The sequence below is a fragment of the Somniosus microcephalus genome, chromosome 30 (assembly GCF_052327205.1).
Source record: "Somniosus microcephalus isolate GS21.2 chromosome 30, FLI_Smic_1.0, whole genome shotgun sequence".
NCBI lineage: Eukaryota > Metazoa > Chordata > Chondrichthyes > Squaliformes > Somniosidae > Somniosus > Somniosus microcephalus.
In genome coordinates, this window is record NC_141016.1 from 22,395,088 (window position 1) to 22,460,167 (window position 65,080).

The 65,080-nt window shown below is 43.7% G+C and overlaps 2 protein-coding genes and 1 pseudogene across 3 annotated transcripts; 2 read left to right on the top strand and 1 right to left on the bottom strand.

The window, feature by feature from the left end:
- Positions 1 to 3,627: 3,627 nt before the first annotated feature.
- Positions 3,628 to 25,760, bottom strand: LOC147098011 (heterogeneous nuclear ribonucleoprotein H-like). 2 transcript variants are annotated; one of them, XM_085971205.1, is made up of 12 exons: positions 25,668 to 25,760; positions 23,365 to 23,482; positions 20,294 to 20,449; positions 17,978 to 18,121; positions 14,336 to 14,474; positions 11,570 to 11,757; positions 11,128 to 11,226; positions 10,566 to 10,687; positions 9,513 to 9,648; positions 8,663 to 8,779; positions 6,870 to 6,977; positions 3,628 to 5,037 (listed from the first exon to the last, which is right to left on the bottom strand). In XM_085971205.1, the coding sequence occupies exons 2-12, from the start codon at positions 23,441 to 23,443 to the stop codon at positions 4,934 to 4,936; spliced, it is 1,392 nt and encodes a 463-aa protein (XP_085827331.1). In that variant the 5' UTR covers positions 23,444 to 23,482; positions 25,668 to 25,760; the 3' UTR covers positions 3,628 to 4,933. The 2 variants fall into 2 exon arrangements, with proteins under 2 accessions (XP_085827331.1, XP_085827332.1); XM_085971206.1 differs by lacking the exon at positions 23,365 to 23,482 and having other exon boundaries at positions 25,668 to 25,746.
- A 409-nt stretch (positions 25,761 to 26,169) lies between these two features.
- Positions 26,170 to 46,478, top strand: LOC147098012 (MOB kinase activator 1A). The gene is made up of 6 exons (XM_085971207.1): positions 26,170 to 26,377; positions 32,662 to 32,828; positions 34,358 to 34,451; positions 37,376 to 37,509; positions 38,441 to 38,604; positions 40,947 to 46,478. The coding sequence occupies exons 1-6, from the start codon at positions 26,364 to 26,366 to the stop codon at positions 41,022 to 41,024; spliced, it is 651 nt and encodes a 216-aa protein (XP_085827333.1). The 5' UTR covers positions 26,170 to 26,363; the 3' UTR covers positions 41,025 to 46,478.
- A 4,281-nt stretch (positions 46,479 to 50,759) lies between these two features.
- LOC147098013 (large ribosomal subunit protein eL27 pseudogene) lies at positions 50,760 to 51,180 on the top strand (annotated as a pseudogene).
- Positions 51,181 to 65,080: the final 13,900 nt, after the last annotated feature.

Genomic DNA, 65,080 nt, shown 5'->3' on the forward strand with positions numbered 1-65,080 from the left:
GGATCCCATGGGCTTTTAACTTCGTGACCAGTCATTAAAAGAGATTGTAAATAGCGGAGGCCCCAGCACAGATCCTTGCGGCACCCCGCTAGTTACAGCCTACCAACTGGAAAATGACCCATTTATTCCTACTGTTTTCTGTCCATTAACCAATCCTCTATCCATGCTAAATATATTACCCCCAATTCTATGAGCCCTTATCTTGCATAGCAACCTTTTGAAAATCCAAATATACTACATCCACTGGTTCCACATTATCTGCTCGTTACATCCTCAAAAGACCCTAACAAATTTGTTAAACACTATTTTCCTTTCATAAAACCATGTTGACTGCCTAATCAAATTATTTTCTAGTAGCAATACTGGGTAACATAAAAATTAAGAGGTACTTAAAAAAACATTTGGCAGTCCTCACAGTAGAAGTCACCTGGTCCAGGTGGGATGCATCCTCAGTTAGTGAAGGAAGGGTTGAAATTGCAGAGATAATAGCCATAATCTTCCAATCCTCCTCAGATGCAGGGGTGGGGGGTGTGTGTGCCAGAGGACTGCAAATATTACACGGTTAAAAAAAACACAGGAGGGGAAATAAACCTGTCAATTATAGGCCAGCCAGCCAGCCCAACATCAGTGGTGGGGAAACCATGAGACATTAATCTGGGGCAAAAGTAATTGGCATGTGGAAATCTGTGCTGACTTCATTTTAAGGCAAAGGCAAAACACTGCAGATGCTGGAAACACAAATTAAAACAGATAATGCTCGAAATACTCATCAGCAGGTCAGGCAACATCTGTGAAGAAAGTTAACTTTTCATGTCGATGACCTTTATTTTTGTTGCAAATAACTTGAGTTCTTTGACAAAGTAACAGAGGGCTGGTGTATATGGACGTTCAAAAAGGCATTTGAAAAGTACTACATAAATTGACTTGTAAGCAAAATTAAAGCCCATGGGATTAAATGGACAGTGGCAGCATGGATACTGAAAGCATAGTAGTGGAGAATGGTTGTTTTTCCAGATTGGAAGTATACAGTAGGGTTACCCAGGGTCAGCACTATTACTACTGCTCTTTTTAATATATATATTAATGACCTGGACTTGGGTACACAGTGAAGACATGAAACTCTGAAATGTAGTAAATTTCATAGGATAATCAGACTTTGAGGTCATAGACTTGCGAAATGATACATTTTGGTAGGAAGAATGAGGGGCAATATAACCTAAATGGTACAATTTTAAAGAGCACACAGGAAGAGATCTGGGGTGGTGGTATGTACACAAAAGGTGGTAGCACAAGTTGAGAAGGCTCCAAAAGACCAGTTGGGTGCTGTTTGTTTGATGCATTAACCCAGTAAAACCCAAGCTGCATCAGATTGGGAAACAGTCAGCCAATGCCAACTACACAATTGAAGGGAAAGTTGTTTTTTGTTCTTGGAGGGGATACGCATAGAGCAGTCTTGCCAATCACTGCCGAAACGACATGTACAAACTCCGAGTTTCTTACCCACTAAGATTTCACGACCAATATATAACACTGCTCACTTGTGCTTCACATTAGTCTTGCTTCAAGTTAAGATGAGAGTAGGATTACTTCTCTGAAGCCAAGAAGTGCCCTGGATTCCCAGAATTTGGAAAGCATCCATGTTGCACTCAAGTTACACAAACATTCTGAAGCAAGCAATCATTATCTTCACCATAGTGGTAGAGGTGAAGTGTATACTAGAGGGGAAAGTCAAGTGCAAATTCTCCAAGATGCCACCTCTATTTACATTAAATATACTGTGTTGGGGATTGATCACCACATTGGGCTAATTGCACCCACATTTTGGCACTCGTGAATTGCAAAGACAGTCAAATCATATTTGTTTGTTGGAAGCAAACTGTACACTAGTTTAATTTTTGCTTGAAGTGACTTACATTTCCAGACCGAAAATAAAGTCTCCAAGTCCTCAATAAGCTGACACCTTTACAGGGAAGAGTTGGTGCATCAAGAGGCAATATACAATTGTGATCTTGAAAACAAGTAGTCAGACAAAGGGACTGCTAAAAACATTAAGGTTAGCACCAAGGGATCTGGAGTCATCTTGTATGCAATAATCTTTGCACTTGCAACAGACCAACGTTGAGGGTCTCATATTGGAAGTGGTTGCAATTCTTCCCAGGTCTGAAGTTCACCATCTACAGGAAACTTCGGTTTATCCGGAGGTTGTATGTCCAGAATACTCGATCCAACAGCAAAAATCAGGAGCCATTTTCTACAAGTTTTTTTTAGTTCTCGTTCTTTCCCCCCCCCCCCCAGTCTGGCACTGCAAAGTCTGTAGCTATAGCAACAGCTTCAGCTAGAGACGCTTGCAGCTGCCTCTTTAGAAGCTGTTGCTAAGCAACAGTGTTTGTTGTCAGATACGGAGATGAAAACCTCTGTATGCTTCAACATTAACTTTGCATGTCCGGCAGTTTTGATAGATCGGCAACACGCCGGTCCCGTATATCAGTTTCCTGTAGTTACTTTTCTCACACGACCAGACACACAAAAAGGGAAAACATTCATGCATGTCAGACCATTGAAGAGGGGATTCTAGATAGAGAAAAAAAAACTGCAACACCAGAGGTATGACTCATTTTCCAACAAGAATCAGATTAGATCAGTGTTGCCAACCAAGTCAGACAGGCTGTAGGCTCAAGCTCCATTGCAGGACCTGAACACATTATAGGCTGGCACTGCAGTGCAGAGGAAGAGAGCATGCCAGTCTGTACAGGTAGAGAAAAAGCAAGATCTGTCGAGCAGCGATAGCCGACATACAGTAACAGAAGGCCGCCATTCGGCCCAGTGAGTCTGCGCCGGCTCCTTCAAAGAGCAATCCAGTTAGTCCCATTTCCCTGCGATTCTCTCTCCAAGTATTCACCCAATTCCCTTTCAAAGGCTGCGATTGAATCTGTGTCCACCACCCTCATCAGGCAGGGCATTCCAAACCCCAACCACACGGTGCGTGAAAAAGGTTTTCCTCCTGTCGCCTCTGGTTCTTTTGCCAATCACCTTAAATCTGTACACTCAGGTTACTGACCCTTCAGCCATTGGAAAGTTTCTCTTTATTTACTCTATCTAAACCCTTCATGAATTTAAACACCTCTATCAAATCTCCCCATGGCCCTCTCTGCACCAAGGAGAACAACCCCAGCTTCTCCAGTCCATCAATGTAACCGTAATCCCTCATCCCTGGAACCATTCTAGGCCACTGCTGCACCCTCTCCAAAGTGTGCACACAATACTCTAGGTGGGGCAACCTAGTGTTCGATACAGGTCTCAGCGTAACCCCCTGGCTTTTGTACTCTCTGCCTCCAGTTATACAGCCCAGGATCCCATATGCTTATTAACTGGTCCTGCCACCTTCAAAGATTCTGCACAAACACCCCCAAGGTCTTCACCTTATTTGCCATTTGCAGGAACTTTGTGCAGTACAAAACAACTGGCTACCAGTTTCTTGAAGTTCCCCAGCTTCTCCATGCTAAGAGGCAGATGATCTATTGCACAAATGGAAAGATGGTAAGTGTATAGAAGTTCAAGCATTAACCATAGCCCACTTGAGATACCTTCCCCTTCATTCCCTGAACAAATCTTTGCCTGTGCCACACATTTCTGAAATTACACTTTATTATATTCACCATTAGAAATGTACAGTAAGTCATCTCTTTTGCAGATGTTTGACAAAATGTGCAGGTTTCAGAAGCTGCACACTGAAGTGTCAAAGTCAATAGATCCCACTGAACAAAGCATGGTAACCAAAAAAAGCACCTCTTGTAGAAAAGGTACAAAGATACACTTCTCATTTTTAAAACTACATTGCTAACAGTCAAAAAATTAAGAATCAAGGTTAAAATACCATGTGAACCAGACACAGACGTAAAAAAAATTCAACATAGCAACTGCTGGGGAAAAAAAAACATGCGTGTCAGGATTTCCAATGCCAAATGCTGAAGAATACATCTAAATTGCTGGAGGAACCGACAGCTCAACACCTGCATAACACACTACATCTGCTCCTTGGCTTTTGTCTGTTACAGCATTCTAGAAAGTCAAAACAGAATGATATGCCCTTACTGGAATGGGCTGAGAGCTGTCCGATCTCAACCCAACTGAGAAATTCACGATTAGCTGTCATTGAACGGGCAGAGAGCAATGGAAAAAAAATAATGACAGGATAACAGAAAAGAAAAATCATGAAGCAAACTAGAAGTTGAAACTGTATTTGCAGTAGTGGGCCGAGGAGCAAATCATGGGACAGAAATTGCTTTAGAAAGACACCAATGCTAAAGGATGTTCAGATGCCCATAACTGCACATCTCTACATGTATGTGACAACATAACTTTAAATTGAACAAATCATGGACATTTTCATTGGTGGTCCAATAGTTTCTGGTAAATACCATAGAAAGAGAATACCAAGTTGAACCCCCGCCCCAATTTTAAATGGTACCACCAAAGTAGAAAATAGCATACACAAATCACACAACTTGCTCATCTGAGCATATTTTTTTAAAGATGATCTAAAGTTAAATTTAGTTTAGTTAAAATAATAAAATGCAAGAGTTCATCAAAAGAAGGCTTTGTACCAGATGTTTACTTTGATTTGCCACATTCACTCGAGTCCAAAATTATCAAAACAATTTTTTCCCTCTCTCCATCAGGTCTAATACCCGAAGCTTCAAACAAATCAGGTTACCCAATGTTTGGGCAACATGGGCTTTCCATAGGTTTACACCAAAACATGTAAAAAAATAAAAAGAATTGCAAAGTAGCTCTTAGTAAAAATATTACTGCTTTTGGTTTTGAAGAAAACAAACAGCAAGGATGCTGCATTGGTCATCCAATGTGAAATTGTGGCAGAATTTGGGTTCTTGAAGCTTCTGGCTCATGGCCCGATCGCTGGAACATTAACAGTTCACATTCTCCATCCACCAGCCAAGTTTGTTTCTGCCAAGTTTCCCATTCCCATGTTCTGATTGGGGTTGTTGGAATATCCACCTCCTCCCATACCACCATAGCCTGTAAATAAATAAAAAAACATATCTAACTCATTTTGAAGAAAAGTAATTGCCAGACTTCAAACTCCAACATTTGAGAGTGCACAAAGTACCAAGTTTTAAATGGAGAAGTGGAAGCACAGTCTCGTGAATTGCTCCACAGTCCTGAATATGGCCAATGAATTGTGGCAAGCACTTTCAGTTCATTCAATTATGAGCTTTATACTATAAGCATTACATTTGCAACTAATTCACCCAACAGCTTGTTTGCAAAGAACATAAGAAATAGGAGCAGGAGTAGGCCAATCGGCCCCTCGAGCCTGCTCCACCATTCAATAAGATCATGGCTGATCTGATCCTAACCTCAAATCTACTATCACTCTCCATCCCTCCCGAACCCATGTGATCTCCCGGGAGAGGCAAAAAACCAGATAAAAAACCCAATGGCCGATTTGGGAGAAAAAAAATCTGGGGAATTCCTCTCCGACCCATCTAGGCGATCGAAACTCGTCCAGGAGACCACTCTGTCCCTGTATTTCCTACAGTACTTACCTTCTGTAAAGGTGATCTCCACCCCAGCCAGGAACAGGCCCAATTTACTTTTGAAGGACACCTAGCTGGCAGCCTGTTCCCAAGGTCTCCACTAATCCCTGTGAATAGAACCATCTCCTGAAATCTAACAGAATTAGAACACTAGTAGGAGCAGGACCAGGCTACACAGCCCCTGGCCCCGCTCCGCTACCCTACCCACAGGGCCATGACCGATCCAAACCTAGACTCATGTCCAATTTCCTGCCTGCTCCCCGTAACCCCTAATTCCCTTAACTTCTAGGAAACTGTCTATTTCTTTAATGATGCAGCATCCACAGCTTTCTGGGGCAGCAAATTCCACAAACCTACCACCGAGTGAAGAAGTTTCTCCTCATCTCAGTTTTGAAAGAGCAGCCCCTTATTCTAAGATTATGCCCCCTAGGTCTAGTTTCACCCATCATTGGGAACATCCTCACCGCATCCACCCGATCCAACCCCTTCACAATCTTATATGTTTCAATAAGATCGCCTCTCATTCTTCTGAACTCCAATGAGTAGAGTCCCAATCTACTCAACCTCTCTTATGTCCATCCCCTCATCCCCGGGATTAACCGAGTGAACCATCTTTGTACTGACTCGAGAGCAAGTATGTCTTTTCTTAAGTATGGACACCAAAACACTATGCAGTATTCCAGGTGTGGTCTCACCAATACCTCCCTGTTGTTATATTCTATCCCCCTAGCAATAAAAGCCAACATTCCATTGGCCTTCTTGATCACTTGCATACCGAGTTTCGTGCACCAGGACCCCCAGATCCCTTTGTACTACAGTACTTTCCAGTTTCTTGCCATTAAGATAATAACTTGCTCTATGATTTTTCCTGCCAAAGTGCATAACCTCACACTTTCCAGTATTGTATTCCATCTGCCAAATCTCTGCCCACTTACTTAGCCTGTCTATGTCCCTTTGCAGGTTTTTTATGTCCTCCTCACTCACTACTTTCCGTCCCATCTTTGTATCATCTGCAAACTTTGATATGTTACACTCGGTCCCCTCCTCCAAATCGTTAATATAGATTGTAAAGAGTTGGGGACCCAGCACTGACCCCTGCTGAACACCACTAGTTACTGATTGCCAGTCTGAGAATGAACCATTTATCCCAACTCTCTGCTTTCTGTTAGATAGCCAATCCTCCACCCATGCCAGAATATTACCCCCAATCCTGTGATTTTTTATCTTGAGCAATAATCTTGTGTGGCAAAGGAAGCCTGCTTATCGATATTTGGGGACCAAAGATTCATGACAAGCAACACCCGCACTTACCAAATCCACGTGTGCTTCCAGTAGTTCCATATCCACCGTAGCTATTTCCCATATTGCCATAGCTATTTCCCATACCCTGGCTGTTATGCCCATAGCTTCCTTGATTGCCTACGTATCAAAAGAAAACTGAAATTTAGATGCTTAGTCAACCAGCCCCCAGCTCCTTTTAATCAAGAGCAGTCACCAGGATGCTCCATGCCTGTGCCAATAGCTTGCTGTTGCTCCCAGGTGGTACCCAAGAGCAGCCACCCTCTTGCTCGAGTAAAAGTATTTTGCCTTTTCACAGCAACGCAGATAAATTCAAAAAGAAGCAAAATAGCAGGAAATCATTTGCACTGAAGTCCAGAGGCGTCAAATGCCTTCCTTTCAGGAGACCATTAAAAATGCCCCGAAGTCAGGACTTTAATAAATGCCACAGCAACCACCCTCTGTCGAAAACCAAGCAGTCAATATATGATCCGCATGGCCTGTCATTTCTGCTGGTTACTACACTCATCTGCAGATGCAAATTACCCACATTCCAACAAGACGTTTGCTCGGAGGAGTCGTCGTGAAGGAGGACAGACTTCCAGTAGGCCAAGAAGTGGCTAAAGTTTTCTCCCAAAAAAGGAAAAATTAATTTTTTTAGTTTGGGGAGAAGTGGTTTGAATAAATACTAGGGGAGGAAACCATGTACAGGAAACTTTCGATTTACCAGCACCTAAATAACTGGAAATCTCAGTTAACCGGCAAAATTCAGGAGTAGGTTCCGGTAAGTTTTACTTCATATTGTACTTGCCTTCCTCCATCTGTTGTTGTGCAAGGGTGTGGCTGCAGCTGTTGCTAAGCTAGACATGCTTGGAACTTGTGGCCATTGTTCTGCAGCTGTTGCTAAGCAACAGGGTTTGTTGCTTTATACGGAGCTCTCAGCTCTCCGTACCTTTTACTATAGCTTTCGGTTATCCGGAATTTTTGATGAACCGGCACCACGTCGGTCCCGGATAAAACAAAGTTTCCTGTAATCTAATGGAATTTTCTGAGGGCAGCATTGATATATTTGCATTACAAATGGCTAATTCTAGTATCCATACTTCAGCCACCTGCACTTTTACTTGCCATCCAATGTTTAATTGGTGAGCACCAGTCTGGAAGTTAATGTGCCCCACATACAAGTCTTCACACCTAGAAAGTTTCAGTACTTGGAGAGGAGTGCTACACATCTAGTCACAAATCTTGCAATGCCCTGGTGTGTTCTTGGTCTAGAAGTGTAGCAGACATTTGGTGCCAGTTTAGCATCACTGCCTTTTAAGTCAACCGAAATCGACACCTGATTAGATGGGAGCTGGCTAATGCCAAAAACCAACGTTTAGATAGCATTACATATACAGCACAGAAACAGGCCATTCGGCCCAACCAGTCCATGCTGGCGTTTATGCCCCACTTGAGCCTCCTCCAGTCTTTCCTCATCTAACTATCAGCAGAACCATCTAATCTCCCTCATATGCATCTATACTATTCGCTTCAACCACAGTGGTAGCGAGTTCTATAATTCGCTCACCACTATGGGTAAAGAAGTTTCTTCTGAATTCCCCATTTGATTTCTTAGTGACTCATATTGATGGACTCTAGTTTTACTCAGAAAATTTAATTCCTTCACTCACTCCACAAATCTGTCAATGCACCAATACCACCACCTAAAGTTTGTCCTTAACTCAAACCAAATGTTTACGTTTTTTTAAAAACTTAGAAGCATCGTATTACTAGATATTGTGTACTAGCCACAATGTAAAATGTCAGAATCTGACAAGAATCACCTGCAGTATAATGATCCATGCCCATGCCCATAGCACCCATTCTGTGATTTCCATAACCACCAGGCCCACCTCCCATGGTGGCAGTTGAATCCAGGAACAACTCAATATATCGATGTTCTAAAAAAGATGAAATGAAATTTGGGTTAAGAACAGACAATGATTTCACATTAGCGATTGCACATTACCAAGCAGTTTCAGCATAATTACCATGGCCAAAACCAATTAGCTCACTTTTGAATGTTAAGAACTTTAGAAGGCAGCTTTAAAAAAAGGTAGAACGTTTACTTAGAATCATTTGTTGCACAATTTGTGCTAACCGCACAACAGAATAGAGATCGCAAAATTTCAAGTTTTGCTGAGCTTGTTAACACCTTACTCTCTGGAGAAAGCTCCTAGTCATGATTTATGACATGGCAGTTGAGTTTTAACACTTTAAATCTCACCATGACGGATGAGACAAGATACTTCTCAGATCACTTGAACGTAAAAAAAAAAAAATCAACCTTGCTATAGGACACGTTTCCAAGGACAAAGCAATGTTTGCACAATACAAAAGGAAACAGAACGATCGAGAACTGGTTTAATGCGTTCTTTCAAAAAAATAGATTAAACATAGGACTTGACTTGTATTATGCAGGTGTAAAACTAGGTCTGCACAACCATCAAGCTCTTAAACTAATTTTTAAAAATAAAACATTTGACTACAGGCCAAAGACAGACCAATGCTTTCCCTCCCTCAAATCAATGCTCGATTTGCACCAGTCTGTTGATTTTAGAAAATACTGCAGCATGTTTGTTGACATGGATGGTAGTCTTCCATTCATAGCACAGTACAGGATAAAATACTCACGCATATGTGCTTTGTCTTTAGTCATGGCAGCAACTGCATCTTCATGAGTAGCAAACTCAACGTCAGCCTCTCCAGTCAGGCGACCATCAGAACCGTATTCAAAGTTGATCTTTACAGGAATCAGCGGTGAAAAAAACTACAGGGAATCGAAGTAGGATAGTTGTAAACGGCGCAAGTTCAGTATACAAGTTTAGAATGAAGCAAAACAAACACGTTTGCCAGTGCTCAATGTGAGGGATGCAGGTGCTGGAAAGGCAGTAATATTGATCTTGAGCAGCAAGTGTCAGTACTGAGCATTGCCAGGTGACGCAAAGCATTCAATGTAATGGGAAACACCGATACTCTGGCTCAACCCAAGAAATGGAGCCGTTTTGTGCCGTGGCCCAGGAAAGTTATAACATTCTGACAGGACTAGACACAGGAAGTTCCCGATGGCGGGGGAGTCCAGAACCAGGGCTCACAGTCTAAGGATAAGGGGTAAGCCATTTAGGACAGAAATGAGGAGGAATTTCTTCACCCAGAGAGTGGTGAACCTGTGGAATTCTCTACCACAGAAGGCAGTGGAGGCCAATTCATGAAAAATATTCAAGAAGGAGTCAGATATATTTCTTAAGGCTAAAGGGATCAAGGGATATGGGGAGAAGGCAGGGACAGGGTACTGAATTTGAATGATCAGCCATGATCGCATTGAATGGCGGAGCGGGCTCGAGGGGCCGAATGGCCTACTCCTGCTCCTATCTTCTATGTTTCGATGCATACTGGGAACTGAAGATGAAATCTCATTTTCACATGATCTTTTACCATCCCAACAGCAGGCTCGAGTCAGTTGCAAGGTGAAAAACCAGTGTAACACCTAGCTCCTCCTCTCCTTTTATACATGTACATAACATTAGAAAATAAATTTAAAATTTGGTCATACTTCAATGAAAGTGACAGGAAGGGATATTTCTTACCCAAAATGGTCACTGATTAGTCTTGCAGTTACAGGTTAAACTTCCTTTCCCACACAAGACACATTTACTAAGGAATAGAATTCCCAAAAGTCACACTTACATCAGCAACATCTCCTTCAGAAGCTCTGAAAGGTAATCCTCTCATGTGTACATAATGACCGGTACCATTCTGAAAGAGAGGACTGGCATCTCCTGCTCCACCATAACCACGGTTGCCCATCCCTGCGTATATCAAGCAGATAGAAAGGTTACTCAAAACATTACAAACTGAAGTCAGAGTAGAAAGTGACAGGAGCCAGAATCCAGCTACCAAACATTACAATTTCAAAAACCAGAACAGTTAAAACAAATATTCAGTCATATATCTGTGCACATCTCCTCCATAAATTAGTCATGTTTCCCCCCCCCCACCCCTCCGGTAGCTTATCAGTTTACTTATTCCAGCTTTACAGTAAAAGCTTAAGACATCTTCAATGTGCAACTCCAATAGCAATTAGTTTAATGCATCCATTGGGGTCATAAACCAATTGACGACTTGTTTGCTCCATTGCAAATTTTTCAAATGCCCCCCATGTTAAAAGCATTAATTAAGTCCCAGCTTGAACACAAGTCTTTTCCTCTTAGCAAATGTGCAGACCAGAAACTTCACCAGAGACTCCTACCTCTATCCATCATTCCACCACCTCTGGCATTGTGTCCAAATCCATCACGTCCATAACCATAGTTATCATTATAACCATATTCATCAAAGTTGCCATAACCTAGAGAGAGAAAATAAAGTTAGCAGTCTGGCCCAAACACAAGCTGTACCCAGCTAGAATTGCACCTCATTTCAATTAGTTTCCTCGTTCTATTGTTAGATGTAAACATTTTTGCTTTTAAAGCCAGTTTACACAACGTCTAGCTCATCTAGCAGTTATCTGCAAGAGAATCCAAAACGAGCTTGTATGAAAAAGATCTGGTGCAAGTACTCATGAACTGAAAATAACCATGCTAAATAAATTTGCACTGTACCCAGTACTCCACTTAAAATGAACAATGAATTCAAAATTTGCCTGGGGCACCAAAGGACTAAAATCATTGAAGAGCTTCCCATGCTCTTACCTCCACCATATCCAGCTCCTCTGCGTGTGCGGTCAAACATGTCTCCTCTCATAGGCCCTGGACCACCATAGCCAGTTCTTCCACCCATTGGTCTGTCATAGGGTCCTGGCCGCTGTCCCATTAACCTTCTTGGAGGATCGTGATAAGCTCGAACCTCACCTCTACTACTCCTGAAGATTTCAATATACCTAAACAGCCACAATTAATACATTTACCTCATGGCTAAGACTAGATTTACCTCACAGCTAAACATGTTAATCTTCTGAATACAGATTCCTCTGGTGAAAAGAGTTTCAATTTCAGCCACTTCTCCCCCAATTACAATTTAAAAAATTCAGAAGTGTCACAACCTACAAAGCATCCCTACCAAAGGCATTGAATAAACTATTTTGAAGCAGGCTCTGAAAAAAATATACAATGTCCAAACAGCATAACACCTCATTCATGGAGGCTTAAGGAAAAGCAAACAGATAGTCACCATTAATTTTAGAACCAAACTGGAATGTCAGCATAGCTCAAAAAGATAGGGCGTGCATTTACACCAACAGCTAAACGACACTTTCCACACTTCGAAAATAAGCAAGTCAACATGGTTGGTGAATTACTCGTAATAACAGTTTGTAAACACTGACGCATTGAGTTAACTGAAATTTAAAACAAATTTTCAAATGCACCCAGTCATTACACCCCAGCACTATCTGCACGGAAATAAGTGGCAGGTTCACCCATTATAATTGGCACCCTGACAAGGCCACTGAGAATCATCAAATGATCAGCTTCCTAATCGATTAATGGCATGCCTAAATTCACAAGGGATAGCAAAATTAGCTTTTCACCAGAGCAATCAATTTACTTTAGCACTTAAAAACGGTCATCAGTCTTAGCATAATTAATGTTATTAATTTAAACTGGCTTTAAATATGGCAGCTATGAACATTTTACAATAATCCTTCCATCATTTAGATTAAAAAAATAATGTCTGACTTGCTATAGCACAAATTGGAGCCATGGGAGTGACCAGTTAAATTAAACACTGCAGGTGGATATAAAGGCATTTTGTGTTCCTTCAAAGCTGACAAGAACGGAAGTGTCCATCTACAGGAAACGTTGGTTTATCCGGAGGTTGTATGTCCGGAATACTCGATCTAACGGCAAAAATCAGGAGCCGTTTTCTGTAAGTTTTTTTAGTTCTCGTTCTTTTCCCCCCAGTCCGGCACTGCAAGGTCTGTAGCTATAGCAACAGCTTCAGCTAGAGATGCTTGCAGCTGCAGCCGACTCTTTAGAAGCTGTTGCTAAGCAACAGTGTTGTCAGATACGGAGATGAAAACCTCCGTATGCTTCAACATTAACTTTGTATGTCCGGCAGTTTTGATAGATCGGCAACAGCTCAGTCCCGTCGGTGCCGGATATCACAAAGTTTCCTGTACCACTACTTGCAGTGCTCAAGTTGAACTAGCAGACTGATTTCAATGAAATTATTTATAAACACACATGGCATAGCACACTGGCCACCAAAACACAGGATGCATGATCGTCAATTCCACCAAATTACAACTTCAGTAAAGTGCGTGCGCCATCGGTTTATATTTGTGGCTACTGTAGCTATACCTGGTTTCAGATTGCAATCATCAGAAACCTAGCAGCAAGCTAGTCACCTGGGTAGTCAGTAAGGTTGGAGAAACCTGATGCTCACAACATATGCAGTGTAAAAAAGCATTTACTGCACTTATCCAATAAACACAGACTGATGGGAAATGGGATACTTCATGCAGTTTCCCAGAAGGGAAGCTATGCAGTATGCATTTTGATACCTGCTTCGGAGTCCCCGCTAGTCAGTTTCACCTAAAACCCTCCCAATACCAGTGCAGTTCCAGCAAACTAATGTTTTTTTTGGAGAGGCAGTGTGGAGAAGGAAAAGCTCCCAATGTTGGTGGCTGATTTAGTCTGACTGCAGACCTGTGAAACTGGCCTCAAACGGCAACATGTGACAAGGCTACAAAGCATCAAGTCAGACATTGTTTTTTTTAAAAAAAATACAAAGCTTAGTGCAAGATATTTGAAGTACAACACAAGCATTTGGGACAAATTTCACCAATTGGCTAGTTATACCGACGCTTCTGAATGCAAATCCAAATACTAATTTTTAGTCCAATATATTTCAACTGGAGAATGGAATCATTCACATGTAAATCAGCAAGCTGTCTTGTCATCTTTCCATTAGGTTAGATGAAGACAGAAGCTTGCAGTGCTGTGTGCTTCAAGCACTAAGCTGATAAAATTCTACAAATGGAAAAATGACAATTATGTCATTAATTTTGTAAATGTTATACAAAGTGCAGTTACAATTTTTGTATGTAATTTAATTAATCCAAAAGTAACAAAGCATTACTTAAAATTGGATCAAATTCAAGTAATTGGAATTTTAGTTTTTACATCTAGCAAAATCCTAAACTGTAGAGCCCTCTTTATGGACAATCATTTTTTTTGCAAGCTTAGCATTAAAAGCACAATTTTGGCACTGCAAATACTCAAGTGCCCTAGCAGATTACTACCATTACCATCACAATCAATTTTAACTCTTGTATAGAGGGCCCTACAGTATAGGACATCTTTTACACACAATTTAGAAAAATCAGTTGAGTCCCCACTCAAGTTTTCCAATGGCGTGTGGGAGGTTCGACTATTTTCTCTGCAAGAACGGATTAATTCTGCAACCTGAACAAGTGGGCTTAAAGACGTATGAGCCACCCTTCCGTCCATCCCCACCTGTGCCCTATTCTTTCCTTGTGTTTCCCCAGTGCTTTTTCAGCTATCTCCTTTGATGCAAACTGCACGAAGGCTTCCCCCGTGCTTCTCCCCTGGTAGTCCACCGGCAATGTTATCCCATTTGGCACGATTTCCAACCCTTCAACCCAAGGACAAATACCCCACAAGGGGAACAATATTAAAAATTGAAACATTCCTACTCTTATACACATACTACAGCATATCAATGTTGAGTACTGATATCAGAATTGACTAATGAGGCAAAAGACTGCAGAATGCTGTTTAAATAAAGCAAAGATCCAACAAAAAACAAAAAAGGTAAATGTAGGCTTGCACTTTTTAACCAAAGCTTGCAGAGAACACTGACAATTTAGCCCTACTTTTCCAATAGCCAAGTTTGGCAACATGAATTAAATTTTATAGCATTAAATAGTAACCACTAGTGAGACATGAAGATTAATTTGTTAATATGGCTGCAAAGGAGTTGCTGTGACAATGCTCCAATTGTTTTAACATTATACCTACAATGGAAACCAAGAGAGTGATTTTCAACACATTAAAATCAGGAAACGTTACTAAACTCAAGCGCAGTGCAACAAATGGAAGCCAGCATTAATTTGTACTGTTACTTTCGGGGGAACGCAAATCAGCCAACAACCACAATCGCGTCCAAATGAAACTATCCAAGCGACTAAATCCCAATAAACCGGTGCTGCCAGATGTAAAAACTTCTGACAAAACCCAAGCCATACAGCTTGCAGTGACAACTGCACTACGAAAGAAATCAGTGCATCTCACTTGCTTTGCTTACGAAGGATCAGTGGAAATGTGATTCTCTCTGCCTCAGATCAAGACGTGGCCATCTACAAATCAAGTGCCCACGCCAGCATGGTCTGTGCAGGAAAGCCTCACCTCCTTTCAAGAGTCTGTGCAAGCCAATGAAGGCTAAACAGAACCTTTTCTTTAGTGCTACCCGTTGGCTGTAAGCAGCACATCAAGGCATTCTTATATAATCACCAGGACTAACAGCCCACAACTAGCTTTTGGTTGGTTGAAAATGATGGTAAACAAGGAATGCTACAATTCTTCAAGAATTGCATAAATAGCTACTCAATTAAGAAATGATGCTGACCAAGCCTGCAACTGTCAGCTCGAATTCAGTGGGTAACTGAACCGATTGCTTGGTAACAGAACCCAACAGTTGTGATTGACCGCTGTAAGGTTTAAACAATTCAATGAAGAAAAAAATGCAAGAGCATCAAGCTTCACTACCAAAGGTCATATAGGAAAACAAATCAGGATCTTTTTGCTTTAAGTAATTAGCATTATACAGCCAGTGCATTCACAAAGCAAACTCTGCGTCAATACACAAATTTAGCATGGTCTTAAAATACAAGTGTCCACTTACATTACGTGCTGCAAGTTACTGACTGTGAAGAAACAGTTAGCAAGGATATCAATCCAGTTACCAGCCTGACAACTAAGCACCTGAACTGCATTGTCACTGAACTTTGTTTACTTGTTCAAACGCCGACTGGCCTTTCTGGCATTTTCAATTACTCGAGATTTGAAATATTTACTGTAACACAATTTCAACTGAGCTAAGTAACTACCTAACATCTTGAAACAGGAATTCCATGGCAGATCCCCAATGGCTCAGCTTGCTGATGCAATCAGCAGCCGAGACGCACAGTTCCGGGAAGCCAGTTTCTTAATTGCTATTCTGTGCCAAGTTAGCTCATCTCAGCCAGGACTCCCATTCCCGCTATCCAGTTACCCCTATGGAACTGATTAGACACAAGGCAAGGGCAGCTTTGGGCTTAGATGCTCCCCAGTGGTTGAAAACCTTGCGGACATGCACACATGAAAAGTAGCCATTTGAGCAAGGAACCACATAACCCAGCAAGCAGTTGGCACTTTCAGGAGGGGTGGGGAAATTGAGCAAACACAAGGGAGCATGGTTAAAAGCTTCGACAACTGCTTGTTCTTTGTCCATTCTAATTTTCTATTGAGGCTTTGTAGTTGTAATGAGTGATTTTGTTGCGATTACTTCACCCTTCTGGTCCAGTTATAAATTCTTCACAGCCAGTAACTACAGTGGAGTGTAGTGCTGAGACATCAGTAGCACAACTTAAAAATCTTACACAATTTGTATCAGTAGAAACTGTCTTTTAAAATGGCGTTAATATGGAAACAGAACCCAATTTAAGGGAGAGACACCCATTTTAAGTTCTCATCCCTTCCGTGGGTTGCCCCAATTCAGTCAATGTGGCTCTGAAGCAAACGGCTAGAGGTGCATGAACACAGGTCACTTCCTCTGTCCGGAGAAAGTGGTGGACACTTCCGCACATTGGCAAAGCTATGTTTGGAAACTTCGTGGGAATGGCAGGCGCATACCTGCATCTACCAGTCCACGGTGCAACACATCAGATTCCAAATTACAGCACTACTGTACCGCCCGAACCCAGTGACTTAAATCTTGACTGGACACAATCACATTAAAGGAATAGTTTAGAATACCAGCACCACGATTCAACCCAAAAAGGTTTTAGTTGCATTTTATTACTAGAATTACAAAATTCTAAAATAAATACCAGCATTAAATTTGTGTCTAAGATTTTGTAATACGCTATACAAATGTAACTGAAAAAATTCAATTAAATAAAAAACTAAATTAGGCAAGATTACAGGTGGCAATAAGGTTGAACTAGTTAACTGATGTATTTAGTATATTTTCCAAAACAAAATTATTTTTCTTGGAACTCTGGCCTTTGTTATACACATTTGGCAACTGCAAGTGGTGAAATTACTGGAAAATATTAGTACACAAGAGGTCAACAGATTCTAAACTATTCCTTCCAAGGATGAATATCAATTATAATTACTGGCTCACAAGATTGGACTCAAGGATTAACTTTTTTGGAAAATCAGAATTCTCATCCTTAAAAATGATACATGGAAAAGCAAAAATACTAATTTTAGCCACTGTGGTCCAATGTGTCTTTAAAAAAAACGTGTCACAAAGTAATGAACTCAACAAAACTTGTGTGTTTGCTAGCTTTTTGTCAACTCAAGTGCAACCCCACACCCTCAAAATAATTTCAAATAGTTCACCATAAAATACAAATGTGGCTTGGGAACTTTGGCCCAATACAGTTTGCCGGGACTATAAAGCTAACTTGTGACCTTTGCTCTACACTGCAACCAAAATCCCCCAAACAGCCATCTTAGTTTTCTTTAATCTGCATGTTTACAGCAATTGCATTTCTTAAGTAACGTTATAAGAATTGCCTTTATTGTAAATCACTGCCAAGTTGTAAACTGTCGAGAGGCGTTAACAAAATGTTTTTAGTTGCTGCTTTAAAGAATCTTTTTCGGATTAACAAAAAACCCTTGTGCCCAATTCTATGTGCCACTCTACCAAGTCACAAAGTGATGATTCAGCTACCCCACACCCTTCACCCACAAAAAATTGCATTGATCAGCCTTAAAGACATTAATGCCAAAGCATAAATAAATGTTGGATAGGCTATCCCAAACGTTCCCCAATCTTCCCCTCACTGTGACGTTAACACCCGCAAGACCCACATGCCCAAATACTTGGTTCTCCATTACTGGAGAAGGTAAACAAACAAGACGTACCTGTGAAAAACTGCAAAATTTCCTCTTTGCTGCAGCCAAACGGCAAGCCTCTAAGGCGGACTGTTCCATCGCTCGTTGACTCAGTTTGATTTGGGTTAGCGTGTTTTAGTACCCAGTCCATTTCAGTGGCTTTAGTCTCGAACACTGTGGACAAAAGTTGAAATACTAAAAAATCTAAAGCTGCAAACAATCCTGCAAAATGTCAAGCATGAGTGAGAGAGAACTTTTGGACCAAAGCTCATCCCTCTTTGCCAAGCTTCCATTGCACTGCAAATACTACCCTCTAGTAGAAACACTGAAGACATTCTTCCTAAAAAAAAAAAGCAATACTGTAAAGAAATTTTTCACATGTCTGCATCCTACGATCCTTTCCTGGCTTCGAATAATATTCTGGGTTAATCTTTCTTTAAATATTTGCTAAACCCTTGATGAGATCCACCTTCTAAGATTGGAGAGCTAAAGATCATAGACTCGAGCAATGTATTGTTGCTTTTCTCTGTACTGTCTCCAATGAGTTTACTTTAGGACACGGTGACAAGAATTAGCATACTCCATTGTAAATTGAAAGTAATGATTCCATTACTAGCCCCAAGTCACCTTTAAAGTCTCCCACTGCCAAGCTACAGGAAACTTTCGATTTACCGGCACCTAAATAACCAGAAATCTCGGTTAACCGGCAAAATTCAGGAGTAGGTAAAGGTAACTTATTACTTGCCTTCCTCCATTTGTTGCTGTGCAAGGGTGTGGCTGCAGCTGTTGCTAAGCTACAGAGATGCTTGCAACTTGTGGCCATTGTTCTGAAGCTGTTGCTAAGCGACAGGGTTTGTTGCTTTATACGGAGCTCTCAGCTCCTTATCTTTTACTATAGCATTCGGTTATCCGGAATTTTTGATGAACCGGCACCACGTCGGTCCCGTCTGTGCCGGATAAAAAGAGTTTCCTGTAATTCTATTCACTGCATGCACACACCCAAGTTTTCAATCAATGCTCACATTACAACCCATCATTTAAATTTGCCATTTCTTTGCCCAACTGCATAACTAATCTAAATCTTTTCACCATCTCCAGTCTCCAATCACTCACCTTTTCAAGTTCTCAGCAAAAATGACAAGCTTACAAATGGTTGATATCCAATTCATTGGCATACCCTAGAAAATAAGGGCTCAGCACCGACAACCACCACCCCCCCCCAACCCCAAAACAGAATTCCACAGCCACCTCGTCATTACCTCTCAAATGTGCTATTTTTAAATTAATTCTCCAAATTATGCCTTTAGTTTAAACGCCAACATTTAGAACTTCTGCCAAAATCCCTCTGAAGTGTCAAGAAGCTACATTTTCAACAGTTGTATTATCTCTTAAAAGATGTCAGGTTGGCCAATGAGCTCTTATCCTAAAGCTACATTGGCTGTTTTAAGTTTCTGTTGCATAGGTTTTTGTCCAGCCTGCTCCTTTAACTAGATTCCATTATTCTTCCCATGCTGAGTAGCAGATTACTGGGCCTGCATATGTTTTGGGCTAGTTTTGTCACTCTTAAAATGTTGTCTGCTTCCAACAACTTGCATCTATAGAACACCTTTAACATAATAAAACAACCCATGGCACTACACAGGAACATTCTCAAGCAAAATTTGACACGAGCCACACAAGGGGATATTTGGGCAATGACCAAAAGCTTGGCCATCTTTTTGGGGGGGGGAGAAAAGAGAGAGAGAGGTGGGGAAAAGGAATGTCAGAGCTTAGGGCCTAGGCAGTTGAAGGCACAACCGCCAAAGTGGAGCAATTAAAACAAGGGATACGCAAGAGGCTAGAATTGGAAGAGCGCAGATATCAGAGAGTTATAGGGCTGGAAGAGGTCACAGAGATAGGGACTGGTGAGGCCATGGCGGGATTTGAAAACAAGGATGAGAATTTTAAAATCAAGACGTTACTTAACTGGGAACCAATGGAGGTCAGCAAGCACAGAGGTAGGATTTGAGATAACAGAAAATGCTGGAAATCTGAGTATTTCCAGCATTTTCTGTTGTTATTTCAGATTTCCAGCATCTGCAGTATTTTGCTATTATATGGTAGGATTTGAGTTAGGATATGGGCAGCAGAGTTTTGGATGAGCTTCCATTTATGCAGGGTGGAAGTTGGGACACCAGGCAAGAGTGCATTGGAACAGTCAACTCCAGTCCAAAGATGCTTACAGTTCTCTACCTACTCATCATTTCAGGATATAAGCACCTGACACAAGGAATTGATTAAGTATAAAGACTTCTGACCTTAAGTAGTTCTGTCACACCAACTGATTGATCCCTTAAAACAGCTTACCTTCAATGTATCTATGCCCCATGCTTTCCCGGTCCTTTGCAAGGGCACGTTTTACATCTTCCTCCGTTTCCAGTTGAACAAAGGCTTCACCACTTGGGCGGCCTTCTCTTAAATAGGTGAAGTGTATCCCAGTAGTTCCATTTACTATCTTGCAATCTAAAAACAGCATACAAGATTTATTGAATTGTCATGCTACTTTGGAGAGGGGGACAGGAAGCAGGAAAAATATATATTTTTTAAAAAGCAAGGCATTGTGAAGCAAATACATGTATTCATACCAAAAACACAGGGCATTGTCACTTGCAAGTCAATACTGTTGATACAAATTTCCAGCAAGTCAGTCACCACCCCCAGCTTCCAAGTAATAGCTGACCCTTCACAGTATGTCAAAATATCTAGCCAATCTCACATAGCTAAATCACCTGTCTTGACTTCTTATTCTGAGCAACAGAATATTGCACCTGCAAGACCACATATTGGTAGGGTATGGAAGGAAGCAGACAAACAGGGTGGAGGATTCATTTGGTAGGCAGGAGGGTGGGCTGGGCTTGGGAGGCTGTATGCAGCTCAATAGCAGCGTGGAAGAGTCCAGAGTAAGTTCAAACTCATCCTGATCTGCACTCCCACCAGCAACCAATGATTTAATTCCGTTCAGTCCACAAGCACGACCAAGCTTCCGGTCACCTGTCACTTCAACTCTCAGCTCCACTCCCACCTCTGTCGTCCGCCTCCTACACAGTTCCAATGAAGCTCGAGGAACAGCGCCTCATCTTTTGATTTAGGGTTTGAGTTCAACAATTTCAGATCGTAACCGATGATCCCCTTGTTTGGGACAGATGTGGATGTTCTGCTATTCCCATCTTTTGTTTCTTTACTTGTCCCATTACCACCTCCTTTTGCCTTGCACCATTATCCCTTCTGTCATTTAATCTCCTGCCTTACACCCTATCAGACCTTCCCTTTTGCTTTTTCCTCCCCTCCCACCTTTCTATACCTGTGTTTGCTTATTGCCCGTTACATCCCTAACTTTTTCCAGCTCTGACGAAAGGTCATCGGCCTGAAACGTTAACTCTGTTTCTCTCTCCAGGTGCTACTTGACCTGCTGAGTGTTTCCAGCATTTTTAGTTTGTATTTGATTAAAAAATTCTCATGACAGTTACACATTTTAAATAATAAATAAGCAGGAATTAAACTAGGGCAAAGACCTCGACAGTCTGGTAAGATTATGCAAACAGAGCCTCAAACAGTCCTATGTGATGGATGAGAAGTCACCCTCCTTTTAAGTAGTTCTATAGTTACTTGTAGGTTTTGATTAGTAGTTACATGAGTTTAAAAAAAAACTTTCTAAGATAGTGACTTTGGACTGGTATTGAATGAATGGGATAATTCAATGAACACATCATGCTCTACAAAAACAAAATTTTGCACACTAAAATCTATTATAACACAAATAAAGATTAAAATGGCACATAGTCATTAGTCTACTATGGTCAGAACATGTGGAGCCAGGGGGCAAATAGCAGATTAGATAGCAAGCTGGCCAAAGTTCCCTTTAAGCTACGTGGCTGTCAGGGGTCTCACGCAGCCGGCTTATCAATGCAAAAACCGGGCATATGCAGCACCAAAAAAAAGTGAAGGAACACTGAAGCTGGCTACAAAACAGAAAGTATGGGATAAGGGTAGCTACTCAGACTGCCAAAAGGTGGGAAGTGGTGTCCTACAGGAAACAGCGTCGGAAGCACTGTTCACAATTTACACAAAATTTGGACTCAGGAATCAGAAGTACAATTTCAAAATTTGTGGATGACACCGAATCCTTTGGTGGTGGTGGTGGGTGTGAGGGGAAAGGGGGAGAGAGAAAGAGAGACACAGGGTTAAGAATGAAATACACGGCACTAAAAGTAGTAACAAAGGTCAATATGGCCATAAAAAGCAAACCAAGCACGGGGGTTCATTTATCAAGGGACAGAATTGAAAAGCAGATATTAAACTTGTTTAAAACCTTGATTAGACCACACTTGGGAGTACTGGACACAGTTCTGGTCTCCATATTATGAAAAGGATATAGAGGCACTGGAGAAGGTGCGAATGATTTACAAGATCCCAAAACCGAGGGGATATATTTATCAATAAAGTCTGAACAGGCTCTAGAAGAGATGGCGGAGGGGTGACCTAATAGACATCTTAAGATTATGAAAGGGTTTGATCGGGTAGACAAGAGAAAATGTTGCCACTTGTGGGGAGGAGCAAAACTATAAATACAAGAAGATAGCCACTAAAATCCAATAGGTAATTTAGGAGAAACATCTTTACCCAAAGAGTGGCAATAATGTGGTATGTGCTACAAGGAATAGGTGAGGCGAATAGCAGATACATTACATAATTAATGTGCTTCAAATGGGAACAAAAGGCAGTAAGTAGCTGCTGTTCCGCACATCACTTCTCACCTTAGTCAACAAGTTTTTCCCACAGGCATTTCTGCAGCAGACACTGTTGCTATGTTTAGAATTAACACCGTAACCTTTGTTCCCATAGCACGACCACCAGAATAAAAATGTTTAGAAAACTCTTGCATTTGAATTGCTACATTCACTGAAATTTGGCTTAAATGTTCAGGTCCAACATCATGCACCAAAGCAGCTTAACAGGGAAGAACTTACTCAAAAATATTCATAGCCGTGATACAAATCACCTTTGTAAAAACTACTCCTGAAAATTTGGACTTTTCAAATGTGAAAAAAGCTGCCAAGACAGTAGTTCTTTGTTATGGTCACACGTAACTATAATTTGCACGCAGGGAGAAAAGATGGCTTTAATCACTTGAGTATGCTTTAGAAGTAAGCAACTGTACACAAGTAATTTTCACATTAATATGAGTGTGTCTGCATATGATAAGGAATGTTTAATAGAAGGAATCACTTTGCTGACTGACTCATGTCCCTCTTAAATTCAACAGTTAAAGTGCCAATTACATTTATGAAACATTTATTCACTCCCAAACACAAGTCAACCAAAACATATTAATTCTACTTTTCCATAAAGCCCAAATCATTCAGGTGAATTCACAAAACCTGAGAAGAAGCGCAACACTTCATCAGCAGTGCAGGACCATGGAAGTCCACGGACTCGGACAATAAAACTGCTATCCATTTGAATGTCTGAAACACGAGTCTCTCAAGCAAACAAAATCTACAAAAAAAAGAGAAAAAAAATAAGACTTGCATTTACATAGCACCTTTCACAAAACTCAGGACATCTCAGTGCTTTACAGCCAATGAATGAAGTGCTGTCACTTATAATGTAGGAAATATATAGTTCCTTGTGGTACGATGCAGTCTAAATTGATTTCACCCTCCCACCAAAAAAGCAGATACTCAACAGTAACACACATCCATAAGGATCACACATTTCATTCTACCAGAAAAGTGAATACTACAGGCATAACTTGACACATGCCTCAAGACGGTTTGAGAAATAAAACACAATTATGCAGGACAATGAAGTCACTACTTTACACAAGAGTGTAAAAGGATTATATTTACCCCTTGACCAAGTCACACCAAGGCATCATTTTTAGTATTTGTAAACATATTATTTCCTAGGTCCAAACATTGAGATCAAGAGTAAAATATTAATATAGCTTCCTTAGATTGGAGACTCGATATCAGCACCACCAGCTTGATACATGGATAATTGGGATTTTAATTCCTTAGCCAATGCTATAAGAAAATTAAGTGCCCATTTTCAATCAAACACTGAATAAAGCCTTAAACATTCCAAAGATTTGAAAAAAGGGAAAAGCGACCCAAAAAACCGAGATTGCATGCAGTCCGCAGGTTAGATGCCCAGCCCGTATAGGCTCACAAATAATTGGCAAAAGAACCAGAAGCAATAGGAGGAATTACTTTTTTTTTTTTTTTTACACAGCAAGTGGTTAGGATTTGGAATGCATTGCCTGTTGGGTTGGTGGAAACAGGTTCAATAGTAGCTTTCAAAGGGGAATAGGATCAGGAAAAATTGCAGGGATATGGGGATACAGGTTCAATAGTAGCTTTCAAAGGGGAATAGGATCAGGAAAAATTGCAGGGATATGGGGATACAGGTTCAATAGTAGCTTTCAAAGGGGAACTGGATAAATACTTGAAGGGGAAACATGTGTAGGGATATAGGGATACAGATTCAATAGTATCTTCCAAATGTGAATAGAAGGGAAAATTGCAGGGATATGGGGATAGATTCAATAGTAGCTTTCAAAGGGGAATAGGATAAGGGAAATTGTAGGGATATGGGGATACAGATTCAATAACAGCTTTCAAAGGGGAATAGGATAAGGGAAATTGTAGGGATATGGGGATTCAATAACAGCTTTCAAAGGGGAATAGGATAAGGGAAAAATTGCAGGGATAGGGGGATAGATTCAATAGCACCTTTCGATGGGGAATAGGAAAAATACAGTACTTCGAAGAGAAAAAAATTGCAGGGATACGGGGGAAAAGAGTGGATTGATTGCTCTTCCAAAAAAGAGCGGGCGCACACTCGATGGGCTGAATGGCTGCACTGTTCTGCGAAACCAAGCGAGCCACATGCACCCAACCCGTCTTCGGTCCAGTCCCGAGGGCCGTGCACGGTGGGATTACAGAAAGGTTGGGGGGGGGTGGTGGAAAAAAAAAATCAAAGCCACGTGTTGGGCCGCTGTAAGCCTGGTCCAGATTTCCAGATGTACACGGGGGAAGGAAGTAAAATGTCGGCCGGGGGGGGGAGGGAACGCATGGAGTCCCCGCCATGAGCCTGGGCTCGGAGCAAAGCCGTGTGTGGGTGGGGAGACCGCGTGTGATAACCGAGGCCGGCTTCCAGCTTTAAAATAAAGAGAAACAGCCATCGACTCCCCGAGAGAAAAAGACACACAATGGAAAGGCAAAGGCCTGGCCAGTGAAGCCAGCCCTAATCCACCATCTCGGGAGGGGGTGGGGGAAGCGCTGCCACGCCAGCCGGCTACCGCAGCCAAGTAAAAAAAACAACCAGTTTTTCTTCTTAAAAAAAATCAAATAAGTTTCCCCAACCTCAATTTTTTTTTAAAAACCGTCGAATGAAGCAGCGCAGAAACTAAAAACCGCCACCGGCGTCCATTACAAAAAACTCCCTCAGCCGACGCGACTAAAATGGCGTCCGCGCCTCGCAACGGCCTCCGCGTGTTGTGCTTCTTCAACCCACCACACACACACTTTTTATATTAAATTAAACTAAACCGAAACGTTTTTCCCCTCATCGCAATCATAGTTTAAAACTACTAGCCTGGGAACTTTTTAACCCCACACCCGAGAGGAGGAGAGATAGAAAAAATATAAAGCCGCAGCGGCAGCCTTCCGCACCTTACCTGCAGCCCGCCGCTCCCTCACTGCTCCCGCCTCGCTCAGCTCAGCACACTGGACGGACGCCCGACGTGATGACGTCTCACGCCGCCAACAAACGCCGCCGTTGTGGCGTCAACGGTTTTTTTATGACGAAGACAGACAAACATTGACTTTCAGAATAAAACCCGCCTCCCACGACGGCCACGCTGATTGGTTGGAAAGGGCAGCCGCCTAAGCTGGCGATTCGCTCTTCCCGCACGTCAATCAAAAAAAAAAAATCACCTCGGGGTTAAAATTTTTCTTTCCTCACCTTCGCGGTTCGAAATAAGACAGTGAGAACTACTGGCGCTGAAAACAAAAAAGGGCGACAAAAAAGAAAATTCTCAAGCCAGGTTATTTTTTTTCTCTGTCTCTGCGCCAAAAGTCGGCCCGCCCCCTCCGTGTCTTCTGATTGGCTGAAATTGGGACGCCGGCGGTTATGATTGGCTGCCGCGGCTGTCAATCAGCCGTGATTTGCATAATGACGCGTTGACATCGCTCTCGGCGGAGAGTTGGTCAAGTTTTTTGTGGCTGTGTGTGGGGGAAGGTTTATAGTTGTCGATTGGGAAGAATTCTTTTATTTATCTCCCCCCGAAAGTGGCTCGGACTGTAATGTCTTTGCGAGTTATTCGTTAACCCGTCTTTTTCTCCTTGTTTGAGTGGAATAAGTTGGGAGGAAAATGAGCTTCCTTTTGTGAGTATCTGCGGGCAGATGTGACTCAGTCGGGCTGCGCTCCTCCATTCTTCCTGTTTCACTTCTACACTCCGGGCCTGCAGGGCCCACCGTCTCCTTTTTCTTTCCCCCACCACCCTCCCCCCTCCCCTTTTGCTCTCATGGGTTTTTTTTGGGGGGGGGGTTCCCCCCATGTGTGCTCAGTTAATGCAGCCTTGAGCAATTCCTATCTGTTGGTGGCTTTGCTGATTTTTGTTTTTGAGAGGCAAGTTGCTGTAAAGTCTTAACTTTAAAATCGACGTATGGGTGATGGCAAAGTAGATTATTAGGTGGTGGGGAAAGGATGCTCTTGTATGTACATCAGCCTAGTACTTGCAAGAATCAAAGAGCCTACATGCTGCACTCAAACAAGAGACTTGTTCTAGTTTGCAGCTTCTTCTTTAAATCAACATAACATACAAAATGGATGATGGTAATTGTCATATTAGGTGATGGGGGGGGGGGGGAAAGAGGCTCTTGTAAATACTAGGCGAACGTGCCTACAAGAATCTAGGAGTCTTAACAGGAGACAGAGATGAGGAGGAATTTCTTCACCCAGAGAGTGGAATTCGCTACCATAGAAGGCAGTTGAGGCCAAGTCATTAAATATATTCAAGAAGGAGTTGGATATATTTCTTAAGGCTAAAGGGATCAAGGGATATGGGGAGAAGGCAGGGACAGGGTACTGAATTTGGATGATCAGCCATGACCTCATTAAATGGCAGAGCAGACTCGAGGGGCCAAATGGCCTACTCCTGCTCCTATCTTCTATGTTTCTAGTTGGCAGCTCCTCCACATACTGCAATATTAAAAAGCCACACAGTATTGATTTTTTTTTAATATAAAGGCTGTAATTTTATCGTGGTGTTGTAACTGTTTGCTTATGGAGAAACTTCTGCAAATCTTGATGTTCATGTCATTGCTATCACATATTGAACAATTTTTTAAAAACACTATACATTCAGATAGAAACCTAATCTGATCAGCTGATACTATTATGGGATTGCACCACCCTACTTAACAGTGTGGGGTTTGGAGCTGTGCTTCTGATTTCAGTTTTGAGGAAGACAACAGATGGAGTTGCTAACTAGAAAGCCTCCTGTTTGAGTGCAGGATGTAGGCTCCTTGATTCTTGTATGCACGTTGGCCTCGTACTTGCAAGAGCCTCCTTTTCCCACCACCTACTTTGCCAATTGCCATTACCCATTTGTATTTTATGTTGATTTAAATAGACTTTAAATTAACTTTCCTCTTTCCTTCATTTTCCCTTTGCCTCCACTTGGAAGGAAAAGCATTGTGTAGTTTTTATTTCTCTCGCCTTGTTACTTTCTTCGGTGTCTACTTCCTGAAATTTACAAAATCTGGTTAGATTCTTTTCAATGATTTTTACCTATTTCTAGCACCACCTTTTCATATTTGCCTGTGCAAATGGAGTGTGCAACTTCAAAAAAAATACAGATATGAAGCATTTGGTGCCACTGAATGTAGGATTGCTCTATGCCTGCTTTTAATTAGAAATGTAAAATAGTAGTAAGTGGCTTTCAAGGTTGTAATGTAATCACATTTGAGATCTTATGAATTGAGTGTTAAGCATTACTGATTTATCTGAAACACTCCAATAATATCAGGTTGCAGGTTTTAACTAATAAAATAGCAAAATACTGCGGATGCTGAAAATCTGAAACAACGACAGAAAATGCTGGAAACACTCCAGGTCAGGCAGCATCGTGGATCATGAAGAGTCAGCGCCCTGAAACGTTAACTCTGTTTCTCTCTCCACGATGCTGCCTGACCTGCTGAGTGTTTCCAGCATTTACTGTTTTTGTTGCCGGTTTTGTCAGTATCTTGTTTAATAAATGTGATACTGGGAACGCTGTTTGGTATTTCTTCAGCTCAAATCATCTGTTTTGTGTAGGGAGGAGGATGACTGGTCCTCTTGGTTAGACCCAATTAGCTGTGAATTAACTGTAACTTAATAAAACTTTAAATAAAACTTAACAAATTGAATTAAAATTCGGTTTGCCGGGGTGACGATGCACTTCAGTCCCCGCGGCGCCCACCGGTCTCGGAAGGCCCCGAGCCTGCCGGCGGACACCGCGTGCTCCATCTCCAGGGCCACCCGGGCGCGAACATAGCCGCAGAAGCGAGGCAGGCAATCGGGCCGGATGACCGCCCGCTGCCTGGACCTATTAAAGGCCACTTTGGCCAGGCCCAGGAGCAGTCCTACGAGGAGGCCCTCCGACCCACCCGCTCCCCTCCGCGCTGGGTAAGGCGAACGACTGGTGCAGGCGGGGAGACGATAATTTGGGAGGTCTGTCCAACAATGGGCCGACTCTGCATTACTTGTTCGATTGTCAGTTCACATTGTGTGCCAGAGCAGCTGCTGACAGTGAGAATCGACTGAATAGATGACTGCACGAAACACAAGCTTTAAAGAAAATTGGGGAAGATGTTCATCTAAAGGCTATAGGTTATATTGCTGTTTTGCAGCATGCTCTTATGGTCAGTCAGAGCCAGTAGAGTGTGCCAGCTGCAAATACTTCAGGGTTTGCCCTCTGATGGGCATTGCCTGCCCACTTGCCATATCATTTTCTCCTTTTCTTTTCCCCTTTCCTTCCCTTACTACCAACACACTTTTTTGGGGGACACTGGAACAATGTATTTTTTTTGGGAGGGTGGGGAGCTGATGCTGTACTTGGTTTCAGCAGATGTCATGATTGAGCAACCAGCGATTACAGCTTTGCCTGAACCAACTTGCATGGCTCCTCCCTCCCCAGATGACCAATTACAAACAAATTGTTCCTGGTGATGGAAACGTCCGCTATGCGGAGTCGAGCCTTGCTTTCCCTCTAGTACAGATTGTATTGATCTGTATTTGGGATGCATCATTCTGCTTGAATATCAACACTCGGACAGAGATTATATATGTCTAATTTACACTCGTATTTTGAAACCAGCTCCCTTTGCTTGCTAAAGTGTGTAATTTATACTTTACAGCAACTTGGCTTGTCTCAACAAGTACATTAATCGACAAATAACGAAGTAGAGTTGCAGAGAATGCAGTCACAGCTTTTGTATTCATTTTTGATTTATGGAGGCAATAGTTTCGCTTATTGTACTTCTTTCTTACTCGTTTTCTCCCCTGAAAGCAGTGGATCCCACTGGGCAATTGTCCGGAGTGCTCACCGAAGTGCTTCTGTGAACTGAGCTAGTGAGTGATAGTAGGTTGTTCAGTTGCAGTGCTGGGCCTCGCAATTCAAGGCCTTGGTGAGTCCACATCTGGAGTATTGTGTGCAGTTTTGGTCGCCTTATCTGAGGAAGGATGTTCTTGCCATGGAAGGAGTGCAGTGAAGATTCACCAGACTGATACCTGGGATGGCAGGAATGACGTATGAGGAGAGATTGGGTCGGTTGGGCTTATACTCGCTGGAGTTTAGAAGAATGAGAGGGGATCTCATTGAAACTTATAAAATTCTGACAGGACTAGACAGACTAGATGCAGGAAGGCTGTTCCCGATGGCTGGGGAGTCCAGAACCAGGGGTCACAGTCTAAAGATAAGGGGTAGGCCATTTAGGACAGAAATGAGGAATTTCTTCACCTGGAGAGTGGTGAACCTGTGGAATTCTCTACCACAGAAGGCAGTTGAGGCCAATTCATTAAATATATTCAAGAAGGAGTTAGATATATTTCTTAAGGCTAAAGAGATCAAGGGATATGGGGAGAAGGCAGGGACAGGGTACTGAATTTGGATGATCAGCCCTGATCTCATTGAATGGCGGAGCAGGCTCGAGGGGCCGAATGGCCGCCTACTGCTCCTATCTTCTATGTTTCTATTCAGTTAATTCCTAGCCAGTACCGATGTCCACACCTTTGAGTTTCCAACAACAGGCAGATAGCTATTAGCTTCGCTCTTCCCTCCCTCCATCTCTTTATCCCAGGGACATGGAGCACCTTTCTGTGAGCAGCTCTACAGACACGTGACCCTATGGGGAGGGGAGCCTTGGTTGTATGGTGAAGTTGCCCCACTGTCCTTTGTATGAGTTTTTCCAATTGTAGATTGGGCAGGTATTTTCCGGTGGCTGCTTCATACAGTAGTATGGAACAAATGCCTTTGGACTCAGTAACCAATTGGTACTGTCTTGCGCAATGTTGCCTTTCTTCCCAATCTTCAGTCCCCTTCAAATATGACCCGAAGGGACCATTCTTCACATGAGCTTCAGTGGTGGCTGTTCGTAGTGTATTGACTATGGGTAGGTGTGGGGAAGGAGATCTGTGGCTCGGCATACAAGGATGTGCATTTGTCAACAGGAATCACTGAATAGTAAGAAAGAGGCCGGAACCTGCTGTATATTTCGCCCCGCCTTAGCCCAGGGGTGGCGAGATCCATTGTAAAGTCCCAACTCCCACCTCTGCTGCCATTGGATAGTTAAGTGTACATTTCATTGACCTTTTGCTGTTGCTCTCCTCCATATTCTGCACACCATATCCTGGATGCGAGGGCAGAATGGTGAGGGAATTGCTTTTGAGTATGCCTGCTAGAGAAGTCTGAGCTGGCTTCTGCTCTCTCTCTGGCTTTTGCTCCATGTGCTGAATTGTGAAACCTCTGCTGTGCATCCTCCTGTAGTCTCTTCGCTGGGAGCAAGCGGAAGCCAAGCGCAAGGAGCGCACGTCAACCCAAGCACCCCATCCACCACTGTCTGCCCCACCTGTGACAGAGACTGCAGGTCCCGCATTGGACGCATCAGTCACCTGCGAACTCATTTTTAATGTGGAAGCAAGTCATCCTCGGTTCCGAGGGACTGCCTAAGAAAGAAAGAGGTGTCGGATTGTTTACTCTTTGCAACTGATGTGCGAAAACCATTCTGCGACTGCTACCCTTGCTAGACCATTGAAATCTATGGCCTAATATAACTTTGAGGGAGTAACTGAAGGCTGTTTCGAATTTCTGTCACATCATCCACTTGCTGCTATTTGTGTAGTAGAATTTCACTGCCTGCTTCAGCGAGTTTATTAACAGTCGTTTGAACTGCATCTATTGACACAGTGCTATTTTATTCTGGATCTGCGCTGTCTCTACCTTTTTTTGAACATGCTCCTTTTTAAACCTGAGATTAGTTGTCATAAGAGTTAGACCTACTGCCTCGACCCCACACTCTTGTGGCATCGGGATGCTGCGCACATGGGGAGAATGAGCTGTGTCACGGTGCTGTGTACTTGTGGTCATAGTAATACAGGAAACTTTGTGATATCCGGCACCGACGGGACCGAGCTGTTGCCGATCTATCAAAGCTGCCGGACAAACCAGCGTTAATGTTGAAGCATACGGAGATTTTCAGCTCCGTATCTGGCAACAAACACTGCTTCTAAACAGTCGGCCGTACCTTAGTGTCTCTGTAGCTTAGCAACAACTTCAGAGAGACTTTGCAGCGCCTGACTGTTGGAAAAAACAAAGCCACGAGAAGAAAAAAAACCTAACAAAACGGCTCCTGATTTCTGCCGGTAGATCAAGGTTTCCGGACATACAACCTCCGGATAAACCAAAGTCTCCTGTATCACCGATTTTTATAGGATGCCTCCATGCTTCTGAAGCGCGAGTCATGTCCTTGCACCATAATCTTCTGAGGGTACCAACTTCAATAAGAGTTGGCAGCCTGGTGAGTCTCGCAAGCACATTTGCAGCAGTTTCTCATGGTAACAGTCGCCGCCGGTTCCTGTTTGCACATTTGCCTTGAGCAGCAATAGTGGAATGGTCACACCGAATAGATCCATGAATTGATGAACCACTTTCTTTGGGATTGAAAAGCACTTTATAAAAAAAAAAAAAAAAAAAATTTTATAAATGCAGCCATCCAAGCCACACTTCCGACATGAGCTAACATTTAACTGAGGCCTGTGCAGTTTTTGTGGTGGGTATTGGAATATTGCCTGCCTGCCCTGTTGCGGGATGTTGACTTTGGTTGACAGCTATACATCTTGGTTCAGTTTGTGTCACTTCTTCATTTTCAGCCAACAACCCTCGCGCTCTCAACCAGTAGGAATTTTAAAGAAATGTTCACTCCCTTCAGTTCTAAAGTTTATAAACTTTCATTTTTTGGACTATACTATCACGATCCCTTAAACAGTTTTAAAAACTTGTAACCTCTTACAGTGAACATATCTTTTCAGGGTAAAAGTTTAATTCCTTTCCCCCCCACCCCATAAAGTTTTTCATACCTGTATGCTTGCTGAAGGAGGACTAATAATGAATGTTTTACTTGCATTCTAGTGGGAGTCGAAATAACAGAACTTTCAAACCGAAAAAGAATATTCCTGAGGGCTCACACCAGTATGAGCTGCTAAAGCATGCTGAAGCAACCTTGGGCAGTGGTAATCTTCGTCAGGCTGTTATGTTACCAGAAGGCGAGGATCTTAATGAATGGATTGCCGTCAATAGTAAGTCTATTGAACTTGGGAGTTTATCTACAGGAAACTTTCTGGTATCTGGCACTGACGGGACCGAGTTGGTGCCGTCCCATCAAAACTGCCGTATAAACCAGCGCTAATGTTAAAACATACGGAGCTTTTCAGCTCCGTGTGAATCAACAAACCCTGTTGCTTAGCAACAGCTTCAAAACAGTCGGCCGCAGCTTAAAAGCATCTCTGTAGCTAAGCAACAGCTTCAGCTAGACCTTGCAGAGGCTGACTGGGGGGGGGGGGGAAAAAGCAACGAGAAGTAAAAAAACTTACAGGAAACGGCTCCTGAATTTTGCCGGTAGATAGAGCTTTCCGGACTTTTAACCTCCGGTTAAACGAAAGTTTCCTGTACTCGGCAGGCCAGGCATCCGTGGAGAGAGAAACCGAGTCAAAGTTTCAGGTCTGAGACCCTTTTTCAGAACTGAAGAGGAGTCCCGGACCTGAAACGTTAACTGTTTCTCTCTCCACGGATGCTGCCTGGCCTGCTGAGTATTTCCAGCGTTTTCTGTTTCAGATTTCCAGCATCTGCAGTATTTTGCTATCGTATTGGAGTTTATCTATCCTATCTCTCTTCCTTTTCAACGCTCCACCATTGGTGGCTGTGCCTTCAGCTGCCTGGGCCCTAAGCTCTGGAAATCCCTCGCTAAACCTCTCCTCCTTTTAAGATGCACCTCAAAACCTGCCTGTTTTACCAAGCTTTTGCTCACCTGCCCCAATATCCCCCTGTGGCTCGGTGTCAAATTTTGTTCCTGTGAAGTGCTTTGTGACATTTTACTCTATTAAAGGTGCTGTATAAATACAAGCAGTTGTTTAGCCTGTCCTAACTTTGCAGGTGGCTTTGGGTTTCCCCCTCAAGTTTGACTTTATCAACAACAAAAAAATGAAACCCCGCTGTCAAAATGCATTTAAACCTCACAAGCTGCACTTGCGAAACTGTGGGACTTTCAAAGGCTATTTTTGTCATTTCCTTTTTTAAACTTCTGTGAAATTGAAACTCATTCTTCGCTTTTGTGCTGGTCATTTCTCCCCCCCATCACACAGCCCACTGAAGGAGTCCCAATTTTGTAAGACCTTTTTCTGTTTGCCTGTACTTTTCTCTTTCCTCTTCCTGCCCCCCGCCCCCCCACACACCCCCTGGCTAAAGGAAAACATGTTGAATTGTTTTGGAGGAACACAAGTCAATTTTCTTGGAATGAAACTATACATGCCATGTGTGAGGCTATTCCTGGTATTTATAACATTCACTTATTTTCTGTGAATGGGTTTTAAAATAGGGTCATAGAACATAGAAGATAGGAGCAGGAGTAGGCCATTCGGCCCCTCGAGCCTGCTCCGCCATTCAATGAGATCATGGCTGATCATCCAAACTCGGTACCCTGTCCCTGCCTTCTCCCCATATCCCTTGATCCCTGGGACCGGGACTTCTGAAATGCACATCACTCATAATTACAGTATGGCCTGCGGACTGCAGTGGAAATGAACTTTTGATTGCGGTTATTTCTTTACAGCTGTGGACTTCTTCAACCAAATCAACATGCTCTATGGAACAATAACCGAGTTTTGTACGGAGCAAAGCTGTCCTGTTATGTCAGCAGGACCAAGGTAGGAAAGGTCTCCTGTACGTTATAGGCTAAGACTTCACCGAAATGGGAAGGTTGACGGTGGCTACATGCCAGAAGTATCAGTTTGGCTGTAAAATACTTCCGGATGTCTTGAGATGAAAGGCCCCTCGAGCCCAACCCTGCCTTTCAATTAAGTGGCTAAAAAGGAATGAAGTGTCAAGACGATTTGGAGTTGTGGAATAAGCATGTTTGCTAGTTTAGTCTATTTGTCTTAAATGTGCACAACTCCAGAAACTGTACGTTAATAAATATGTCAGTTACTAAGCAAACTTTGATCTTGTGCCTGAAATGAATTGGATTAAATGCACATCAAGATTGAAATCCTAATACAGTACCTGTACTTGGGACTAGGGAGTGCTTTTTATTTCACGCTTCCTCCTTTCTCCTTTCCCACCCTGCCCCAGAGAATTTTACTATAATGTTTCTGCAAAGGTCTAAATCTTCTGATCAAACTGGATGGCCTCTGTCTGCTGGGCAACCCCAGTAACATCACAACATGGTCCCAGTTAATCACACAGCTGTTGCGTATGTCGCATCAGTTCAGACTACCCTGAGTTGCTCAGTGGCTCCCTAACTGTAGGGCTCTCTGCTACTGTTTCAAGAGGCTGCATTACCAGCCTGTACTGGTGGAGACGTGCTCGTACGTGACTGCCAAGCTAGTTTGAAGTCATGAGCCCGCCCTGCTATTTTGTACCCGAGTGGTCACTTAATAGCAGAGAGGGATTGACACTTGCGGGTCCCCATGCAAGTGTCTTCATTTAATAAACCAGTTTTTATGAACTGAGATGCATATTTCTTCAATTTTAAATAGGGAGTGCTTTGAACAAATTGCACTGCTTCTCTTTTCTCTCTCTCACCAATTCCTCAGACTTTACTTCCCCTTTAAGTAAAAGGTCTACAGGAATTTTGTTTAATAGGTACAGTCCCTTCAACATTCCTATCTGAACACATTTTGGGCTCTGAACATTTCCTCTAGAATAGGGATGGTTGGTTGTTTGCGCTGCTGTGATCTCTAGCGGAGGAGGAGGAGGAGGAGGAGAACAGCCCAATTGCAATCTGCTTCTAGCAGTAATTCTGAATCTTGAAAGAGGGTAACTAACTGCGACATCCTGGCAGGTGTACAAGAACTGAACTCTCTTCCTATAATGTGGAGGATTGTATGGAAATTTAGCGTATGATTTTAAAAATGATTGAAGTAAACTTTACATCTTCAGAAACCTTACATTTGAAGCATTAGTAACCGATTTAATTGTGTTAGTTGAAGTTAAATTTGGCTCTAACTTTAATCCTGGGGGAAGGTGAAAGGAGATAACTCTAGGCTGGTGATGGGAATTTGGAAAAAGGACAATGTAACTAAATCATGGATGTTAAAAATGAGTCAGTAACATGTTCTGTTTCCATTGAGTTAATGGGAGGGAGGGGGGGAACTTTATCAAGATGAGAAATTTTATTTTAACTGTTGTCTGAGTCACTGTGTGGGGAGCTTTATGCTGGTTTTCACCATCTGAAGTTGGTCAAAAAATAGACTAAAGCCTGCTTTCTACATAAGTAAATCCTAACCGCACTGGTTAATCTTCAAAATCCCTGTTATGAAGGAGGCCTCGAGTCAAGGGCCTTGAACACAAATAGCTGGATTTTCAACCCTTCCAATCAAATTTTTATGGGCTCCTCTCTGGACAGTGTGGACCTAAAGATTTCGGTCGCATTAATCTTTCAAATTGGTTTATATTTATTTTTAGCTCCCTAGCCTGTTAATTCAAATTGGGACAAGAGTTTATATTGTACACTGGCTGAGATGCGACTTTTAAGTTTGCTTACACTTCCAGAAAACTGAATCATTTCTACTTCTAATAAGTTATGTGACATACTATCTGTAGAGTATGAGACGTTATGCAGAACCTGCCCACAAACCATGTTCTATACTGAAAAGCAACAGACGTTCCTGTGATCTGATGTTGATGGGCAGTGTTTTTTTTTTACGTCGATGCGTTAGATCTTGCCATATGTTTGGCTTATGGCTTACATTCTGATTGGACCCCATTGAAAGAGTTGGGAGTTGTACAGATGGACTGTTTGATTTGGTAAATGCAATGCCATAATTACAAAGAAGCTTAAAAGCATTTTGGGGCATTTAATTATGATTGCACTAACTGTACACTTTCTTCTATCTTGGTTTGCTTTCTCCCTCTTCCCCTTGCCCCACCCTGTAAGCAATTCGATTCCATAAAATTGGATATGGCAGTTGTGATCCCTGTATTTAAGTCACATCCACCCCCCCCCCCCCCTCCATATTCTTCCCTTGGCACCTGCTCCTGGAGGCTGTAACTTGCACTAGGGTACGCTTCCACAGACAGAATTGTTGGATGTAGAGGGGGGAGCTTAAAATCAGGAAGAAATAAAGTCAGTGAAATTTAGTTCAGTTCAAAAATCAAAACCGGGACTCCATGGTATTAGTTAGCTCGGTTTAGTGTTAAATGGTAAAGTTTGGAAATGAGCTTTTGGAATCTTGCAGCACCCGTTTCAAAAAACCAATTCAAATTGAGCTTCCCCCGCCCCCATCACTTCCATTTTTGAGAGAAAAGTGTGACCTCATTACAGAACGGAGTTGGCAGGGATAGCTGAGGTAAGCAGAGAGTCATTGAGAAGTGAGTTGAATATTTTGAAGCACTCAATCAGATTTCCACTTGCTCATTCGGTTCCCTTGTTCTATTTTTTTTCCCCTCCACCTTTCTGATTGTTCATCAAATAAAATTGTTGAATGATTTGGCTAAGAGAAGACTGTTAGCTAGTCTTAATGTTCTTTTGCTGTAAAATATATGTTGATTGAATCGAGATTGTATTTGTAGAGACAGTAATGTTTGATTTCTTGCCATCTGTATTACTACTAAGGATGCTTGTTTACAGATATGAATACCATTGGGCTGACGGCACAAACATTAAAAAACCAATCAAATGTTCTGCTCCAAAGTACATTGATTACCTGATGACATGGGTACAGGACCAGCTTGATGACGAGACCCTCTTTCCTTCTAAAATAGGTGAGCCATTTTGTTTCAGCTGCTTTGGAAAAGAAAGCCGTGCATTCTACAGGAAACTTTTTTTTATCCGGCACCGACGGGACTGACGTGGTGCCGGTTCATCAAAAATTCCGGATAACCAAGAGCTATAGTAAAAGATACGGAGCTGAGAGCTCCGTATAAAGCAACAAACCCTGTTGCTTAGCAACAGGTTCAGAACAATGGCCACAAGTTGCAAGCGTCTCTGTAGCTTAGCAACAGCTGCAGCCACACCCTTGCACAGCAACACATGGAGGAAGGCAAGTAATAAAAGTTACCTGAACCTACTCCTGAATTTTGCCGGTTAACCAAGATTTTCGGTTATTTAGGTGCCGGTAAATCGAAAGTTTCCTGTAGTTGAAATGCGATAAGCAAAGAAAGGATATGTTTCAAGTTACAGAAGACAGCTTACATTTTGTCTGGTGGCACTATGGTGCTGCTCCAACGTTCTTGTGCCACAGCTTGCCAGGTTTCCAGGCCTGTCTCTTCTCTTCGCTGCCCTCGCCCCCATCCCCCTCCATTTAATGCGGAATAGCTCGTCCAATTGCTGTAAACTCGTGGTTAGGACTGCAGCTGCTTCATTCCATGGACTTGGTTTCATGGTTAGTCCTCTGTCCCTACAAATAATGTTTCCCTACAATGAAAGCCTCTTTATTTCAGTGGAAGCGTCTGAAGTTGCAAACAGTCCACTCCAGATCTCGAACTGCAGGATAAACTTCTTTCATGGCCTTGTTCCACCCTCGCTCTCTCTCTTCGCCCAGTGACTTCAGCTTCTAAGATTTGTGTTCAAGTTTTCTGATGCCTCCTTTAAAATTGAGCTTTGTCTTGAATCTAAAAATGCACAGTTCATTTTAAATCTGGGTCTTTAACCTTTTCAAGTGCTTCAATTTATCGTAACTTTCCTTCATTGCAGGAGTACCCTTTCCTAAAAACTTCATGTCTGTGGCCAAGACCATCCTGAAGCGGCTGTTCAGGGTCTATGCTCACATTTACCACCAGCATTTTGACTCTGTGATGCAGCTCCAGGAAGAGGCCCATCTCAATACTTCTTTCAAGCACTTCATTTTCTTTGTTCAGGTAATACGTTCTGCGTCACTCGCAGGCACGTCTCATTTTAGTGAGGCCGGGAATTTACATTTTATATTTTTAAAAATCATCTACATGGATTGGCACAGTTAACCAATTGCTCAATTTGTTAATCTACTTTTAATCTGATTTATTAGCATGTGCATGGGGGCATAATGTTACTTATGGATCCCAAATTGAATTTCTGATCCAGGATCAGTACACATCGAAACTTCATTGTCCAGTATTTTCAGTCGTTTGGGTTCTTTGCTTTTATATTTAATTACTGAAGTAGAGAAGTTCTGCTACAACTGTACAAGGTATTGGTGAGACCACACCTGGAGTACTGCGTACAGTTTTGGTCTCCTTATTTAAGGAAGGATATACTTGTATTGGAGGCAGTTCAGAAACGATTCACTCGGTTAATTCCAGAGATGAGGGGGTTGACTTATGAAGAAAGGTTGAGCAGGTTGGGCCTATACTCATTGGAATTTAGAAGAATGGGAGGTGATCTTATTGCAACATATAAGATTCTGAGGGGGCTCGACAGGGTAGATGCTGAGAGGATGTTTCCCCTCATGGGGAAATCTAGAACTCGGGGGCATAGTTTCAGAATAAAGGGTCGCCCTTTTAGAATGGAGATGAGGAGGAATTTCTTCTGAGGGTCATAAATCTGTGGAATTCTCTGCCCCAGAGGGCTGTGGAGGTTGGGTCATTAAATACATTTAAGGTGGAGATAGACAGATTTTTGCAAGATAAAGGAGTGAAGGGTTATGGGGAGCGGACAGGGAAGTGGCTTTGAGCCCAAGATCAGCCATGATCTTATTGAATGGCGGAGCAGGCTCGAGGGGCCAAGTGGCCTATTCCTGCTCCTATTTCTTATGTTCTTAAACTTAAACCTTGGCATGCCAGCCACTAAAGGAAGGCTGCTATCTCCTTGAGCCGACCAGTTTGGTTAACTGTCATCTTGCACACAGGACACTGCAGCCAATGCTAATGTTACTACAGGAAACTTTGTGCTACCTGGCACCGACGGGACCGAGCTGTTGCCGTCCCATCAAAACTGCCGGACAAACCAGCACTAATGTTGAAACATACGGAGATTTTGAGCTCTGTATCTGGCAACAAACCCTGTTGCTCAGCTTCTAAACAGTCGGCCGTACCTTGCAAGCATCTCTGTAGCGTCTCTGTAGCTTAGCAACAGCTTCAGCGAGACCTTGCAGAGCCTGACTGGTGGGGGAAAAAAAAGCAACGAAAAGAAAAAAAAACCTAACGAAACGGCTCCTGATTTTTGCCGGTGGCTCGACCATTCCGGACAGTTAACCTCCGGATAAACCAAAGTATCCTGTATTAGAAGTCGTGTTTTTATAATAAATAATGAATTAAGTTACAGGAACACCTAAAATACCATTAATTAGTCCCACACCTTTTATTAGAAAGATATACAGGAAACTTTCGTTTATCCGGAGGTTAAATGTCCGGAAAGCTCTATCTACCGGCAAAATTCAGGAGTCGGTTCAGATTATTTTTTTTTTTTTTCTTTTCGTTGCTTCTTTTCTCCAGTCCTGGCTCTGCAAGCGTCTCTGTAGCTAAGCAACAGCTTCAGCTAGATGCTTGCAAGCTGCGTCGACTGTTTTGAAGCTGTTGCTAAGCAACAGGGTTTGTTGCTTCACACGGAGCTCTGAGCTCCGTATGTTTTAACATTAGCGCTGGTTTCTACGGCAGTTTTGATCTAACGGCACCAGCTCGGTCCCGTCGGTGCCGGATACCAGAAAGTTTCCTGTAAAGAGAGCAAGGCACTCAGTTGCAACGTACAGGAAGAAGTGACCAAGGAGACTCTGGCCAGAGTCACAATGTTTGCAGGATCTTAATTGACCATTTATCAATTCAACTTGATAGTCTTAAGGCTCACAGCAACACTTCTAACAACAGAAAAATAGGTGTTTTAGATGGTGTCGTGTTCCTGCGTCTCAAAAACTGCACCGCCTGACCTAGTAGAGCAGCACCATGGGAAGTTGTTTTTATTTTAATGGGGAGTGAAGCATTTAGTTGACAAAATAAGGTCCTTCATAGTAACAGCGCCTCGATGAGCGGGTAATATTGCTCAACACTGGTAGAGGCCACATGCTTTGAGGCTTCAAGAAGCCCTTCTCAAGGGCAACTAGGGATGGGCAATAAATGCTGGCATTGCCGGCGACGCCCAGATCACATTAGCAACCTTCCAGTTTGATTTCTTCACTGCAATCCACCCCCCATGCTTTCCCTTTTCTTGCAATTAACTTGCAGTTAGCACAAGTACAGGAGATTCATTCGTTTCTTGACTTTAATTTTTTATCTACCTTTTTTTGTTTCAGGAATTTAATCTGATTGACAGGAAAGAACTTGCTCCGCTCCAAGATCTAATTGAAAAACTTGGATCAAAAGACAGATGAGTGTTCTTAAAGGGATTGAAACTTCCCTTTTTTTTCCACATCAGCGTGATGTTAGTGCTTCTCTTTTTCTACCTTCAAGATCCCTGTTTCCTGCACACACACACAGTATGATGTGTGATCATTGTGAGCATGCTCTGTGGAAAAATCCATTTGTCTCTGTCATGTGTTAAGTAGTACTTTTGATATTTGTGTGAATAACTTTCCGAAAAGCACGTCCGTAAGCTGTTGGTTCCAGCCATATGTCAGTGTTTTGAAGACACTGCTATTCAACCACATTGAAAGGTTCAAAAGGTGCCCAAATATTCTACCTGTACAATAAAGGATATTGTAGTATTGATTCTCCGCCCCAGCTGTAACTAGCACACTTAAAAATCGAATTAGCGAAGCGGGCTAAAGATACTTAGGGAGAAGAGAACTATTGCTGCACTCATTTGATCCATTTGGATTCTAGACTGCTGGATTTGTAGTCTGAACTCCTAGTTTCTGCATGCTCCACCTACCTCTGGGCTTTTTATTTGAGGGGAAACGGAAAACGAACATGATTCTTGACCTTGAGCTAGAAGCAAACTGGAACGTGTGCAGTTTGAATGTATGTTTTAAATGGGTTGATTTGCAGTATGACTGTGGGTTGCTCATGCTGCGAGTTAGACTAGTTAATTGTAGACTAGTTAATTGTACACCGTCTCTAAATGTACTTTTTTGGATTTAAAAGACAGTGGAACAATTTTATACTTTTTGTGTCCGTGTGTGCGTTCACTCCCGTTTAACATCATTATGGCTGTTTTTGATTGGCTATGTGAGGCATTTTTGTCCATGGTCTAGATTGACGACAGTAATTGCAGTACAGTTAATATAGAAAAGCCTCTTTTACTTAAGGTGTTTACAGTACTTACAATCTTTATACATGCAATTTTTAAAATAAGGCAACTCTAGTATTTTTACACAATTGGATCAAATCAATCTCTTCTTGCGTGTAATAGGTTTTGAATTGAAGGCAAGTGTTAGAATTTCTTGCTTGAACAGTGTCACAACTTAATGTGATACCACATTGCAGAAGGAAAAAGTACCACTTGTTGATTTCTCCCCCCCCAAAAAAATATATTCCCCATGGATTACATGTACTGAACTGTTAATATACTGTCTGCAACCAGCTGATGATTGTATGAATTCACCCTTTTCAGTGAAAGCTTTTATTGCTTTGGTTTACAATGGCACATCCTTCGGGGGTTTCCCAATCGCCCCTTGGCTCGGCTCTCTTGTAACTGCAGTTTTGGATTCTAACACAGAGCATGTACGATTGCATATTGTGAAAACTGTGTTGCCTTTATTTCCAATGTTTTTAGATGCACTTTGGGGGGACTGTGCCCAGTTGCCTTAACTAGACTACTTTTTCAAAACTTGGTCAGTCACGCTTTAATATTGAAAATGGTTTTTAAAGTTTTTACACACTGAGGTGAATACGGCAACTTTGCAGCAGGATGTAACTTTGTACCTGTGATTTGCCTTGTAGCAAGTAGTCTTGGGGCAAAAGGACTTAAAAAAAAAAAAAAAAAAATCTAGCAATAATTTGCTTAAAGTAAATGGCATTTTTATTCTGAATATCATTGTCCAAGCATTGATGGCGACTACTGAAAGCAACCACCTGCCAGAGTTAGGAATTTTCAAACTTTCTTCTGCTGCAGTGCAAACTCCAGGTAGTTTTCCTGTACAATGCTGCAGAGGAATTGACCAGTATTTCAGTCAAGTAGCCTCCTCTTCAAGTAGTCTTCTGTTCAGATGTTGCTGTTAGTGTGATTTTTTTGTTTTGTTTTTGGTGCAATGTTGAGCGCAATAAAGAGGGGGGGGGGGGGGAAGTGTAGGGCTGAATTTAAACGTTAAAGTTTAAAGTAGAAGTTAAGTGGAGTGTTTTTGCTGTTAGCATGTTCTTCCCAAATTTCAAAATAAAAATAGCCTTTCAATCCGAACGTGTCCAAGTCTAGAAGCATCAATGAAAGCTGTAGTGTCTTAAGTCCTTCCTTTTTCCTCCTATTGGGAATAAGGATGGTAATCAAGTTCCCCAGATGGTAAATTCAAATTGTGTGGTACAGGAAACTCTCGATTTACCGGCACCTAAATAACCGGAAACCTCTGTTAACCGGCAAAATTCAGGAGTAGGTTCAGGTAAGTTTTGCTTCATATTAGTGGCCGTTCCTGGATCTGTGGCTGTGTAACCGGGGTTCCTGCACCTGTTGCTAAGCAACAGGGACGCCTGGATCTGTGGCCATGTACGGGGCTCCCGTACCTTTAACTATACCTCTCTGTAATCCAGACTTTTTGATAAACCGGCACCACGCCAGTCCCGTCGGTGCCGGATAAAAAAGAGTTTCCTCTACTAGGCAACGCAAGATTAAATCCCAGCACTGATCTCAACTGAAGTAACTGAAAGAAAGGGGGGGGGGGGGGAGGTGCACTACAATCTTGCTGTGGGCAAAACCGTGGCAAAAATGGCCCAGGATTTCAGCCCTTGATCTTCTCCACTGATTGAACTCTGCAATGATGCTTTCACCAGCGGAATAACTTGCCAATATTGATATCTTTCACAAATGAAGAATGATTGCTTGAGGGCTGCTGGCACTTGTGGAGCTGATTCCCTGGGCGTAAGCCCCTGAAGTAGGAGAGAAAATTGAAGCGCTGACTTTGAAAACTGATCTCACTCCCCGTTTCTAAAGCATCCCGCTTCTGATGAGCTTTGGGAGCTGTTGTCAGCAGAGCAGATCTTGTGTATCTGAATCTCCTGGAGGAGGAGGGGAATTAAACTCTGGTTGATATTCGGAGTTTCCATTTTAAATTTTTGCTGAGGCGGTGCTTTACAATGAAAATGCTTCTCTGCCCCTACTGCGTGCATGTCTCTTCCTTAAACATAGAAGATAGGAGCAGGAGTAGGCCATTCGGCCCCTCGAGCCTGCTCCGCCATTCAGTGAGATCATGGCTGATTAACGGACCCTCTCGTCCTTGCTGTCAAAAAGAATCTGCAGGATGGATACACTGAGTTGACTGAATTTTACAGCTGAGATTTCCAATTTCTGGTTTGGAAAAGTTGGAAATGGATTTGTCTAAGACTGGGAGCAGTAGACTTCGAATGGTTCAAGGCCAAGTCTGATTCTTCACTTTTCAATCAATCCAAGAAAATTGGGTTTCTGACCTATAAACGAAAACTAGTTTTGAAGGAATTCCTAACTGAATACTCCTTTTAGTGAATACTCTTAATTCTTAAGATCTGAAGTTCGTTTGTCTTCCAAACCAGGGGATAATGCATTTTTTTCATGTTTTTAATTTTTAAGGTTTTAAATCATATTGCAAATATTGCTTTTTTTAAACAGACATGTTAAAGGATTTGACAAATGCCACTTTGGGATTTGCGTAGTGTAATTTCTAAGGCTTGTGGATGTCTGTTGGGGAGAGGATGATGATGGTAAAGAAATGATGCGCATCTGATTGACCAGAGTTGCACTTGCAGTACATAAACTGTTGCAGACGAAAGAACCAATAAATTCAATACAGTATACTCATTGTCAATGTATTAACTACTGTGAATCAGCAGATGAAATGCTCATGAATGCTTGTATTCCAGAAATGGCAAACTTTCAGTGGTGCCATTCATAACTTTTTTCCTTTTCTAATTGTGTATTAATCGATTGGGTCTTTTGTTTCTCGCATGGGTGACCAGATACACTTTGTTTTACATGTCAGAAAATAACTAGCAAACAATGCTAGTTCATGTTGACATGCCTGAATTTAGTTTGCCGCCTTGTACATGGCAGAATTCTATTCTTGAAGCAAGAAACCAGAGTTAACGTTGCTTAATCCCTGAAGTCCTGTGAGCCTAAATTGAGCCAGAAACTGACTGGAGTACAGTAATCTCAAAACCCATTTAATTACATTATACTTTTGATGATTCTTGTAGGAAATGGTGGGAGTAATGGCCCAGAAATTCGGGTCGGGGGCTTCCCGCGGGTGCAAGCCTCCGACCTGCACTTACCTAGCGCGCCGGCCGTTGAGCTGTGGGCCCGTGTGGGATTCCGATCCTGGGCCTCCTCCAACTGCTGGCGCGCAGTGCTTGCGTATCCCAGGGGCGCAGTTAGTTCGAAGCGTCCCCTGGGATCACGTGGGCCACGGAGAGCCAAAGGGAATGCTTCATTCATAAGTTTGACAGGAAGAGCTGTCAAACCTATAAATACTATAAGCCCCAAATAAATTTTTAAAAAACACCACATTTTTAAAATAAACTATAAATTACATGACATAACTATTTTAAACAATAATTTAAATTTTTGAAAAAATTAATTACATTTTCTAACGGGGCTAAAAATAAACCTAAGCTTTCTTTAAAGTATTTAAAAATAATAAACCTGTGGAAAAAATGTTTTAATTTTAATTAATTCACCACTTACCTTGTTAAAAGCAGGCCTTGCACCTGCTTTTTAAAAGTGTAACTGCTGGAGACTTACCCTCCTGGGAAAAAAAATGTAAGTTCGATGCGCACGCGCTGCCTCTCCGGCGCACGCGTTCAACTTCTGAACCCCTTCTTTCAAGGGAACGGAAGTGCCGGTTTCCTGCACATGCGCAGTGCATGCACAAAACTGCACTTTCGTTGGGCCTACGGGTGAGTACCCCGTACGTACTCGCGCGTTGGGACCCGAATTTCTGGGCCATTATACGGATCTAATGCTAAGCATAAATCCTAACCAGCTTTTTGGCGCATGCTTGTTCAATGGTTTGGCATGTAGTGGAGTGTAGAACCTCGGATTGCAACAGTGAAGCTCTCTTTGGAAAATAGAAATGGTTGTTGGCAACTAACACTCTATAGCAAAGTGTGTTTTTGAATTTTAGACGTTTGAGGATAAATAATTTGGTTGATAACATGGACACGAATAAATGGTGTGCATCCGTACATGTAAATGAGTGTGCTGAAGGTCAAGTCTGGATCATTTAGCCATGCGGATGATGCAGCCTAAATTTAGTTGAAGTTCAAATTTTCATTTGGAAGGGATCGGACTAGGGTAGACTTGCGAGGGTGGAGTTAAAATAAAATTCGCACATGAAACTAGTGCAACGTTTGAACTGAAACAAGATGTAGTAATAGCCGTGGCCACTAAGTAGAACTACTAGATCAATACAAGGGTTAGCCAAGCATTTTCACATGAGACAAACTATTTTTTGAAAGTGCGCTGGGCCTAAAATTTTTGAACAATCCTTTCGGAACCTGGCAAAGCTCAAGATTCTAGACTCTTCCAACTCCGTCAAAAGCCAACATTGTAGCTGGCAGTATTTTGACCTGTTTCAGCAATCTTTTTTTGTTCTTGCTTACCTCTAGAAATCCTACTTTTTTTTTTATTTTCTATGTGCATATATGATACATAAATTACAATTGAATTTACATTTTAAAATTTGTGCAAATAAAAATGATTTAAGCCACCTGTCTTGTCTTTTATTCAAATGATGATTATTTTAAAAGTAGAAAATGGTTAAAATGCGTTTCCTTTTTTCCCCCTCCCTCCAATGTTAAATTGCTCATGCTGGCTGTAGCACTGCAGTCAAGCATGATGCCTTGTGGGGAAGCCATGTGCTGAGCATGCATGTGGAAACATTGACATTGACCCACATGGGCACAACCAAAGTGCAATGAGTGAAAGTGGTGGCAGCAGGTGCAATATGAATATTAAATCATTGCTTCTGTTACTTTCCATACCTCCTGTTACTGTTAGTAACAGATTTTGGTGATTTTGTTTTAAGAACAAATTAAAGTTTCCAGCACACACAATTCCAATAAGTAACTCCAAAGGAAGACACTGTTGCCTGTGGAATAACAACAGAAAATGTTGGAAATACTCAGCAGGCCAGGCAGCAGCCGTGAAGAGAGAAAGAGTTAACGTTTCAGGTCTGGGACCCTTCGTCAGAACTGGTAAAAGCTGGAGATGTAACAGATAGTAAGCAGGTGCAGAGACTGGGTGGGGGGGTGGGTGGTGCCGTTTAGGAGGGGAGGAAGGAATTGAAAGAACATACTGTGCTTATGTAAGAGGCAGGAACGATCAAATGTTGCAAATGGGAATGGCAAAATAATGCAGCATGAAAAATGGGGGCAGGGGTTATTGTCTGAATTCGATGTTGAGCCCGGAAGGCTGTAAAGTGCCTAATCGAAAGATGAGGTGCTGTTCCTCGTGCTTACACTGAGCTTCATTGGAATAATGTTTTGACATCTGCAGTATTTTGCTATTGTATTACTGTTGCCTATGGAGTGGATTTTCCAAGACTTGGTAGCTACATCTGGCCTACAGGCTTCAGTTTGGGGACCCTGATCCCAGTGTTGCTGTCATGGCCTCCTGCCCCCCAACTACAGTCCTAGGACCTAAATTGGTGTACTAGTTGTAGTTTTCCCTGCAGCTGCAGGTTCTTTGCTCCTCTTCAAATTTTTTGCTGCCAGAAATTTGGGACAATCTCTGGCCTCTCGCTGCCATGGTAAGAGAATCAAACTCTCAATTAACTTGAAGATCTCCCGTGCAATGCTACGAGTCTAAGGACTTGCTGTTTTAACAATTTTTGTTTTGGCCATATAAGTAACATCAGTGACATTGATGTAGTGACTGACTAAGTCCATTTTTATTAAATGGTATTTGGATGCTTTAGAAATCAAATTTGACAACTTTTTGATCATTTTGTCAAAGTTGACTCACCGTGCATATATTTTTTTATCCTTTGCCATTTTTTTAAAGCTAAGATTTTGACAATCCTGCTGGACTTTTGACAACTTAAAAGGGTCCTTTTGAGCTGGCACAACTGGGTGGGAATCTGGGCTTCAGCGGAACGGGATGCAATGTGCAGTTTGGCTCACTCATGGTTTTGCTGATTTCTTAAGTGAGATGGGGGAGGGGGGGGGGAAGAATTTCACCCCTAAATTTGGTGTGAATCATTCTAATTAACCAATCTGCAAAACCAAGGTCGTGATGCTATTCCATATGTGGCAAAAAATCTGTGCACATGTTCTTCTTTTAACTCTTGGGGGGGAAAAAAAGCCAGCTGTTGGGTTGGATTCTTGAAACAGGCTCTAACTGGTGATGATAATTAAAGATTCTTTCCTTCAAAATTCAGCCGTTTTGGGAAAACTGCTTTCAAATTAAAGCAAGACATTCAGCAACTAGATCGGCTTTCTGAAGATTATAGACCGCTCAAGAAATACCCTAGATGGTTAAGTAGTAGCCTTTGTTGGGGGTTTTTTTAAACACTAGGGAAAAATTCAGTATCGCCCCGTTTGGGGCGCCATTATCGGCCCGTGCGCAAAGTTTAGCGCCTGCCGCTAATTATCGCCTCCAGCAGCAAACTTGGCTTTTATCGCCCCTGGAGGTGATTGGAGCGCTAAATCAGGCGCTTCACACCTGTCTTAAGGCACAAAGGCCGAGGAGCGAGGCGCTACCTCAGAGCGCTGGCGAAACAAGGAAGGGCAAATCAAAATAAACCTGCAAAGTGCTGCTCAGTACCCAAAACTCCTTCACAAAGCGTTGACTCTCTCCAGAAGTCTCTCTCTCTCTCTCTCTCAGAATGCGTGGTGCAAAAATGTCACCGACAAAAAAAGGCAGGAAGCGGTCGCCTTTAAATAGCGCTCCCCCAGTCCCTTTCTGACTGCAAAACGCTCCCCTCAACCTGTCGTTGCTAGCGGCAGGCGGTAAGGCAGGGGGCGCCACTCAATTTCCGGTCTGGGGCGTTGCGCCAGACTGACGTCACAATCTGCCGGCGCAGGAGATCGTGGCGGTAGTGTTTAGCACCACCGCAAAATGTCTAGTTAATTTCACGAGCGGCGCAAACATCGCCGTGCCCGGGCGCTAGTTGCTTTGCGCCCCAATAGCGCCCTCTTAAGGCGCAAACAACGGAATTTTCCCCCCTAAATAAACATTTCAACAGAATGATGTTTATTGAAATTTGGAACATAGGAATCGCTAGATTGGGGGGTGGTGGGGGGGAAACCACAGTCATTATATCTGCACTGACATGTTGCAAAAGTTGAAATAACTGATTAATACAATAAAAACAAAAAGTGTTGGAATACTTTTGAGGGCAGAAGTGTGGGAAATGTGACTGACATTCCAATCACAGTGGAGGGGAATCCTTGGTTGAGGAAAAAGGAAGACCTATCTGAGATGAGGCGGTTGACTTATGAGGAAAGGTTGAGCAGGCTGGGCCTATACTCATTGGAGTTTAGAAGAATGAGAGGTGATCTTATCGAATCATATAAAATACTGAGGGGGCTCAACAAGGTAGATGCAGAGAAGATGTTTCCCCTCGTGGGGAACTCTAGAACTCTGGCATAATTTCACATTAAGGGTCGCCCTTTTAGAACTGAGATGAGGAGGAACTTCTTCTCTCAGAGGGTCGTAAACCTGTGGAATTCTCTGCCCCAGAGAGCCGTGGAGGCTGGGTCATTGAATACATTTAAGTTGGAGACAGACAGATTTTTGCAAGATAAGGGAGTGAAGGGTTATGGGGAGCGGGCAGGGAAGTGGCTTTGAGCCCAAGATCAGTCATGATCTTATTGAATGGCGGAGCAGGCTCAAGGAGCCAAGTGGCCTATTCCTGCTCCTATTTCTTATGTTCTTATGGAAGGTTGCATTGTCGGAACAGATCTGACAGAGAAACTTAGAGAATGGAATAGAGTACTTTACAGGAAGTGAGGTGGAAGGAAGTGGAATCAAGGTAGCTGTGGGAGTTGGTGGGCTGAAACGATATTAAAAATGTAAACAGGAAATGCTGGAAATACTCGGTATGTCAGGCTATTTCTAGCCTTTTTCTGTTTATATTTCAGATTTCTAGCATCTGCAGTATTTTGCCTTGCATAGAAGACATTGGTTGACGGTCCACCTCCAGAAATAGAGATAGAGAAGTCGACGAAGGGAGGGATGGAAATTTAGAAGCAAAGTTGATGATTTTTCCAGCTCGGGGCAAGGAAGCAGCTTCAACACGGTCATCAATGTACTGGGGAAAAAGGTGAGGGAAGGAACCTGAGTAGGATTGGAACAAAGAGTGTTCCACATAGCCCATAAAAAGGCAGGCATATAGCTAGGACTCGTACAGGTTCCTATAGCGACACTTTTTTATGTGGGGGAAGTGAGTGGAGTCAAAGGAGAAGTTGTTCAATGTAAGAACAAATTTAGCCAGGCGGAGGAGGAAGGTGGTGGTGGATGTGGCCTGGTTGGGCCTCTGTTCAAGTTCTGATGAAAGTTGATCGACCTGAAACATTAACTCTGTCGCTCCCTCTCCACAGATGCTGCCTGGCCTGCTGAGTATTTTCAGCTTTTATTTCAGTTTTCAGAAACCACAGCATTTTGCTCGTGATTCATACAACGCTCCATTCACAATCGGCGGAGCTTACACGTGTTGCATGAAGTGGTTGTCATGTCAACGTGATGCCATTTGTCTTGGGTGCAAGGACTAGTCCTGTAAAGAACAGCTAACCGTTGTTTGTGGGGACTTACTGCTGCTTCGCACTAAACGTATGCTGGTAGCCAGCTCTTAGGACTGCATTCTGGAGGGTTGACCAAAAGTGGTCAAAACGCAGGATCCTTTGTGCAAGATCCAGCCACTTTCTCAAACTGTTACACTCCTGGTGCTGGTTTGTAGTAGGTACCCTCTCTCTTGTCTAAGCACAGGCATTCAGAACTACACCTAAATATCCCTATGATGCAATTGTGGTAATCGGGACCTTTTACTGCGGGTGGCGGCCATTGAGCAGCACTAGCCGAAATGGGAAAGTTTATGAAACCTGGGAAGGCGGTTCTGGTGCTGGCCGGCCGCTATGCTGGACGTAAAGGTGTCATGGTAAAGAACATCGACGATAGGTCCTCTGATGGGCCTTACAGTCATGCCCTTGTTGCTGGTATTGATCGTCACCCTTGTAAAGTGACTGCTAAAATGGGCAAAAAGGTGGCCAAGAGGTCCAAGATCAAGTCCTTTTGTGAAAGTGTACAAATCCAACCACCTGATGCCAACCAGGTACTCGGTTGACATTCCCCTGGATAAGACCATTGTGAACAAGGATGTTTTTAGGGATCCTGCTTTGAAGCAGGAAGCCAGAGTAAAGTTTGAGGAAAGGTACAAGTCAGGAAAGAATAAATGGTTCTTCCGATTCTAAGCTCCGATTCTAAATTGTGTATCAATATAAATAAATATTCATTTAAAATGGGGGAAAAAATGGGGACCTCCTTCAGTATTGTGTGACCGTCTCGGGAACCATCACTTTGGGACACGTTCTTCTCCGACCATCGAAGGAGGTTAATTTTATTATGCAAGCGTCCACTTAAGAAGTCTATGGGGCAGCTAATGTATGGATGTATGTGGCTGCTCAATTTACACAAAGATTTGATAGATATGTGACCATCTCCAGTGGTTGGGGTTGTAAGGCTCCATGCTGTCAAAATAGAACATCACCCTCACAGGAAAACTAACTAGCCTGCAGCAGAGAGCCAGGGCTTTTGGGGTATTGTGTCGTAGGTGTACTGCAGTTGAATTGGGAGTTTCTCCTAGGAGTTGTGCTGGCTATTTGCTGCTCAGGATATGGTGGGGAATTCATAAAGAAATGGCTTAAACCTTTCCGCTAACACCAGTAGACCATGTGTTCTCTGAAATAACAACAGAAAATGCTGGAAAAATTTAGCAGGCCAGTCAACATCCGTGGAGAGAAAACAGAGTCGACGTTTCGGGTGAAAACCCTTTGTCAAGACTAAAGATGCACAGGAAATGAAATAGATTAAGAGGCCAGGCTGGGAGAGAACAAAACAGAAGTGAAGAGGTATTCAAAGCGAGACGAGATGGTGATAGGACTAGTGGAGACAAAAGACGGCTCTAGATTAGGTGTGAAATGCGCTGGCAGAATGGGCGACAGCTGCCATGTGGGAGAGAAAAAAAAAGAAAGGGGTGGGGGAAGGGCCAAAACAAAGGTGTGGATAAAAAATATAAGTAAAAATGTAATAGGGGCCAAGGTTATGATCTGAAATTGTTGAACTCGATATTGAGTCCGGAAGGCTGTAAAGTGCCTAATCGGAAGATGAGGTGCTGTTCCTCGAGTTTACGTTGAGCTTCCGTGGAACAATGCAAGAGGTCGAGTACAATGAGGTCCGAGTGGGAATGGGGCGGTGAATTAAAATGACAGACGACCGGAAGCTCGGGGTCACCCTTACGGACTGAACGGAGGTGTTCCGCAAAGCGGTCACCCAAGCTGAGTTTTTCCAGCATTTTCTGTTGTTATTTCGGATTTCCAGCATCTGCAGTATTTTGCTATCGTACTATGTGTTCTCTGAAGCTGATTGCTATGAAAAATAAGATTCTTTGTAGGAGTCACACTGCTTAAATTGTGATATGGCAAAGTATAAGTAAGCACCCCATTGAGCTGCCCATGCTCCCTTTACTTTCAAGTATCAGCTATGGTCCAAGGTTCCTACCAAAGCTTCTCTGGCCATGAGCAATTTATAAGATTGGGGTAAGCTACATGGGTCGGTGGATGTTTGGGCCTTCATTCTCCAAATGACGTATCATCCAGATACCAGCCTTCAATATTTAGCGGTATTATTTTCATGTAATGATCTGGCCATTCTCCTTTCAATTAATATGATGAGTTTCGTGCCATCAGTTGGATACCATGTGCCTGAAAGATAATTCTCCGATTACTTACAAGAAGGTTAAGAGCAAAAGTGGAAGAATATCTTGGCAGAGATCAATTTAGGTTTTGCAGAAGATGTGAAATGAGAGGCAGTGGGGCTGAGGAGAGTTCTGCACAGGAGGAGTATAGACATAATCGAGGTGGATGTTGTAGATTCTGAAAAAGCCTTCGAGAGTGTGAACTGGATGAAACTAATGGAGATACTAAAGTGTATTGGTGTGGATCAGAGAGAGATGCATGAAAAAGGCATACGGGACAACCTGAAAGTGTGAGGGTAACAGATGGAGAGTCAGAACCAGGAGTGATTGGGAGAGGAGTGAGACTAGGATGCTTCTTGTCCTCTAGTGTTCAACGTGTATGCAGAAGCGATGGTAAGAGAAATGCTTAATCAGGTAGCAGAAGAAGTGAAAACAAATCAGATTTGCTGATGACAATGCATTGGCAGTAAGTACCATGAATGGATGACAGTTGTTGGTAGATCGCCTGAATGATCCTCATTCCATAACCCATTGCTGCAGCAATGTGGGTTAGATCCAACTGATGAAAGTTTCACGGAATGCATTTTAATGAATGAGGAACAGTTGTCGCAGGTGAGACCATTTCAAGTAGAATGACTGAAGATGGCAGGTGTGCCAAGGAGGTGAGAGTTAGGATTACAATGGGAAAAGATGCTTTTAATAGAAGGAAGAAGATATCGAATAGAGAACTAAGGGGGAATGGTAGAGTTTGCTCTGGAGTGTATGGAACTGAAACATGGACGCTGAAGAAAGTGGAGATCAGGCTATTGGAGTCTTTGGAGATGCATGGCGAAAGTAGTGAAGGCGGTGGAAGATTTGAAGGTCATCTTCTTAGGCAGTCCCTCGGAACCGAGGATGACTCGCTTCCACAATAAAAGGTCATACTAGACTGAGCAGTCCATGTTCTAATTTTCTTCAACTAGTACCCTGTCGCTTCCTTTTTTTAAAATCTGGAAGTGGTTTTTTTACATAGATTTTGACTGAGGTGTTGCAATGACTTGTGGTTGGCTCTATTTTGCATTTGCAATGTGTTGTGGACATCAAGGGCCGAGCAGCATTATTATTGTAATGTAATAATAAGCGAGTGCGGTGGTTGTGTGGCAGGTATTACATTGCTGTCGGTTCACGGGTGGGGCTGTGAGTGCAGCCACACTGAAGGCAACTCGGGCATGTCTCTGCTGCGTACCCAACTCTCAACTCAGCAAAGCGGCTGCGTGACACGGGGGGTGGTGGCAGCTCGAGGCTGGTCCTCAATTAACCAACCGCCTGGCACGGGGCGCACCTGCCCAACTGGTGACTCGTAAACCACTCGGGCGGCACGGGGTGGGGTGGGGGGGAGCATGAGCCCAGCTGCTAACTATTCATGGCACCAAAAAAAAAAAACGCGTAGCAAGTCAGGTAGGCCAGTGGGTAGCGAGAGATCCATTAGTAAATCACTGGAGGGGATTTTGTGGAGGACGAGTCAATGTGGCTGCTGGGTCTTATTTTAAAGCAGGAATGTGACATTTTCTGCGTGTGTAACTCATTGAAAGCTTACTACAGGAAACTTTGTGCTATCCGGCACCGACGGGACCGAGCTGTTGCCGTTCCCTCAAAACTGCTGGACACACCAGCGCTGATGTTGAAGCATACGGAGCTTTTCATCTCCGTATCTGACAACAAACACTGTTGCTTAGCAACAGTTTCTAAACAGTCGGCCCGTACCTTGGAAGTGCCTCTGTAGCTTAGCAATAGCTTCAGAGAGACTTTCCAGAGCTTGACTGTTGAAAAAAAAGCCACGAGAAGAAAAAAAACCTAACAAAATGGCTCCTGATTTTTGCCGGTGGCTCGAGCTTGCCGGACATTTAGCCTCTGGATAACACAAAGTTTCATGTATTATTGCCAAGTATGTACTACAATATGGGTGCCATAGTGGTTATATTACTGGACTAGTAATCCAGAGGCCTGGACTAATGATCCAGAGAGTTCAAATCCCATTTGGGGAATTTAAATTCAGTTTATTCAATAAATCTGGAATAAAAAGCTAGTGTCCGTATTGGTGACCATGAAACAATCTGATTATTGTAAAAACCCATCTGGTTCACTAATGTCCTTTAGGGAAGGAAATCTGCCGTCCTTACCTGGTCTGGCCTATATGTGACTCCAGACCCACAGCAATATGGTTGACTCTTAACTGCCCTCTGAAATGGCAGCTCACCACCACCCTCTCAAGGGCAATTGGAGATGGGCAATAAATGCTGGCATTGCCAGCGACACCCACATCCGTGAATGAATTGGGGTAAAAAAATAGGTCCGCAATATTTTTAACGTCAATCACAGCTGGTCACCTGTGATGAAAGTTAAGGAAGGCTGGTGAAAGGGTTGGGGAAAAGTTGCCCACGTCCTGCACTGTAAACTCTCAGCTTTAATGCAAACCCCTCCCCTCAGAACTCCCTTTCTTATTGCTGGTTTTTCCATGATCGCAGTCTGAGAATGAGTGGGACGGGCTTCAATCGTGGTGGGCACACTTGGCATATATAGCTGGCATGAAGAAAAAGGTAAGGGGTTGTACATAAGATAAGAATTCAAAACAGGAGTAGGCCATACAGCCCCTCGAGCCTGCTCTGTCATAGCTGATCTTTGACCTCAACTCCACCATTCCGCCCTGTCTCTATATCACTTGATTCCCCTAGAGTCCAAAAATCTATTGATCTCAACCTTGAATGTATTCAATGACTCAGCATCCACAGCCCTCTGGTGCAGAGAATTCCAAAGATTCACAACCCTCTGAGTGAAGAAATTCCTCCTCATCTCAGTCTTAAATGGCCGTCTCCTTATCCTGAGACCGTGCCCCCTAGTTCTAGACTCTCCAGCCAGGGGAAACAGCCTCTCAGCGTCTACCCTGTCAATCCCCCTCAGAATCTTATGTTTCAATGAGATCACCCCTCATCTAAACTCCAGAGAGTAGAGGACCAATCTACTCAATCTCACCTCATAGGTTGATCCTTGGATGAGAGGGTTTTCCTAGGTTGGCGCTCACCAAGGGATGAACTCTGCAGAGGTTGGAATCTTCACTGATCATTTCACTGCAGCGCTGTGGGATTGAAGCATAGTTGGCGATGCCCTCTTTGCGATGAGATGTTAAGCCAAGACTTTATCTGTTTGTACAAGCGATGAGATGTTGAGTCAAAGCCTTATCTGCCTCTGCTCAGGTAGATATAAAAGATCCTATGGCATTATTTAAAGATCAGGGAGCTCACCTGGTGTCCTGGCCAACATTTCTCCCTCAAACAAGAACATCAAAAACAAATTATTTGGTTATTCCTTCATTTCTTGGTTAGAGGTACCTTAGTCTGTGCAAAATGACCATCACATTCACCCAAGCAACAATGACTGCACTTTAAAAGTACTCCATTGGTTTTATATGTCCTGAAGACATCATAAAGTGCTATATTTTTTTCTTCTTCTTTCATAGAACTTGCCCAATGGATGAGTTTCTTTGAATCAACAATGTCTAAGACAAACAGGTGCAAGACTGTCCAGGTGCACTTGCTCAAGCTCAATGTTATTCAGCTTGAGGAACGTTTGCTATAATTCAAACGATATTTCTTGAGTTCCTCAAATGCACATTGCAAGAGATCATCTCTGCAGCTGGAAAAGGATACTGAGGCAGAGGAAGTGTGACTCCCCACTGAAGAGAAGGTGGACTGTCAGAGGCAGTGCAAGAGTTCTGAAGTTGATACGTGTACAGTGCTGGAGACCTATAAAGGGTGGGCACATATCATTTTGTTGGAGAAGTAATATTTCACTTTGGGTTTTTTTAGTCTATGACTGCTTGCAGATCCTTCACACAATGTCATCCTTTATAATAATGAAAACTCTTTAGAATTGGTTGAATCCACCAAAAACTCTCATGTCCCTCTAGCTAAAGATACTGATATTAAATCTGCAAAATTGTCTTCCTCTCTATCTTTTTATTACTTTTTGAACACTGTCCTCTGCATTTCTCCCTTCTCCTTCCCCTATCTATTTCTCCCTTCTGTGTCCCCTTTTTCTTGTCCATCTACTGCTTCCCCCGCTCTCCCATCTTTCCTTTGTTTTTCTTTCACCGTTTCTTCTGTTCCCCATCTCCATCTTCCTTTCCTTCTCTCCTTCAATTCCCCCTCATATTTCCCTTTATTTTTGTTCTGTCCTTCCTATCCCTTTTCTGTGCCACTGTCAGCTCTCGCCTCTTAAGTCAGAAGGTCATGGATTCAGGTCCTGCTCCAGAGACTCGAACAGAGAATCGAGGCTGCGACTTCAGTGTAGTACTGAGGGATTGCTGTGCTATTGGAGCAGCTATCTTTCAGATGAGACATTAAATCGAGGGCCTGTGCTCCCTCAGGTGAGTTCTCCTGCTATCCTGGCTAATTATCCCTGAATCAACATCACAAAAACAGATTATTTATCTAACTGATTTTTTTTGGGACCTTGCTGTGCTGAAATTGGCTGCTATATTTCTCTACACTTAGAAAGTACTTAATTGGCTGAAAAGTGGTGTGGGACATTGAGGTTGTGAAAGGCACTATATGTGGCTGCAGCGTGTCCTATCTACAGGATGCACTACAGCAACTGTTGTGTCAGTTGTGGCTCAGTTGGTAGCACCCTCGCTTCTGAGTCAGAAGGTTGTAGGTTCAAGTCTCGACTCCAGGGACTTGAATGCAAAAAATCTAGACTGACACTCCAGAGCAGTGCTGCACTGTCTTTCGGATGAGATGTTATACTGTCTGCTCTCTCAGATTAAATGGCACTATTCCGAAGAAGAGCAGGAAAATTCTCCCCTCAAAAAACAGATTATCTGGTCATTGTCACATTGCTGTTTGTGGGAGCTTGCTGTGCGCAAATTAGTTGCTGTATTTCCTACATTAATTTTTCGGGTCTCCACAGGTGAGTCTGCATGGGGTACTCGCCCGTAAGCCCAATGGAAGTGCCAGTTTCCTGCATGCACTGCGCATGCGCGGGAAACCGGCACTTCCGTTCCCCTGCGAGCAGGGGTTCAGAGGTCGAACATGTGCGCGGGAGAGGCTGCGCGTGCGCATCGAACTTACGTTTTTTTTGCAGGTTTTCCCGGGAGGGTAAGTCTCCAGCAGTTACACATTTAAAAAGCAGGCATAAGGCCTGCTTTTTACAAGGTAAGTGGTGAATTAATTAAAATTGAAACATTTTTTCCACAGGTTTATTATTTTTAAATATTTTAAAGAAAGGTAAGTTCATTTTTAGCCCCGTTAGAAAATAAAATTATTTTTTTCAAAAATTTAAATTATTGTTTAAAATAGTTAGTTCATGTAATTTATAGTTTATTTAAAAAATGTGATTTAAAAAAAAAATTATTTGAAGATTTAGTGATGTTTTGGGGCCCGTAGTATTTCTAAGTTTTGACAGCTCTTCCTGTCAAACTTATGAATGGAGCATTCCCTGCTCCGATTGGCTCTCCATGGCCCACGTGATCCCAGGGGACGCATCGAACTAACTGCGCCCCTGGGATACACAAGCACTGCGTGCCGGCAGCTGGAGCAGGCCCAGGATCAGAATCCCACGCGGGCCCACAGCACAACGGCCGGCGCGCAAGATAAGTGCAGGTCGGGGGCTTACACCCGCGGGAAGCCCCCGACCCGAATTTCGGGGCCATTATATCAGAAAAGTACTTAATTGGCTGTAAAGCACTTTGGGACGTCCGGTGGTCGTGAAAGGCGCTATATAAATGCAAGTCTTTATTTCTTAACTCGTCAAGGCTTCTTCAGCAGCACCTCCCAAATCCGTGACCTCTACCACCGAGAAGGACAAGGGTAGCAGATGCCTCACCTCCAAGTCACACAACCCTGACTTGGACATAGATCATCGTTGCTGGGTCAAAATACTGGAACTTCCTCCCTAACAACACTGGACTTCAGAGGTTCAAGAAGAAGGCCCACCACTACCTTCTGCAGGGTACTTAGGGATGGCAATAAATGCTGGCCTTGCCAGCATCGCCCACAGCTTGAGAATGAATAAAAATAAATACGTGCTGCCTTCCTTCATTCCTTCCTTCCTTTACTGGTACTGTCTTGTCTTTTCTTTCCCTTCCCTATCAGCTGTCCCTTCTCTCAAGTCCACCTTATCCCTTCCATCACTCTCCCTCCACTCTTTGTCTTCTTGCCCTCCTCTCTCCCTTTATCTGCTCTCCTCTCTCTGTCACCTGCTCCTCTCCTTCCCCTCTCTCCCCCTCCTTTCTCTACCTCCTTTCTCCTGCTCCTGTCTCTCCCACTCATCTTTCTCGCTACTCTCTCCTCTCTCCCTCCCCCTCCCCGTTCTCTGATATTGAATTCAATATGCGAATCCAGCTTCTCTGTCATTTATGCCCGTCCCCCTCTTAAGTGGACATAAAAGATCCCATGGCGCTATTCCGAAGAAGAGCAGGGGAGTTCTCCCCAATGTCCTAGCTAATATTTATCCCAACATCAGTAAAACAGATTATCTGGTCACTATCACTTTGCTGTTTGTGGGACCTTGTGTGCTCATATTGGTTGCTGCTTTTCCTACATTACAACAGTGACTACACTTCAAAACTACTTCATTGGCTGTAAAGCACTTTGGGATGTCCTGAAGTTGTGAAAGGCGCTATATAAATGCAAGTTCTTTTTTTTCAGTTTCCCTTACTCTCTTCCACATTTCCACTCTTCCCCCCTCCTCTCCCATTTCTCCCTCTGTCTCCCTCCTCTCTCTGCTCTGTCTCTCCATCATCCCTTTCCCTCCTCTCTCTGCTCTGTCTCTCCATCATCCCTCTCCCTCCTCTCTCTCTGCTCTGTCTCTCCATCATCCCTCTCCCGTCCTTTCTCTGCTCTCTCCTCCCCATCTCTGTCTCTCTCTCTTCCCCTCAATCCCTCCTTTATCTCCCCTCCTGTCTACCCCTCCGCTCCTTTCTCCCCATCCTCTGTGTCTACCCCCTCTCTGCTTCTGCCCCCCTCCTCCCTTCTCTTTCTCCCTCTCAGCTCTCCTCTCCTTGCTGTACTGTTCCTCCCTCCCTCCTCTTCCACCTCTTTCCCCCCTTCTTTGTCTGCTCAGTCCTTTCTCTCTCCCCCTTCTCCCCCCCTCTCTCTCTCTGTCTCTCCTCAGTCTCCTCTCCTTTATCTCTCTCTCTCCTCTTCTCTATATCTGCCTCTCTCTATTTCTCTTTCCTTTCCTCGCTTTCTATCTTTATCTCTCTCTCTCCTTTTGCCTTGGATTGCCTTTTCTGCAACTGAGGCCGGGATTTTGTTTACCTGGGTGGGTTGGTGCGAGCGGTCGGCGGGGCGGTTCGTTACCTCGTTTCTCATTTCATGCCACTCCTCGGAGCGACTTTCCCTCAATGCGAAGGCGGGAGCGCCAGACTTTGACAAGGGCATTTTCAGTGCTGTGGCAGGGCAGAAACCTGATTGGAGGAGTTCAAACATGGAGCTGTGGGAAAGATCTGCCCAGATTTGGGAGGCGACAACACATTCAAGTCCTTCGGAGAGGAAAGGGAGGTGGAGATAGGCGTAGGTTCAAAGGGGTCAAGGGTGGGTTGTTTGAGGAGGAGGTGTGATAGCAGATTTGAAGGGGAGGGGGACAGTACCCGAGGAGAGGGAACCATTAACAATATCAGTTAATATGGGAGTCAGGAAGGGAAGTTGGGTGGACGGCAGTGTGGTGGGAATAGGGTCGAGGGATCTGGAGCTCGGTCTCAAACAAGATGAACTTGAAGAGGGCATGAGGGGAGAGAGGAGAGAAACTAGAGAAAGGTGCGAGTTCAGGGCTAGGGGTCGGGTGGGTGGGGGGACCCTTAGGGGGAGTTTGGCTTGTGGGCTAGGGGAAGGGAGGGAAGTGGCAGAGGCAGCTGAACGGATGGCCTCAATCTTAGAGACAAGGAAGACCATGAGCTTCCTCGCACTTGTTGTTGGAGGTGAGGGTGGAGGAGGCAGGGGAGTGGGGTTTGAGACGATGGTAAAAGAAACATGGGGGAAAAATTCGGTTGCTTTCCGTCTCCTTTGGGCGCCAACGGGGGCACAATACAACTAGCGCGCCGGGCGTGGCGCCGCCAGCGCCTCCCGTGAAATTCAGCAGGAGGTTAGCGGCGGCAGTAATCGTTAGCGGACCGCGGCGCTGCGCCGCCGGCGATGATGTCATTGCCGTGCGCAGCGCCCCGCAGTCGCCCCGGCTGCGATCGTCGGTAGCGCCCCCTGACTTACCGCCGGATGCTATGTCCGACGGGGGTCAGGGGGCCTACCTGTGGCATAGGCGGCGCTATTTAAAGGCGAGGTGCCGGGCGGACCATTTTTTGTTGCTGGCCACCTGCCAGCACCTGCCTCTGCTGCCGTCCCCGGCCTCCTGAGCACCCCCCCCCCCCCACGAAGTGCCAGCAGCGCTCCATGAGCCTGGCACTACTCTTGACTTTTTCCAGTAGCGCCCCGCTTCCCTCTTGGGGCGCTACCACTCAATTTTGGCCGAGGGGGGGTGATAATTTTGGGGCGCTACAAAGTTAGCGCCCCAAGGGGGCCGCGACTCAATTCCCCCCCCCCCCATATATTTAAGGCCACGCACTTAAAAGCTTTGAGAGAGAAGGAGAGTTGTGGAATTCAATCCCCAAAACCCCAGTAAAAATCTCCGAATACCATATAATAAAATCACAATTTGAGCAAGTCATTATTAGCTGTGGCCCTCATAATGTATTATTATACTTTATATGTGTGTTACATAATGAACAGATTCTCCCCCTAACTCACTGCGAGCATTAAGGAGGGTGATTTACATAGAAACATAGAAACATAGAAGATAGGAGCAGGAGTAGGCCATTCGGCCCTTCGAGTCTGCTCCGCCATTCAATGAGATCATGGCTGATCATCCAAATTCAGTACCCTGTCCCTGCCTTCTCCCCATATCCCTTGATCCCTTTAGCCTTAAGAAATATATCCAACTCCTTCTTGAATATATTTAATGAATTGGCCTCAACTGTCTTCTGTGGCAGAGAATTCCACAGGTTCACCACATTCTGGGTGAAGAAATTCCTCCTCATCTCTGCCCTAAATGGCTTACCCCTTATCCTTAGACTGTGACCCCTGGTTCTGGACTCCCCGCCATCGGGAACATCCTTCCTGCATCTAGTCTGTCTAGTCCTGTTAGAATTTTATAAGTTTCAATGAGATTCCCCTCTCATTCTTCTAAACTTCAGCGAGTACAAGCCCAATCGACCCAATCTCTCCTCATACCAGTGCAGTCCTACCCATTTATGTAAAACTCGTTTATGTCAGTATCCTGCTTATTTCAACAAAAAGAGCGAGAGCCTTCCCACCATGAGCACCAAACACTCACCATGTATGTCAACATTGACAGAGCCACTGGAATGGTTAATTCGACAAACTTTTAAAACCCTAACAGTATTGAAGGCCCCTCCTTTGAGTAAATGAGCCCTTATCAGAGCCATCGAAGGAAGTGAAGGAAGCAGCTACCCGCAAGGACTAAGCCGAAAAGAATAAGAATTGCGTATGAAACAGCAAATGATTATTTAAAAAAAATAAATGAAGGAAATACAGGCAAACAAATGGTGCAGAAATTTAAAATTCAGAAATGTTATTTGCAAAATTTAAATAATTTTTATTAAATTTACATACCATTATATATCTTTACTAGCTGAAGTGCCCGGCGGTGCCGAGGGCTTTTGAGGACATGTTGTTATGAAAAAAGTAGAAATTATTTTAATAATATATATAAATGAGTTTGTCTGTCTGTCTGTGTGGGAAGGAGAGAGCGACTGGGGGGGGGGGAGAGAGCGACTGGGGGGGGGGAGAGTGACTGGGGGAGGGGAGAGCGCGACTGCGGGGGGGAGAGTGCGACTGGGGGGGGGGGAGAGCGCGACTGGGGGGGGGAGAGCGCAACTGGGGGGGGGGGTCGACCGGGGGGGGGGGGGAGAGCGCGACCAGGGGCAGAGAGCGCGGACCGGGGGGGGGGGAGAGAGCGCAACCGGGGGGGGGGGCGGAGAGCAGCGACCGGGGGTGGAGAGCGCGACCGGGGGGGGGAAGAGCGCGACCGGGGGGGGGAGGAGCGCGGACCGGGGTGGGGAGAGCGCGACCGGGGGGCAGAGAGCACGACCGGGGGCGCGGAGAGAGAGGACCGGGGGGGGGAGAGAGAGACTGGGGGGGGAGAGCGAGACTGGGGGGGGACGAGAGAGACTGGGGGGAGGAGAGAGTGGGGGGGAGAGAGAGAGACTGGGGGGGAGAGAGAGGCTGGGGGGGGGAGAGAGAGACTGGGGGGGAGAGAGAGACTGGGGGGAGAGAGAGACTGGGGGGCAAGAGAGAGAGGGAGAGAGAGAGACTGGCGGGAAGACGAGCGAGAGAGAGAGACTGGGGGAAGAGAGAGAGAGACTGGGGGAAGAGAGAGAGAGACTGGGGGAAGAGAGAGAGAGACTGGGGGGAAGAGAGAGAGACTGGGGGGGAAGAGAGAGAGAGAGAGACTGGGGGGAAGAGAGAGAGAGACTGGGGAAGAGAAGAGAGAGACTGGGGGGAAGAGAGAGACTGGGGGGAAGAGAGAGAGACTGGGGGGAAGAGAGAGAGAGACTGTTGGATTTAGTTCGAGATTAGCCTGGAGGGAAGAAGGTGAGCTCTTCCTCCCTCTCCCCACCCCTTCACTCTTTCCCTCCCTCACCCTCTCTCTCTCCCTCCCCCTCTCTCTCTCCCTCCCCCCTCCTCTCTCTCTCCCTCTCTCTCTCTCCCCCCTCTCTCTCTCCCCCTCCAGCTCCCCTCTCTCTCCTCCCTCCCTCCCCCTCCCTCCCCTCTCCTCCTCCCTCTCCCTCCCCCCTCCCCCGCTCTCTCTCCCTCCCTCCCCTCTCCCTCCCTCCCCTCTCTCTCCACTCCTCTCCCCTCTCCCTCCCCTCTCACCCCTCTCACCCTCCCTCTCTCTCCCTCCCCTCTCTCTCCCTCTCCCCCTCTCTCTCTCCCTTCCTCCCTCTCTCTCTCCCTCCCTCCTCCCTCTCCCCTCCCCGCTCTCTCCCTCCCTCTCTCTCCCTCCCTCCCTCCTCTCTCTCTCCTCCCTCCTCTCTCTCCCTCCCTCCTCTCTCTCCTTCTCCCCCTCTCCCTCTCCCTCTCCCCTCTCTCCCTCCCTCCCTCTCTCTCCCCCTCCCCTCTCCCCTCTCTCCTCCCCCTCCCCTCTCCCTCTCTCTCCCTCCCTCCCCTCTCCTCTCCTCCCCTCCCTCCCCGCCCCCTCTCTCTACCTCTCCCCCTCTCCAGCTCTCTCTCCCTCTCCCCCTCTCGCAATTCAATTTTCAATTCAAATCGCTTTATTGGCATGACAAGGTACATCTTATGTTGCCAAAGCATTGAAAAACATTCATGGTTGTACACAAAAATACAGATCTATTCATACAGTGTATAAACAGATATATCCCTGAGTGTATAAATATACATTCATATTATTTGTAATATACTCTTTTCTTATATTTAGTGGTTGTCCCTCTGTTATGGCAAGCTGTAACATAGTGTGCCGCTAAGGTTACACAATTTCTCTCTTCCCTAGTAGGTATGGGAGTTTTTGGTCGTCATTCAAATTTCTGAATTCCGGGCATATTTTTGTGAATTTTGGGTAGAAATTCTCCCTTATGCCCTGATATTTTCTATAAGCTGTGAGGAAGTGCATCTCTGTCTCCACCACTCCCTGACTGCAGTGAGAGCATATCCTGTCCTCTCTTGGTAGCTGGGTCTGCCTGTGTCCTACCTTTTTCGATCGCCAGGCTATGTTCACTAAGGTCTGTAGGCATTGTCAAGGCTTTTCTCAGTTTGCTATCCTTTACCCTGGTCAGGTAATCAGCCATGTTGTATTGTCTGTTTAGGGCCAAGTAGCAATTGAGTTTGCTTTGGGTTTTTGTTGTTTCTGCCCAATATGACAGATATTTTCCTTTTGCTTAGCGACGATTGTGTTGGGTCGAATTCTTTGTGTTACGCTGTCACTGTCCTGGGGCTGGTTATTGTTAGTAGTGTTAGTAGTTACTTCACTGAGTCCCAGGACTAGTTGACTGAGGGTATTCTTCTTTATGGTCCTCTCTTGGCATTTCAGGGCTTCGTAATGATAGCATTGGGGGTTGCTCATTTCTAGGTGTTTCCAAAATTTGTTGGCTCTTTTTTGGATAGTGATTATTAATGGATATTGGCCTAGTTCTGCCCTGCATGCATTGTTTACCGGTTTTCCTTTGAGTCCGGAGGATACTTTTACAGAATTCTGCATGTAGGATCTCAATTGGGTGTTTGTCCCATTTTGCAAATTCTTGTTGTGTTAGCGGTCCCCACACTTCACTGCCATAGAGTGCAATTGGTTCAATTACTGATTTGAAAATTTTGAGCCAAATGCTAATTGGGATTTCT

Coding starts and splice junctions, on each gene's coding strand:
- LOC147098011 (XM_085971205.1), bottom strand. CDS start 23,443: ATGGATAGCAGTTTTATTGTCCGAGTCCGTGGACTTCCATGGTCCTGC. Junction 20,450..23,364: donor AGTGTTGCGCTTCTTCTCAG/GTTTTGTGAATT, acceptor TGCTGTTTTTAG/ATTGCAAGATAGTAAATGGA. Junction 11,758..14,335: donor AAGGAAAGAATAGGGCACAG/GTGGGGATGGAC, acceptor GTGGCTGTTTAG/GTATATTGAAATCTTCAGGA.
- LOC147098012 (XM_085971207.1), top strand. Junction 37,510..38,440: donor CCTCTTTCCTTCTAAAATAG/GTGAGCCATTTT, acceptor CCTTCATTGCAG/GAGTACCCTTTCCTAAAAAC. Junction 38,605..40,946: donor ACTTCATTTTCTTTGTTCAG/GTAATACGTTCT, acceptor TTTTTGTTTCAG/GAATTTAATCTGATTGACAG.